General features: G+C 34.3%; 2 protein-coding genes and 4 long non-coding RNA genes across 11 annotated transcripts; all 6 read left to right on the plus strand.

Annotated features, from left to right (window-relative positions):
* Positions 1–21,407: 21,407 nt before the first annotated feature.
* Positions 21,408–22,689, plus strand: LOC131662366 (uncharacterized). Its single transcript, XR_009301522.1, has 2 exons — positions 21,408–22,270; positions 22,427–22,689. It is a non-coding gene; the product is annotated as an uncharacterized LOC131662366 (long non-coding RNA).
* Positions 22,690–28,276: 5,587 nt separating this feature from the next.
* LOC131662367 (uncharacterized) lies at positions 28,277–29,558 on the plus strand. The gene is made up of 2 exons (XR_009301523.1): positions 28,277–29,139; positions 29,296–29,558. It is a non-coding gene; the product is annotated as an uncharacterized LOC131662367 (long non-coding RNA).
* A 13,421-nt stretch (positions 29,559–42,979) lies between these two features.
* On the plus strand, positions 42,980–44,582 carry LOC131656558 (uncharacterized). 6 transcript variants are annotated; one of them, XR_009300144.1, is made up of 5 exons: positions 42,980–43,574; positions 43,640–43,770; positions 43,850–44,128; positions 44,212–44,394; positions 44,475–44,582. It is a non-coding gene; the product is annotated as an uncharacterized LOC131656558 (long non-coding RNA). The 6 variants fall into 6 exon arrangements; XR_009300145.1 differs by having other exon boundaries at positions 44,485–44,580; XR_009300143.1 differs by having other exon boundaries at positions 42,981–43,574; positions 44,212–44,417; positions 44,568–44,582.
* Positions 44,583–44,600: 18 nt separating this feature from the next.
* On the plus strand, positions 44,601–46,042 carry LOC131656559 (uncharacterized). The gene is made up of 2 exons (XM_058926252.1): positions 44,601–45,061; positions 45,709–46,042. Exons 1-2 carry the CDS (start codon positions 44,844–44,846, stop codon positions 45,920–45,922), a joined length of 432 nt encoding a protein of 143 aa, XP_058782235.1. The 5' UTR covers positions 44,601–44,843; the 3' UTR covers positions 45,923–46,042.
* A 993-nt stretch (positions 46,043–47,035) lies between these two features.
* On the plus strand, positions 47,036–47,543 carry LOC131656560 (TPR repeat-containing thioredoxin TTL1-like). The gene is made up of 2 exons (XM_058926253.1): positions 47,036–47,224; positions 47,332–47,543. Exons 1-2 carry the CDS (start codon positions 47,043–47,045, stop codon positions 47,405–47,407), a joined length of 258 nt encoding a protein of 85 aa, XP_058782236.1. The 5' UTR covers positions 47,036–47,042; the 3' UTR covers positions 47,408–47,543.
* A 1,202-nt stretch (positions 47,544–48,745) lies between these two features.
* LOC131656561 (uncharacterized) lies at positions 48,746–49,395 on the plus strand. The gene is made up of 2 exons (XR_009300146.1): positions 48,746–49,103; positions 49,194–49,395. It is a non-coding gene; the product is annotated as an uncharacterized LOC131656561 (long non-coding RNA).
* Positions 49,396–64,470: the final 15,075 nt, after the last annotated feature.

A 64,470-nucleotide genomic window follows, 5' to 3' on the forward strand; every position in this document is an offset into this window, starting at 1 on the left:
CTACCCGGTGTTACGTATCAGAGCGACCGACAAGACCAACTGGAGAACTACCTCTTCCAAAAGACTCCCAAAGCGGCTAATCTGCAGGATGCCACTCAAGCATCAAATCAGCAGAAGGGTGAGAATATAATTCATAATGAAAGCATGACAATTATAGTAATGCCAACAAGTATCATCAAGAATCATACAACAAAGTGATCCACTCATTCAACCACAATCAATATATAAGTAATGTGACACATGAATGATAACATAAAATTATACAGACAGACAATGATGAATGAGACTCGACTATGCATATGCATGTGGTACCAAATCCGGAGTAAAACTCCTCCTTGTCATTATGACAAATACACCTTTGCCGAGCATTATGCTGGGACTTCTTTCCCTCAGGAAAATACACCTTTGTCGAGCAATAAGCTACGACTAAATGTCATCGAGCATTTAGCCCCCACTAATGACCTCTTGCCACTCGGGCAAATACACCTTTTTACCGAGCATTAAGCCCCCACTGGTAATAATTGCCAATTCAGGCCACCTGTTAATAGCATTCCGCCATTAACGTAATGAAATGTTATGCTGTGCAAATATATGACTCTATTACACGACAACAACATCATCAACAATATAACACGGTCACATACCCACGTTACACCGTTTATATTCTATCCAAAAGGATACATCACCAATTAATAACATCGTTATCAATTACATCACACCATAATTACTGCACGGGCATTAATAAGCACACAACACACATTCACCGTCAAAACATACTAGCCACATCGGCATAAACGATCGCATAATTGCATCACATCAACAAGTTGTAATAACAACAACCAAACATCGTCATATATCAAGAATGAACATTCATTAATACATAACACATATGAACATGATCTCATGTTATCGACAACTAATCACATACCTCGTACCAATACGATAACATTCACACAACACATCACTTGATCCTAATAAAAATAATGGGATACTACATCCTATGAATCATTTAATTAGATAATAATATAGTTCATTGCGTTAGCTTTCCAACGCTTCGAACGGCGACAAAATCGGAGTTACGGTTCAAGAGTTACGAAGTTTCAAAGTTTTGGAAAAACAGAAAAAGCTGTTGGCCGCTCAGCGGGCCGCTAAGCGGAAATTCCAGAAACGGACCAACGAAAACTCCGCTCAGCGGGCCTGAGGCCGCTTAGCGGACCTGAGAAAAACCAGAAAAAACCCAGCACGAACAGAACTGTCTCAAGCCCCTTATACCCACCAAAACCTGAAATTCTGGACTCAGACACGCGATGTCTTACAGGATGTCACGACATCATTATCTGAATGTTTTCAAACAAATGAACAAAGAGTAAACAGTAAACAACACAGGAAAATTGTTAACCCAGTTCGGTGCAAACACACCTACATCTGGGGGCTACCAAGCCAGGGAGGAAGTCCACTATAAGTAATATTAATTCAAGGTAATACAACTCAATATTACGCCTTTCACTTAATATCTACCCAATGCAACTTCAATCTAAACAGCTAGACCAGAGCTCCTACTCACTCCCCCTCAATCACAGCAGTGATGAAAAACTAACAGACGAAAAGCAAAAGAAGACACTCTTCAAAACACACCTTGATCTTGCTTAAAAGCTTTGATCAAGAACAATAGTACTCTTGCTTAAAAGCTTTGAGTACTTTTTACAACTCAAAACAAAAACGCCTAGACCAAGACAATCATCATGATGATTGTTTGGCTTACAAGAAATCTAGTACACAGACGAACAACACAACAAACTTCTGGACGACAAACCCTAAAAAACATACATCCAGCAGCTTCTTCATTTGATATATATAACCTTTCAGCAGCTGGGCCTTGGATCCAATATTAGTTTTAAACCTAATTTAAAACCATTTCCATAAATCAAAGATCCTATGAATAAACATCGCATAACGTTGTTCTGAAGCGAATCAATATCCAAAGTTTCCAAAAGAGGCGCGCAAAGTCTTAACAGATCAACCAACCATGCTGAGAACATAATAAAACACAGCAGCTTCGGATGTCATGACATCGGTCTTGACATCAGTAAAAACCTGCACAAGAAAAACTTCAAAACAATGCATGTCATGACACCGGTCTTGACATGATAAAGACACTATTTGTTTTACCAAAAAATACAGCCAATCAAAAACATCTACAAACTCCCCCTTTGGCAAATTTTTGGCTAAAACAATAATAGATGATACCATCAGAGATCAGAGTACACACAGCAGCCAATAGACACAAGGATTAAAAAAAAATCTGTTAGACAACAACCTCTTGCTTGATTAATCATAGTACATCCAAGGAATCAAACAGAATAACAGCAACCACACCAACAACCAATTCACAGCAACCACACCAACACCAACAACCAAATCATCATCATCTATCACTTCTCCCCCTTTCTAGCCACAAAAGAAGCCAAACAACAGGTGAAGATTTACACTTCAGAATCATTCTCCGTACTCATCTCCACATCATTGGAGTTACTAGTCCGGGCATCAGCATCCTCACCCTCCTCAGTCATCACTACCAGTAGTATGATCATCACCACCATCAGCAGAGTATACTTGACAGTCAAGAGAGAAATAGTGCTGGTCTCATATCCAATTAATTGCTATAATCCTTCACAAAGACAAATGCCTAGTTTGCTTCTTAGATTTTCAAATTGATTTGCATCCAAGGCTTTTGTGAAAATATCAGCTAGTTGAAGGTTTGTAGCAACATGTTCCAAGACAATTGTTTTATTTTCAACAAGATCTCTAATGTAATGATGTCTAATATCAATGTGCTTGGTCCTGCTATGCTGAATAGGATTCTTTGAAATGTTAATGGCACTTAAATTGTCACAATATAATGTCATGACATCTTGTGTGACATTGTATTCTGATAACATCTGTTTCATCCAAACAAGCTGAGAGCAACTACTTCCTGCTGCAATGTATTCTGCCTCTGCAGTGGAGAGAGACACACAGTTTTGTTTCTTGCTGAACCATGAAATAAGATTATTACCCAAGAAGAAACATCCTCCTGAAGTACTTTTTCTGTCATCAGCACTTCCTGCCCAGTCTGCATCACAATATCCCGTGAGAATGGGTTCACACCCATGAGAGTAGAGCATTCCATATTCACAAGTACCATTCACATATTTCAGGATTCTCTTGACTTGATTGATATGGCTGGTTTTGGGTTCTGCTTGATACCTGGCACATACCCCAACAGCAAAGGCAATATCAGGTCTACTGGCTGTAAGATACAGCAGACTTCCTATCATGCTCCTGTATAGACTTTGATCAACACTGGTTCCCTTTTCATCTTTGGTCAGCTTCAAATGGGTAGGTGCTGGTGTCCTTTTGTGAGAAGCATTTTCCATTCCAAACTTTTTGACAATGTTTCTAGCATACTTGCTCTGAGAGAGAAAGATTGAGTCTTCCATCTGTTTGACTTGCAGCCCAAGAAAATAGGTTAATTCTCCAACTAGACTCATTTCAAATTCAGATTGCATCTGATCAACAAAATGTCTAGTCATCTTGTCTGACATCCCGCCAAATACAATATCATCCACATAGATTTGAGCTATCAGAATCTTCCCTCCTTCATCTTTAACAAAAAGAGTTTTATCTATCCCTCCTTTCCTGTATCCATTGCTCGTAAGAAACTCAGTTAGTCTCTCATACCAAGCTCTAGGGGCTTGTTTCAAACCATAAAGAGCTTTTCTTAATTTGTAAACATGATCAGGGTGGTTTGGATCTGCAAAACCTTTAGGTTGTTCTACATAGACTTCCTCATTCAAATATCCATTCAAGAAAGCACTCTTCACATCCATCTGGTATAGTTTGAATTTCAGAATACAAGCAATCCCTAACAATAACCTAATTGACTCAAGTCTGGCAACAGGGGCAAAGGTTTCATCAAAGTCAATTCCTTCAACTTGGGTGTATCCTTGAGCAACTAGCCTTGCTTTGTTTCTGATAACAGTTCCCAGTTCATCTGACTTGTTCTTGTAAACCCATTTAGTTCCAATGACATTAGTACCTTTAGGTCTTGGTACCAGCTCCCATACTTCATTTCTTTCAAACTGGCCTAGTTCTTCCTGCATGGCATTAATCCAGAACTCATCTGTTAATGCCTCCTTGACATTTTTAGGTTCAATCTTTGATACAAAACAAGAGTTTGAGACAACTTCTCTTGACCTTGTAATAACTCCACTGTTGAGATCTCCTATAATAAGTTCTTTAGGATGATCTTTCTGAAGTCTTATAGAAGGACTCTTGTTAGGGGGTTCAGTCTCAGCTTCTGTGATAGTGGGACTGCAATCATCTTCTCTTGTAGACCCTTCTGCTGTAAGATCCCAGAATGTTCCGACATCTTCTGTGACATCTGCTTGATTGTGAACATCATCAACCACAACATTTATGGATTCCATTATTGTTTTGGTTCTTGAGTTGAATACTCTATAGGCTCTACTGTTTGTAGAGTAGCCCAGAAAGATTCCTTCATCACTCTTGGGATCCATCTTCCTCCTGTGATCTCTATCAGCAAGAATGTAACACTTACTACCAAACACATGGAAGTATTTGACAGTGGGTTTTCTTCCCTTCCAGATCTCATATAGGGTGGTAGAGGTTCCTTTTCTTAAGGTAACTCTATTATGGACATAACAAGCAGTATTCATGGCTTCAGCCCAGAAGTAGATAGGAAGATTCTTAGCATGGATCATAGCTCTTGCTGATTCTTGAATAGTTCTATTCTTTCGTTCAACAACCCCATTTTGCTGTGGAGTAATAGGGGAAGAGAATTCATGATGTATTCCTTCAGAGGAGCAGAATTCAGCAAACTTTTGATTCTCAAATTCCTTTCCATGATCACTTCTGATTCTCACAACACCATTTTCTTTTTCTCTTTGAATTCTTTGACATAGGTCCTTGAAAACATCAAACACATCTGACTTTTCTCTGATGAAGTTTACCCAAGTGTACCTGGAGTAGTCATCCACAACCACATAAGCATATTTCTTTCCTCCAAGACTTTCTATTTGCATTGGTCCCATCAAGTCCATATGTAGAAGTTCAAGAACTCTGGAAGTAGTCAGATGTGTAACCTTTGGATGTGACATTCTGGTTTGTTTTCCTACCTGACATTCACCACATATTTTTCCTTCATCAATTTGTAGCTTAGGAATTCCTCTTACAGCTTCCAGAGAAATAATTCGTTTCATACCTCTTAGATGAAGGTGACCAAGTTTTTGGTGCCACAGCTTTGCTTCTTCTTCTTTAGAACAAACAGTAGAGTAGCTGGATTCATGAGACACCCACAAGTAGCAGTTATCTTTGGATCTGACACCCCTCATTACTACTTCCTTTTCTTCATTAGTAACCACACACTCAGCTTTAGTGAAGTTGACTTGGTATCCTTGGTCACATAGTTGACTGATGCTTATGAGGTTAGCTGTCAGGCCCTTGACCAACAAAACACCTTCTAAACTTGGCACTCCTGAACAGTCTAATTTCCCAACTCCTTTGATTTCTCCTTTAGCTCCATCACCAAAGGTTACATAACTAGTAGAATGACTTTTGATATCAACAAGCAGATTCTTGAGTCCAGTCATGTGTCTGGAACATCCACTATCAAAATACCAGTCTTCTTTGGCTGAAACTCTAAGAGATGTATGGGCTATTAAGGCCATATTTTTAGGTTTCCATTGTTGCTTCTGGATGGGCATGATCTGCTTAGGTTTGTAAGAAGGAGCTTGATCTGGATATCCATGTAGTCTGAAGCAAAAAGGCTTAATGTGCCCAAATCTTCCACAGTAATGACATCTCCATCTTTGAAACTTTCTCTTCATTTCACCTTTCTCGTGATGTTGAGTCACATGTTTTGACATCGGCTTCAACATCTCAGCTTCAGGTTTAGTTCTGCTACTATCTTGGACATATTTCTTTGCACCAACAAAACCTATACCAGACATATCTCTTGAACTTTTTCCAACCTGCAAGATCTCCTCCAACATATCCGTGCCACTGTTCAACATTTTTACTGATTTTGACATCTGATCAAGTTTGGATTGTAACAGGATAGTTTCACCATTCAGTTCAGATATAGTTTCATTAAGCTCTTTGTTATCAGCCTCCAACTGAGCTATGTATTTCTTCTGCTTTTCACCTTGTTGACACACTTCTGCATATTTGATACACAGCTTTCTGTAGGAACCTGCCAGTTCTTCAAAGGTTAGCTCGTCTTTCCTAGAATCTTCATCAGAATTGCAAATTCCAGTAAGGGCTGTGACATGTTTGGCTGATTCTTCTTCAAAATCACTCTCTGAATCTTCATCAGACCAGGAGACAGACAATCCTTTCTTTTGTTTCTTGAGATAGGTAGGGCATTCAGCTCTAATATGTCCATACCCTTCACATCCATGACATTGGATCCCTTTGTTGTGATTGTACTTTTCTTCTGGTTTAGCTCCTCTGCCAGAGTCATAAGATCCATTGATGTCAGATGAGATGTTCTTGACATTAGGTCTTGACTTCTGATGCATCCTTCTCATAATTTTGTTGAATTGTTTACCAAGCATAGCTATAGATTCAGATACATTCTCTTCTCTACTTTCCTTTACTTCTTCTTGAGAGTTGGACACAAAGGCTATGCTCTTGTTCTTCTTTTCAGAATTTTCACTGATTCCCATCTCAAAGGTTTGAAGAGATCCAATTAACTCTTCTACCTTCATTTTGCTGATGTCCTGTGCCTCTTCTATAGCTGTAACTTTCATATCAAATCTCTTAGGTAGGGATCTAAGGATTTTCCTTACCAACTTTTCATCAGACATTTTTTCTCCCAAAGCTCCTGAGGTATTAGCAATATCGAGTAAATTCATATGAAAATCCTTAATACTTTCATCATCCCTCATCCTTAGATTTTCAAATTTTGTAGTTAGCAGTTGAAGTCTTGACATCTTCACTTTGGAGGTGCCCTCATGAGTAGTCTTTAGGATATCCCAGACATCTTTGGCTAGTTCACACTGGTGCACCAGTCTGAATATATTTTTGTCAATTCCATTGAATAAAGCATTTAGAGCTTTAGAGTTGCCAAGCGCCAATGCCTCTTCATCTTTGTCCCACTCTTCCTCTGGTTTAAGAGTTTTGTTGCCATCTTTATCAGTAATAACAGGATGTTCCCATCCTTTGTTCACAGCTCTCCATGCTTTGCTATTCACAGATTTCAGAAAAGCCACCATGAGAGGTTTCCAATAATCATAATTAGAGCCATCCAGAATGGGTGGTCTCATTATAAATCCACCACCTTCTTTGTCCATCGAACCAGAAAATACTTTCCCTAGATCTCACCCAGTAAAAACAGGCAGGGTGCCTGCTCTGATACCAATTGAAATTCTGGACTCAGACACGCGATGTCTTACAGGATGTCACGACATCATTATCTGAATGTTTTCAAACAAATGAACAAAGAGTAAACAGTAAACAACACAGGAAAATTGTTAACCCAGTTCGGTGCAAACACACCTACATCTGGGGGCTACCAAGCCAGGGAGGAAGTCCACTATAAGTAATATTAATTCAAGGTAATACAACTCAATATTACACCTTTCACTTAATATCTACCCAATGCAACTTCAATCTAAACAGCTAGACCAGAGCTCCTACTCACTCCCCCTCAATCACAGCAGTGATAAAAAACTAACAGACGAAAAGCAAAAGAAGACACTCTTCAAAACACACCTTGATCTTGCTTAAAAGCTTTGATCAAGAACAATAGTACTCTTGCTTAAAAGCTTTGAGTACTTTTTACAACTCAAAACAAAAACGCCTAGACCAAGACAATCATCATGATGATTGTTTGGCTTACAAGAAATCTAGTACACAGACGAACAACACAACAAACTTCTGGACGGCAAACCCTAAAAAACATACATCCAGCAGCTTCTTCATTTGATATATATAACCTTTCAGCAGCTGGGCCTTGGATCCAATATTAGTTTTAAACCTAATTTAAAACCATTTCCATAAATCAAAGATCCTATGAATAAACATCGCATAACGTTGTTCTGAAGCGAATCAATATCCAAAGTTTCCAAAAGAGGCGCGCAAAGTCTTAACAGATCAACCAACCATGCTGAGAACATAATAAAACACAGCAGCTTCGGATGTCATGACATCGGTCTTGACATCAGTAAAAACCTGCACAAGAAAAACTTCAAAACAATGCATGTCATGACACCGGTCTTGACATGATAAAGACACTATTTGTTTTACCAAAAAATACAGCCAATCAAAAACATCTACAAAACCACTCCAAAACATCATTATAACATCAATACAACACATACATACCATAGAAACAACCTAACATCAAACTTTTCATGGTTGATTCATCACTATTTCTCAAACCCTAACTTTATCTCCAAACTCAAACAAGCCATGGAAATGGAAAACAAACATGATCAATCACCATAACACAACAAGGATATCATTTAATCATCATACAATCATTCTCAAACAAACTTAAATCAAACAAAGAGCACACAAGAAAATTGTGGAAATTGGAACAAGAAGAACAAGAACAAGACTATAAGAATCATACATCCAAGATAAATTAGATTCACCCCCTTACCTTGGATTTGTTCTTGGATCAAGGTTTGTTTTGATCTCCACAAAATCTCTTTTCCTCTTCTTCTTCTCTTTCTCTCTTCCTTTTCCTTTTCTTCTTTCTTCTGTTTTTCTTTTTCTTTCTTTCTATTCTCTTTTCTTATAAAGAAAATATCTATTTTACGGTCTAAACTCAATTGCTCAGAAAAACCCCAAAACGCCGAATATTACCTTAATAATATTTCTAGTACCAAAAATATGAAAACCTTCAATTAAATATTAGTCCGCCATCCCGAACTAATACCGACTGAAACAACTCCAAAAACGGTAAAATTCCAATAAACGTCACAAACATCCAAATTAAGCATATACTTATTTTTCCGAGCGTTACACATCACACCTCTTACTTTATCTATAAATATGAGGAGTAAGATAGATTGTATTTTTTTTAAAAAGACTCATTACATATTTTACACAGAATATTAATAAATTAATTTGTTTACAAGTTACATTGTTTACCTAAAATATTACATTGTTTACACAAAATAATAAAGTAAAAATTAATTTGTAAGTGAAGATAAAATATTGGATCTTCGAATCATTGAATTTTGGAGAAGATCAAATGCGGGTTGCCAGCATATTTTTCAATTGCTTTTGTTTGCATTTGTTTCTGATATAAAACAAAAAAAAGGGTTAGATATATAAATGATTTTCTGCTCAAATAAATATTTAAGAACACAAACCTTAAACTCAAATAATTTTATGCTCTTTAAATTCATCATATATAACTCTTCATGGAAAATGCTTTAACAAGAAAGAGAATAGATATATAGTGGTGGATGTAGATAGTTTCAAGCGTTTCTTGGTGTTTCATTATCTGCAATTCCTATTCGCATGCTTATTTGTAATTTCTGTTCAGATATCTTACATGTATTTCAGTTACATGTTGCACGTATTCCTGTTTGCATGTTTATTTGTTATTCTTGTTCACATATCTTACATGTATTCCTGTTACATGTTGCATGTGTTCCTGTTACATGCTTACTATGCTTATTCCTGATACCTGTTCATATGTTCACATGCTTATCTGTGATTCCTGTTCACATGTCTTACTTGATGTTTGCTAGGCTCTTTGTGACGTTGCTTGTTCGTTGCATGCTCCCTTAGGCACTCGATTCCGTCTTATTAGGAGACATGGATTGAGATAGAAATAGAATGTAATTAGTCGAACTACGGCGCTCTAATTTCTCCATTGCACGTTGAAAGTACGTAGGCATAGGGTATGAACGCCCTATCCAGTGCTTTTTTATTTTCTTTTTATCTTGTGTATCCTTTCATTGCATTTTCCCCCTAGCACATTGCATGTTACTAGGGGTGGAAATAGGCAAGGCCGTCCTACAAGGACCTATAGCCTATCCTACATAAGGCTAGGCTAGGCCAGACCTATTTATTAAAGAGATTATGCGTAGGCTTTTTTAAAAGCCTATTTTATTAAATAGGTCAGGCTTAGGTTATTAAAAAAATTCGATAAAGCCTTATAGGCCGGCCTATATTTTGATATATATTAGAGATATGCTAAATAGGCTGGCTCATGAGTGCATATATATTTAAAAAAAAGGCTAAATAGGCTAGAATATGTATGCATATATATTAGAAAGAGGAGGATTGCATTCCACTTTTTATGGAATGGTTTGCAATGAGCCGTTCGAAGAGAATTAAAGAAGGTAAATTGGGGGTGTTTTGGTTGGCCACTTGTTGGGTTATTTGGTTGACAAGGAATGGCTTTTGCTTTAAAAATGAAGCTTGGAATATTAATGATATAGTGTGGAAAATCAAATTTTGATGTGGAGATGGTCCTTCTTTGGTGATATTACATATCCCAAATGTAACTTTTACGATTTTTGTAAAGACCCGTGGTCTTTTTTATCGTGATTGTATTTGGTTTGTAATTTCGCTTTTTTTGCCGGTTTTGTGCCGGTCTTGTGTATTAAGGTTGAAGAACCCTTAGTTCTCCCGTTAATATATTTCTTGCTTACACAAAAAAAATATATATTAGAAAAAAGGCTAAATTGGTCAGCTTATATATGCATATATAGGCCGACCTATAAGGCTTCTTAAGTAATGTGGTTTAATTGAAATTTTTAATCAAATACAGACTTTTAAATAGGCTTTCAGGCTAGGCCAGACTTTTAAAAAGGTCAGACCAGGCAAAAAAACTGAGCTTATGATAGGCCATAGGCTAGACTTAGGCCTTTTAAGTTTATCGTAAGTCAGGCTCAGACCTTCTAAAGTCTAGCCTAGCCTAGCCTATTTCCACCCCTACATGTTACACACACCCTTAGATTAGAAATTAGCAATAATGGATTCTATGGAGTACCACAGACGTGAGGGGTGCTAATACCTTCCCCTTGCATAACCGAACCCTTACCCGTTCTTTGTTCGTGAGACCCTTGTTGTTTTTCTTTTAGGTTTTCTTCGATGTTTTCCTTTCCCCCGCGTAGAATAAATAAATGTTCGATGGCGAATTCATTATTTTTTGATGAGTTTTCCACTTGTTTCAGGGGCATATAAAGTGAGGGGAGTATTTATTATGAGAGATGAGAGGAACAAATTTAATCCATCTGATCAAAATAAATGGCCCAGATTAAATTGCTTTTACTTTGTAAATATATACTACACACCAAAAAATAGTGCTTTCCGTCTTCTTTCTCACGACAACCCTATCAATACCCAAACACAATAAAATTCAATATTAAAATTTTGGCAAAATACCCTTTTTAGTCCCTTAACTTTACCCCGGGGTTCATTTTGATCCCTTAAGTTTTAAAAAGACCAATGTAGTCCCTTATGTCTTCAAACAACATCATTTAAGTCCTTTCCGTCCAATTTTAAGAAACGGTGTCTAATTTTGCTCACGTGGCATATGACATCATGGCACCTGTTGATATGCGTGGCAGTTGTTAATCATCAAGCTCATTAAAATTCAAAGAAAAATTCCAAAACTTTAGATTGAGATAGGATTTGAACCTTTGTCACCTTGGTTGCTACACTAGATAGTTTGCCACTGAGCCACTTTACACTTGATGGTTTAAATTGAAAATAAGATATATATTTACATTTGTTTAAATATAACCTCATTCTCACCTCCCAAAATCAAATGCATCCTTAGGTTCCTTCCTTTTTCTTCATTTCTCAATCCATGCTTCCCAGCTCATGTGTTGGTTAATGTTTTATTTTTTCATACTTAATTACTAGTGAGGTCATGATAAATTATAATAGTTCTGTTTGTGCTTCTATGGATAATTTTTTATTGGTTCAAGTTTATTGAAGAGAAGGTGTTTGTTGTTTTGCTGCAGAGAATTGGGTATACCAGACCATGAAAACTAATAACCCTATGTTTCTCGATCATTCACTCTCATATATTAATTTATTGAAAACCTTTGATTTAGAAAAAATAAGTTTGAAACTATTCCTCTGAGATATAATATTGCACACAAGGTGTTTGTTAAAATGCCCAAACGAAGTTGTAATTAAGATTTTTGCAGGGGTTTGATTGTGTATACTACTATTTAAATTCTCTATTTTTTCCAGGCTTTGTTCTTTTGAAATTTGATTTGGTTCTCATCAATTGTCATCGTTATTCATAGCTTGATTTGGTATCTGTGTGGAATTTGGAAAGAGAGATATTAGTTACTTTTACTTTGAATAAGAAATTTATCAGCAATAGTAGTTTGATCATGGAATCTTGCAGATTTCTTTTTAGGAAGTTAGCCTATGTCAACATGAAGAATAACATATAGAACAATATAAAAAATAACGTAAATATATACATCAGAGTTGAAATAAAAAGTATTAATAGAAAATTGTCCTAGCGGTACACTCTTGTGTCTTGGAACTATGGAAACTTTGGTTTGATTCTTAGCTCAGGCACAATTTTGTAATTTTACTTTTGGCAAAATTAGACGTCGTTTGCTAAATTGGATGGAAAGGACTTAAATGACGTTGTTTGAAGATATAAGGGACTACATTGGTCTTTTTAAAACTTAAAGTGCCAAAATGAACCCCGAGGTAAAGTTAAGGACTAAAAAAGATATTTTGCGTAAAATTTTATAATATGCAGTTCAATATTCTCTTTCGTAATATCATTCGTTGCATTTTTTTATTTTCCCCTTTTCTTATTTGCATTTGGATCTGTTAAGTTTTTAATATCTAGGTCAATTACAAGTTAATCTTTTTCCCCTTTTCCTCTTTTTTAATTTAAAAGTTAACAAAACTCAATTACAAGTTTCTTTTTATAATTAATTTATTAAGTGTATAACAATTGGATCAGAAGAAGAAGCACATGAGAATTTTGTCAGATTTCCATAGATACACACTAAAGCAACATAAACGAAATCAATTATGAATTAAACAAAATTTTGCACACCACCATGACTCTTTAGACCGCCACACCTAAATTAAAATGAATATTGAAATTTTAATTGAAAAAATGAAAGTTGAATATTACTGAAATTTTTGTAGATTATTCATGGATTATGGTACTTGTGAGGTTTGTGTGTAGGTAATGAAACGTGAAGAAAGATAAGAGAAAGAGAAAGAAGATGGAAAGCACTATTTCTCGGTGCATAGTGTATATTTACATAGTAAAATAAAATTAAAGGACCGTTTATTTTGATCATATGAATTAAATTAGTTTCTCTCATCTCTCACAATAAATAATCCTCTCACTTGATATGCCATATATATATATATATATATATATATATATATATATATATATATATATATATATATATATATATATATATATATATATATATATATATAGAGAGAGAGAGAGAGAGAGAGAGAGAGATAGAGGAGGGATCAAATTACACCCGAAGAGTTACACCACGAGTTACACTCGTTCAATAACTACATCTCGAATTAATATTTTTTAAATTCAACCGTTGGATTGAAACATAATATCATATAGATCATACCTATAAAGTTTGAGCTTAATCTATAATGATTTACTATGTCATTGAATTACATCAAAATTAACGTTATATAAAAGCTCATTTTGACGTTAATCTTTGGATATCTTGATGATATAGTAAATCATTATATATTAAGCTCAAACTTTATAGGTATGATCTATATGATATTATGTTTCAATCCAACGGTTGAATTTAAAAAATATTAATTTGAGATGTAGTTATTAAATGAGTGTAACTCGTGGTGTAACTCTTCGGGTGTAATTTGATCCCTCCTCATATATATATATATATATATATATATATATATATATATATATATATATATATATATATATATATATATATATATATATATATATATATAGAAGGAGAAACAGCGGTTGAGTTAATAGAATGAACAAAAAGTAAGAAAATAACCATTACATTAGAGTATATATATTACTGTAGCAACCTGCCGTAAAAATAAACATTTAGAGTCGCCACCTATTCTACCAGGGCGAATAGGAAACCCTACGCAGTTGAGAGATCGGGGTAAGATTATTATAATCAGGTCGAGGGAAGGTGTTAGGCACCCTCAACTCTTTCCTAAGGTTTTATGTTCAAAGTAAAGGTTTATGGCTAAATGTTGAGGTTTATAGCTAAGGAAGTGAATAGGGCGAAAAGTGAGATTTGGACTGAATTGAGGTTTTGGGGAAGGGGACTCGCCTTGGTTATCCAAGTGCCTACGTATCTCCTTAGGGAGAATCAGAGTCAACGTAGTTCGGGCACAGGGTTGTACGCCTTAGAATTGATTATGAAATTGTTTTGAAGGCTTTTTGAATGGCCTATCGTAGTTTTTGAAATGCGAAGTTCGAAGGTATTTTGAATTACCTTATCGTAGATTCGAAAATTGCAGTATTGAAAAGATGAAAATCCGTAGTGTCGTGGTTTAGTGTGTTTTGAATGTTTGGGCGTACAACCCTGATTTAATATGTCACCGTTAGATGCGATGATCAATAGATTTGATCATTATAGTTACCGGATTATACGGGGTATTGCTAGTTACTCTGATCGATAGATTCGATCGTCGCGGGCAGCAAATTGAATGTATTTTAAATTTGTAATTAAGTTAAGGATTTTATCTTTTTTATCTCTCGTCATTGCGACTAATAGATTTAGTCGGGTCGAGGAGAGAATTAAACCAGAATTAGTTAAATTAGAATTAACACTAGTAAATTAATTAATCAGATTAAATTTATTTCTCGCCAATGCGACCAATAGATATAGTCGGATCGAGGAGAAAATTATATTAATCATGGATCGGTTGAATAGGAATTAATGTTTTTTTTGCCAAATGGGCAGTGGGATTGGACAAACCCTAATACGTCGTAAACCTTCCTAGGGTTTTTATGGCTTAATGGTTAAAACTAATTAAATAAATTAAACCGATATAAATCGAAATAATCGGGGAAAAATCCTAAATAATTCTAAACCCTAACCTCTAATTTATATGCTAATCCTAATTAAAACAAGTTAATTTAATTAAACATAATTATTTAATACTTAATTCAAATAATTAAATAAGAAAATAGAATTAAACAAGAAAATAGAAAATATCTAATAGAACCTGGGCTGTGATCCTGTGTTGTGAGCCTTGGAAGGAGTATGGTATGCCTGCAGTCCTTGGTACGTTAGATCAGGATTATTGGAGATCTTATGACTGACAAGTGAGGACACATGGTGAGCACGTAGGAAGGGAAGCGCTGAATCCTTTTGGAAATCATAGCATGTAAATTTCGTAAAAATAAATGTTTGGGCTGGGGTTCGAACCAAGCCCCTCTTGGTGCACATATCCACTAGTTAACCACTGAGCCAATTTCCTCATTTGATAAAAATATAACAAAGAAACAATAAATAAAAATAGAAGAGAGTAATAGAACCAGTCAACATGGGCCCCTATGCTTCGCGCGCGGCCAATTAGAAAGAGAGAGACGATCCGAATTTGTTGACTGTCCATTCACGATTCACCACGCGTCGTCCAGGGCCCCAAGTGCTGTTCATCGTCCCTCCCAACCTCATGCCTAGGATTTGCTGCGACGTGCCTTCGATTTTGCTACGACGTGATTACCAGTTTCCGTAGCTAATCCCTAAAAAAAACAAAAACCTTCAAACGCGTTAATCAAATAACCCAGCGTGCCCAGACCTTATAATTCCGACGCCACGAATCCAATGGTGTAGTCGTTAGGGATTAAAACAGCCTGGAACTTTGAGAACGATGAACCATCCTTGTTATGCCCTAGCCATGGAAAATTTTCACCCTTGTGTTAAACCTTCCATGTAATGATTCCATTCGACTCTAAACACTATCACGGACTCAAATATATTGTTAGCATGAATTAAAACACCACGATATGCAAGCAATAGAAATTAGAATATAAGTGAAGATGATGAACACGGGATACTCATCTCAGACGCTACCAGGCTTGGCTCTTGATTCAATCTTACCCCTTGGCATCTCAGGAGTGAATAAGAATGTCTGTCAGAGATGGTAAACGGCTGCCACCCCCAAAACGAAAGTTTTACTCTCTTATGTGATTTTTTGGATTTTAGAGGAGGCTTCAAGGTCTAGGATTCGCCCCCTTGGTGGCTGCATCCCTTCACTTTATATATGGGATATATTAGGTCTAATAATATGAGAAAGAATCAAATGATTTAATTTAGAAAATTTGATTTGAAAATTTGCTTCAAAGCTTTCTATTTTTGACCTTAATCTATTTCATGCACTTTTCAATTCTTTCTTGGCCCTTGGATCAAGCTAGGATCTGATTAAATCAAAGGAAAAATTAGAACACGAACCATATAATTATTCCATGACTTTATTTAATTTTTTTATTTAAAATTAAATAATTAAAATCTCATATAAATAAAATATATTGCAAGAAATAATATTTGTGCAATGAACTCTTAATGGGCCTTAAATCACGTGGATAAGTTAAACATTAAGGACCATTTGAGAAATAATCAAGATTACTCAATGTTGGCTTCATGTACTTTCTCCAAAATTGGTCAACTTCAACAATTCACAGCTCTCTCAATTTTTATTGTATGGGAGAGTTATAGGACTTTTTGGAAAGCTCAAAGAGTCCTCTAAACACTCCTTTTTGTTTCATCTCCATTGGAGCTTCCATGCTCAAGTTATGAGCTTTGACCCAAAAGGTGTTTTTGTTGACCTTTTGGAGGACCTATAATCTCCTTGACCATATTTCTCAAATGAAGCATTTCTGGCCTTGGCTTGTGAGAGACAAAGTTGTAGAGGATTAAATTTCCTTCAAAATAGGCTTTGGTTGGGAAATTTCTGATGCTCCATGTGGAAGTTATGGTCAGTCAAAGTTGAGTTGACTTTTCCTATAAAAAATCCTAATTTGAACCTTTTGAATTTGTTCATTTCTGAGTTTTTATTAATGGATCATGATCAACCTTTGATCAAATGATGGATATAGCCTCAAATACCTGATGTTGACCAAAAGTCGGGAGTTTTGACTGTACTTTGACCATAGTTGACTTTTAGGTCAAACTAGTCGATTGTGGATCACCTGAGCTTTTGAATGAGAAATCCTTGGGATTGAAGCTTGATAATTAACATGGAGATACCTTGAGACATATGAGACACCTTGAGATCCCTTTGAGGCCTTAGAGATTCAAACTCTTTTGATAAAGTGCAAACCCTAGCTTTTGAGATCCTGAATCAGGAGAATATTCATTGAGTCAACCATTGAGCCTTGAATCCTTGTATGATGAAATGAGATGGGCAAATTTTGGGGTATGACAGCTGCCCCTGTTCAATCTTCTTAAACCTGAAGAGTCAGATAGGCACGTCTGCCTATCGAAATCTAAAGGTAGAAGATGATTGGACACTGAAATGCCCTGAAATTTGCATTTGTCGGGAAAAGTCCTGTGGGAGATGGGCTTAAAGATGCCACCCAAGGTAAATACCACTCTTTTTCTTGGATGTGAAGAAAATGCTTTTCGGAAGGACCCACGTGATTTGATTGTAGCACGGCCTGAAAAGGCAACCTTAATTTTATGCAATGTTTATGATGCATGCGATGTATGATGTAGTGAGCTTCTCAAAATAAATGAGAGCAATGTATGTATGTGCATTATGTATGAATGAGGTGTGCAATTGAATTATGCATGACTGTTAGTTATGTTAGTTGAAGTATGTTAGTAATTTTTAAAAAGAAAAATAAAACCCTTGTGTGCTGCTGATGAAGTTTTGGAGAAGATCACTACCGAGGGACTAACGTGATAAACCCAATTGATGAACCCTTTGTAAAACCCTTTGTTAACCCCTTTGTAGTCTTGAAGAAAATCACTGCCGAGGGACTAACGTAATAAACCCCATTGAAGAACCCTTTGTAAAACCCTTTGATCACTGCCGAGGGACTAACGTGATGGGTAAACGTAACTATCAATAGCGACAACTCGCAGTTTGTTGTGTAGAAGATAGTTAACTTGCTATAGCACTAGCAAGCTTTCGTAGTTTGTGAACCCCACTTACTATAGTTCTAGTAAGTTTCCGTAGTTTGTGAACCCCACTTACTATGTTCTAGTAAGTTTCCGTAGTTTGTGAACCCCACTTACTATAGTTCTAGTAAGTTTCCGTAGTTTGTGAACCCCAAAAGGATCACTTGCTATAGCTCTAGCAAGTTCACCTGCACCAATAGGATTACTTGTCATAGTTCTGACAAGCTCACCTGCACCATTTGGATCATCTGCCCTTGTTCGGACAAATTTCACCTGCACCATTTGGATCATTTGCCCTGGCTCGGACAAATTTCACCTACACCAATTGGATCATTTGCCCTGGTTCGGACAAATTTCACCTGCACCATTTGGATGATTTGCCCTGGTTCGGACAAATTTCACCTACACCATTTGGATCATTTGCCCTGGTTCGGACAAATTTCACCTACACCATTTGGATCATTTGCCCTGGTTCGGACAAATTTCACCTGCACCATTTGGATCATTTGCCCTGGTTCGGACAAATTTCACCTGCACCATTTGGATCATTTGCCCTGGTTCGGACAAATTTCACCTGCACCATTTGGATCATTTGCCCTGGTTCGAACAAATTTCACCTACACCGTTGGGATCATTTGCCCTGGTTCGGACAAATTTCACCTACACCATTTGGATCATTTTCCCTGGTTCGGACAAATTTCACCTACACCATTTGGATCATTTGCCCTGGTTCGGACAAATTTCACCTGCACCATTTGGATCATTTTCCCTGATTCGGACAAATTTCACCAGTATGAAAAATATTCACTTGCTATAGCGCTAGCAAGTTTATCCGCATAAAGTCCTTGACGGTATCCTATGAAGATGATGCTCGCGACTCGAGGGTCAAAAAGAAAACGATATGTTTAGGAACTCACGACTCGAGGGTCAGAAAGAAAACGATATGTTTAGGAACTCACGACTCGAGGGTCAGAAAAAAACCAATCACAACCCGAGGGTTGGAAACTTACGACACGTGGGTCGGAAAACAAACCAATCACAACACGAGGGTTGGAAACTCGCGACTCGAGGGTCGGAAAACACACCTATCACAACACGAGGGTTGGAAACTCACGACTCGAGGGTCGGAAAACACACCTATCACAACACGAGGGTTGGAAACTCACGACTCGAGGGTCGGAAAATACACCTATCACAACACGAGGGTTGGAAACTCACGACTCGAGGGTCGGAAAATAGGCTTATCACAACACGAGGGTTCGAAACTCACGACCCGAGGGTCAGAAAATACACCTATCACAACACGAGGGTTGGAAACTCACGACTCGAGGGTCAGAAAATAGGCTTTTGTAATACGTGAATGCACTAGATGATATGCATATGCTAATGCGTATGTATGTATGCTGATGCAATCCCAGGTTTTTATCTCCTTAGTGTAGCGGTAAAAATGTGACTCGAGCGTTTTCGCGCGCTCGAAGTACAACAGAGTCGCCACCGAACTTTATTTATTCCAAAAGGAAAGGGAAAATATCGATAAAACCCACGAAGATAAAAAGAAATGGATAAGATGGTCATCGCAACCAAATTTGGGTTCGGGAGTCGGTTAAGCAAGGGGAAGGTATTAGCACCCCTCACCTCCATCGTACTCGATGGGACCCATTTAGTTAGTTTCGTGTTTGAGTGTTAGTGTTTTTGTTTGCGTTCTTTAGCTTATTGATCGAGAAAAAAATAAAAGAAAGATTTTTTAAAGTTTTTTATTATTATGAGGAAAAAGAAAAGATTTTTTATTATTATGCTCGCCAAGACGTTTGTATCTTGTGCCTACGTATTCCCTCGTGCAATGGGAAAGTCAGAGCAATCGTAGTTCGGGCTAGAACCACGAAAAGTTTGTTGGTTGATTTTAGCGAGAGGTACTCGATCGCTTTCAAATGGAAATACTACGCGCACATGGATATGATATCACTACAAGAATGGATGACTAAATCAAGATAAGACATGATTTTGGCCATCATCGCATTCGAGTGGAAGATGTTCGATCTTCACATGTGGAAGTATGTTCGTATTGAAAATTGGATAAGTGTCTCGTTTATGAAAAGAGTTTTAAAAGCCATAAGGCAAAAAGGTTTGATTGAAATTAAAGATGTTTTTTTTTAAAGGGACATTTAGCAAAGGATTGAGCATAGGTGTTCACCTAGCGCGTCTCTACCCAAGGTATTGAACAGGAGCGAGCCCCATTGTCACTTGTTGTCCTTGTTAGTTAATGTATTCTGGTTCAAAAGATCAAGGTATTCAAGAGGTGTGCACTTCTTGTCACTCAATCTTTCGGTTTGATTAATACGTTTTGATTCAAAGGATCAAGATATTCAAGAGGTGTGCACTTCTTGTCACTTGATCACTTTGTTTGATTAAAGTGTTTTGATTCAAAGGATCAAGGTATTCAAGAGGTGTGCACTTCTTGTCACTTGATCACTTTGACTTTATTAATGTGTTTTGATTCAAAGGATCAAGGTATTCAAGAGGTGTGCACTTCTTGTCACTTGATCACTTTGATTTGATTAAGGTATTTTGATTCAAAGGATCAAGGTATTCAAGAGGTGTTCACCCCTTGTCACTTAATCACTTTGATTTAATGAACGTGTTATTGATTCAAAAGATCAAGGTATTCAAGAGGTGTGCACTTCTTGTCACAAGATCTTTCGGTTTGATTAATACGTTTTAGTTCAAAAGATCAAGGTATTCAAGAGGTGTGCACCCCTTGTCACTCGATCTTTCGATTTGCTTAATGTGTTTTAGTTTCAAAAGATCAGGGTATTCAAGAGGTGTTCACCCCTTGTCACAAGATCTTTCGATTTAATTAAAGAAAGGTTTAAAAAAAAGTGTTAATCCAAAAGAATCGAGGTATTCAAGAGGTGTACACTTCTTGTCATTCGATTTTTCGATACCGTTTGAGAATTTTGAAAAGGAGCTCGACGTTGGATCGAGAAATTATTGAATCACCTTGGCGTTGGACCAAGATTTATTGACTTTGGATTGAAATTAATATAATATTTTTTGATATTTTTAACAATAAAAGAGAAATAAAAAGTCTAATTAAAACATATTTTTGTATTTTTAAATGAATTAATAAAGAAAACCTAAACTAGTAGTAAACACCATAAGAAAAAGGTAATAAAGAAATAAATGGGCTAAAAAAACATTAAAAGGGTGTACCAAACAAAACGTGTGGGCCAAAATGAGCAGGCCCAAAACAGAATTTAAACAACACAGGTGGGGGTGGAGCGCAGACTGCAGGATGTGTATGGTAAGGAAATTGGATTGGGCCATAACACCTTGAGTCCAACTGCTAAGACATAAGAAACAAACCCTAAAAAAACACTAGTGGGGCACCGTTCCTCACCACACATTGTCACTCTCTCTCTCACGATCTGCATCTAAACAGAACAGCAACAACAAAAAACATAATCTCTCTGTCTCTCTCGATCACTCTAATCTCTCACGGTGAACAAAAGACAAAGACAACTCTCACCTCTCTCGTGAATCTCTCGGCTCGTTCATCTCTCACGGTTTCGCATCAACAAGAATAAACACAAATAACCTTCGAGTAATAATGAGTTCAAGCAACTAAGATTCAAATCAACGATTCAAACATTACAAGCCATACATCTTCACGAAAAAAGATAAGAGTAAATTAAAAAGTACCGACTCCGAATGTTCTCGGAGGTGAATAATCCAAGGTAAACTTGATTCCCTTTGCTCTGCTTCGACCCTCCTTCTTCTAATTCTTGCTTCTTCTGTCGGTTATTTTGCTGTGGCTGTTGTTGAGTGAAGGTTTGTGAGTTGTTGAGTGAGAGATGAGAGTTGGTTCTGAGGGATTTGCGGTGAGGATATGTGATTGGGGTGTCGTGAGTTCTGTTCTGGGCAGAGCTGTGCGGGAACAATGATGGGTTGAGTTGCTTGTAGATTGAAGGGTGTATTGAAGGTTCTGAATAGGGGAGATTTGGTTGTGTCGATGACTTTGTGGAGTTTAAGCTTGATTTTGTATTGTAAGTTAATGAAGATGTGTGAAGGTTTGAAGGTGAAGCTGTTTGTTGCGAGTTGAAGGGCTACCCAAATAACATTGGAGATTAGGTGCATATAAAAAGGTGAAGGTTCTTGGAGGTTTTTCCGTTGGTTCCTCCTTTTTCCCCTGGCTCTGTTTCTGCTCGTTTTTTATAGATGGATGAGATAAGATTTGGGGGGGAAATTTAGATCCATTTCAAACAATTGAGGTTAACTATTATTAGGCTTTTTGATTGCAGGTATGTGTGGTCTATCTTTGAGCAATTCTTGGACTGGTTTGGCAGGGAAATTGGACCCTTATGTGTGGCTTGTAGCAAGAAGGCATTTGGACAGCAAGATGTAGCAGCAAAGGATGCAGGTTTTTGGACAGTAGTTTGGAGGGTAGTGTTTGGCATGGGATAGCAGAGATGTGAAGACAAACTTTGCTATTATTTTTTTCTGTCATGTTTTTGACTTGTTTGGTGTAATAACAAAAATAAATAGTAAATGGCTTTAACCAAAATGATCAATGGGCCTAAACACACAAAGCCTCCTTATTTGTAATTCTTACTATTTTTTTATATATACAACCATTTGAATAAAAAAAAGGCAATAATAATAATGATAATAACAAAAAAGTTAATAATAATAATAAATAAATAATGAAATAAAAATAATTTAAATTAAATCTAAATTAAAAATAAGATAATGTTAAAACTTAAATTAATCTAAACTATCTAAAATTATTTTTTTGTTGACTTTAATAAAAAGTCAATTTTTTCAAGATATGCCAAATGCGATGATTGGATGCACATGAAATGCGAATGCGATAATCAAATGAATGAAATATATGGGTCAAAAATTGGGGTGCGACAGATGCCCCTATTTAAGTTTCTTCTATCGAAGATGTGAAGAGACTTAAATACAAAGTACACAATTTTTGTCCTTCATATGCAAATGAAATGCAATGCATGGACTCTTTTGTTATTTTGAATGCAATATGATGTGAGACAGACTCAAATCTCTGTGGGAAACTAGCGCCACAGGAGATTAACTATTGATGGAGAGACTTGGAAAAGAGGGATAAAACTCTGGGTAAAAAGATAGCATGAACGTCTAAGGGTGGCATTAGACGACATCGATAATCAGATGAATTCGAGAGTGGCGTTGAATGAGGTGAAAACACTTTACTGGGGATTGTGACATCCAATTACTCGCTTTTGGATGACAACAAGGATTATGACATCCGATAACAGGCTTCGGATGGCAATGAAAGATTATGACATCCGATAACAGACTTCGGATGGCAATGAAGATTTATGACATCCGATAACAGGCTTTGGATGGCAATGAAGATTATAACATCCGATAACAGGCTTCGAATGACAATGAAAGATTATGACATCTGATAACAGGCCTCAGATGGCGATGAAAGATTATGACATCCGATAACAGGCTTCGAATGACAATGAAAGATTATGACATCTGATAACAGGCCTCAGATGGCGATGACATCCAATAACAGGCTTTGGATGAAAGAAAGATTATGACATCTGATAACAGGCTTCAGATGGCAACGAAAGGTTACGACATCCGATAACAGGCTTCGGATGACAATGAAGATTTATGACATCTGATAACAGGCTTCAGATGGCAATGAAAGATTATGACATCCAATAACAAGCTTTGGACGACAACGAAAGATTATGAATCCAATGACTAGCTTTGGGTGAAAGGACAAACAATGTTTTGGTAGATGCCAAGTAAGTTGGGCTTTGATCTCAAGGTAAAGATGTAAATGAGTATGAATTTTGTTTAGATGCATGATTTTTTTTGAATTTTCTATGCATGATATGTGAATGATGAATGTAATGCAATTGTATACGACAACTGAGGCAGACTCTTTTGTGAGGGGAGATTGGAACTCTGATTCCTCTACACAAGAACATTTCCAACATGGTTTTGTCACAACAATGATCCTTTTGAGAAGGACTGAATAAACTGCTTGGGGATCGCTGAAGAAAACTGCTCCTGATTGACTGCTTGCTAAATGATCCTTGCTTCAGTTCTTGAAATAAATGTTGGAAACACTTGCCCCAGCTTAACTTTTGAATAACAGGATCTTGAAGTAACGTGCCCCTGATAGGATCACTAATCAAGTCTCTTGACTGTTTGAACTTCCTTGAAAGATGAGTACTTACTTGCAAATAAAATGTTCATTCAAAAATGGTAATTTTAATGTGATGCTCAAAGCATATTTTGAAATCAAAATCATTTAGGAATGATATTATTGATGTAAAGCAAATGAATTCTAGACATTCAAAACGATGGATAAAGCAAAAGGAATTGCAAAGATCTTTAGGAGTCAGGTTAACGCAACCTTGTTGTAGTATGCTTTCAAAATAAACCTTGCTTCAATTAGGTCTTTTGAAGGTTGTAACGTGGCTTGGTTCACGGTTTTTAGAAACAAAGGATATAGGCTCAAAAACATTTGTACCCACCCCATTCTTCGTGATGAACTTCAATCCTACGCTCAGTTAACTCAAATTATACATTCAGGTTCCAAAAGGCTTTTGGACTTGCACCTATGATAATGATGATGGTTTAAAGACCAAGGGAATCTTTGAGATGGCAGTCACTTCTTCCTTTTGATAGTCACAACGTTTTATTGTTGTTCAAGGACTTTATTGACTTCTCTTTTTCGCTTTATATCCCTAAATTTTGCCTGAACTGTTTCTTTTTGAGGAGTACAGTCAGCGGGATGCCCCAATTTTGCCTAAGTCTCCTTCGTAGGTTTTGACTTAGCGGGCCTTTTTTTGTTTTTTTTGTATTTGGAAAGATAGTGACTGCCTCCATAATGATTGATGATAACCATCTTGGTCACTTTTGATTGAAACCTTTATTGGAAGGTGTACTTAATGGTTCTCTTGAATTTGAATGCACAGGTAAATTAACTGAGACCTACCCTGCCCCAAGTTAAAATTGCGGGTTTTTTCGTTTAAAAAAGAAACTCCAACTTCAAAGGCTCAAAGGGGTTGACTAGGGATTAACTTCCTTATATCTCCAGTGTTTGGGGATTGAAACAATGCCTGTACATCATCAGCAAAGTTTTATTTGAAAGCATACAATTCAATAACTTGGGTATTTTGGTTTCATCATCCTCCCTCCAATCTTTGCATAAACAAAAGCTTGATAAAGAAAGTGAAAAAGAGATATATTTTTGTTTTTTTTTAAAAGATAAAGAAGCATAAAGATAAACACAATGGGTGTAAATGGATTAATTCAAATATGTAATGCTCATTTCATTAAAATTAACATTCAAGAACAAACAAAGTTCAATGCAGTACACAATACAACACAAGGAATTGCAAACAGTAAGGAAACATGGCCTGGTGACTAATCAGTGACGAGGATGAGCTGCCTCGTCTGATTTATTGGCTCTTCAACATAATAACTTCTATTCTTAACAAACCTTGGCCTTGTTGAAGTTCTTCCATAGTCTTCAGATTCATGCCTCCAATTCAATGTGTTGAGGAATCAACTTGACGGTAGACAAACCACTTGAGGGTGAAGACAGATGAAATGAGTCTTTTATTGACAGCTTGAATGCATGAATGCAGATGCGTGAATTTTTTATTTTTTCATGTAGGAATGATGCAATGTCATATGATATGGAATGCAACACGATGCTATACAAAGACTGAATTAAAATGATAAATGTAAATGGATAACAAAACCTACTGAGGAAAGATAAGACAGTTATATGTTCTTTTACCCAAGAATCCCCTCACAAGGTTAGCTCTATAGTTTTTGGATATAACATAACCTCTACAGATGGAACGGGTTCTAAAGGTCCTTGGAGTTAACGACGAAATCAGATTTCTGCCATGCGATGGGCGAACCATCTTATGACAAATTTCATGACTAAGTCTCCTCCAAGTGGGGTTCTCGTATTAGCCATTCAAGGTGTTCACCTTGGGGACTAGCACTACACAACCACCTCCTAACTTATGTTTTCCTCTTGTTTTTCAAAGCTCGGGTTGAGAGCTTCACTCAAATATTATTCCCATACCCACAATTGAATATATACAAAAATAAAATAAAAGCGATAAAGCAAGAGTAAAGAAACATAAATAATACAAGAATAAAATATAAAGAACATAAGCATAAAAACACAAGAATAAACAAAAGCAAACACTCAAATACAAAACAAACTAAACTAGGGTTGACTCTCTTAGGATATCCCCAGCAGAGTCGCCACTTTCTGTAGCGGTAAAAATGTGACTCGAGCGTTTTCGCGCGCTCGAAGTACAACAGAGTCGCCACCGAACTTTATTTATTCCAAAAGGAAAGGGAAAATATCGATAAAACCCACGAAGATAAAAAGAAATGGATAAGATGGTCATCGCAACCAAATTTGGGTTCGGGAGTCGGTTAAGCAAGGGGAAGGTATTAGCACCCCTCACCCCCATCGTACTCGATGGGACCCATTTAGTTAGTTTCGTGTTTGAGTGTTAGTGTTTTTGTTTGCGTTCTTTAGCTTATTGATCGAGAAAAAAATAAAAGAAAGATTTTTAAAAGTTTTTTATTATTATGAGGAAAAAGAAAAGATTTTTTATTATTATGCTCGCCAAGACGTTTGTATCTTGTGCCTACGTATTCCCTCGTGCAATGGGAAAGTCAGAGCAATCGTAGTTCGGGCTAGAACCACGAAAAGTTTGTTGGTTGATTTTAGCGAGAGGTACTCGATCGCTTTCAAATGGAAATACTACGCGCACATGGATATGATATCACTACAAGAATGGATGACTAAATCAAGATAAGACATGATTTTGGCCATCATCGCATTCGAGTGGAAGATGTTCGATCTTCACATGTGGAAGTATGTTCGTATTGAAAATTGGATAAGTGTCTCGTTTATGAAAAGAGTTTTAAAAGCCATAAGGCAAAAAGGTTTGATTGAAATTAAAGATGTTTTTTTTTAAAGGGACATTTAGCAAAGGATTGAGCATAGGTGTTCACCTAGCGCGTCTCTACCCAAGGTATTGAACAGGAGCGAGCCCCATTGTCACTTGTTGTCCTTGTTAGTTAATGTATTCTGGTTCAAAAGATCAAGGTATTCAAGAGGTGTGCACTTCTTGTCACTCAATCTTTCGGTTTGATTAATACGTTTTGATTCAAAGGATCAAGATATTCAAGAGGTGTGCACTTCTTGTCACTTGATCACTTTGTTTGATTAAAGTGTTTTGATTCAAAGGATCAAGGTATTCAAGAGGTGTGCACTTCTTGTCACTTGATCACTTTGACTTTATTAATGTGTTTTGATTCAAAGGATCAAGGTATTCAAGAGGTGTGCACTTCTTGTCACTTGATCACTTTGATTTGATTAAGGTATTTTGATTCAAAGGATCAAGGTATTCAAGAGGTGTTCACCCCTTGTCACTTAATCACTTTGATTTAATGAACGTGTTATTGATTCAAAAGATCAAGGTATTCAAGAGGTGTGCACTTCTTGTCACAAGATCTTTCGGTTTGATTAATACGTTTTAGTTCAAAAGATCAAGGTATTCAAGAGGTGTGCACCCCTTGTCACTCGATCTTTCGATTTGCTTAATGTGTTTTAGTTTCAAAAGATCAGGGTATTCAAGAGGTGTTCACCCCTTGTCACAAGATCTTTCGATTTAATTAAAGAAAGGTTTAAAAAAAAGTGTTAATCCAAAAGAATCGAGGTATTCAAGAGGTGTACACTTCTTGTCATTCGATTTTTCGATACCGTTTGAGAATTTTGAAAAGGAGCTCGACGTTGGATCGAGAAATTATTGAATCACCTTGGCGTTGGACCAAGATTTATTGACTTTGGATTGAAATTAATATAATATTTTTTGATATTTTTAACAATAAAAGAGAAATAAAAAGTCTAATTAAAACATATTTTTGTATTTTTAAATGAATTAATAAAGAAAACCTAAACTAGTAGTAAACACCATAAGAAAAAGGTAATAAAGAAATAAATGGGCTAAAAAAACATTAAAAGGGTGTACCAAACAAAACGTGTGGGCCAAAATGAGCAGGCCCAAAACAGAATTTAAACAACACAGGTGGGGGTGGAGCGCAGACTGCAGGATGTGTATGGTAAGGAAATTGGATTGGGCCATAACACCTTGAGTCCAACTGCTAAGACATAAGAAACAAACCCTAAAAAAACACTAGTGGGGCACCGTTCCTCACCACACATTGTCACTCTCTCTCTCACGATCTGCATCTAAACAGAACAGCAACAACAAAAAACATAATCTCTCTGTCTCTCTCGATCACTCTAATCTCTCACGGTGAACAAAAGACAAAGACAACTCTCACCTCTCTCGTGAATCTCTCGGCTCGTTCATCTCTCACGGTTTCGCATCAACAAGAATAAACACAAATAACCTTCGAGTAATAATGAGTTCAAGCAACTAAGATTCAAATCAACGATTCAAACATTACAAGCCATACATCTTCACGAAAAAAGATAAGAGTAAATTAAAAAGTACCGACTCCGAATGTTCTCGGAGGTGAATAATCCAAGGTAAACTTGATTCCCTTTGCTCTGCTTCGACCCTCCTTCTTCTAATTCTTGCTTCTTCTGTCGGTTATTTTGCTGTGGCTGTTGTTGAGTGAAGGTTTGTGAGTTGTTGAGTGAGAGATGAGAGTTGGTTCTGAGGGATTTGCGGTGAGGATATGTGATTGGGGTGTCGTGAGTTCTGTTCTGGGCAGAGCTGTGCGGGAACAATGATGGGTTGAGTTGCTTGTAGATTGAAGGGTGTATTGAAGGTTCTGAATAGGGGAGATTTGGTTGTGTCGATGACTTTGTGGAGTTTAAGCTTGATTTTGTATTGTAAGTTAATGAAGATGTGTGAAGGTTTGAAGGTGAAGCTGTTTGTTGCGAGTTGAAGGGCTACCCAAATAACATTGGAGATTAGGTGCATATAAAAAGGTGAAGGTTCTTGGAGGTTTTTCCGTTGGTTCCTCCTTTTTCCCCTGGCTCTGTTTCTGCTCGTTTTTTATAGATGGATGAGATAAGATTTGGGGGGGAAATTTAGATCCATTTCAAACAATTGAGGTTAACTATTATTAGGCTTTTTGATTGCAGGTATGTGTGGTCTATCTTTGAGCAATTCTTGGACTGGTTTGGCAGGGAAATTGGACCCTTATGTGTGGCTTGTAGCAAGAAGGCATTTGGACAGCAAGATGTAGCAGCAAAGGATGCAGGTTTTTGGACAGTAGTTTGGAGGGTAGTGTTTGGCATGGGATAGCAGAGATGTGAAGACAAACTTTGCTATTATTTTTTTCTGTCATGTTTTTGACTTGTTTGGTGTAATAACAAAAATAAATAGTAAATGGCTTTAACCAAAATGATCAATGGGCCTAAACACACAAAGCCTCCTTATTTGTAATTCTTACTATTTTTTTATATATACAACCATTTGAATAAAAAAAAGGCAATAATAATAATGATAATAACAAAAAAGTTAATAATAATAATAAATAAATAATGAAATAAAAATAATTTAAATTAAATCTAAATTAAAAATAAGATAATGTTAAAACTTAAATTAATCTAAACTATCTAAAATTATTTTTTTGTTGACTTTAATAAAAAGTCAATTTTTTCAAGATATGCCAAATGCGATGATTGGATGCACATGAAATGCGAATGCGATAATCAAATGAATGAAATATATGGGTCAAAAATTGGGGTGCGACAGATGCCCCTATTTAAGTTTCTTCTATCGAAGATGTGAAGAGACTTAAATACAAAGTACACAATTTTTGTCCTTCATATGCAAATGAAATGCAATGCATGGACTCTTTTGTTATTTTGAATGCAATATGATGTGAGACAGACTCAAATCTCTGTGGGAAACTAGCGCCACAGGAGATTAACTATTGATGGAGAGACTTGGAAAAGAGGGATAAAACTCTGGGTAAAAAGATAGCATGAACGTCTAAGGGTGGCATTAGACGACATCGATAATCAGATGAATTCGAGAGTGGCGTTGAATGAGGTGAAAACACTTTACTGGGGATTGTGACATCCAATTACTCGCTTTTGGATGACAACAAGGATTATGACATCCGATAACAGGCTTCGGATGGCAATGAAAGATTATGACATCCGATAACAGACTTCGGATGGCAATGAAGATTTATGACATCCGATAACAGGCTTTGGATGGCAATGAAGATTATAACATCCGATAACAGGCTTCGAATGACAATGAAAGATTATGACATCTGATAACAGGCCTCAGATGGCGATGAAAGATTATGACATCCGATAACAGGCTTCGAATGACAATGAAAGATTATGACATCTGATAACAGGCCTCAGATGGCGATGACATCCAATAACAGGCTTTGGATGAAAGAAAGATTATGACATCTGATAACAGGCTTCAGATGGCAACGAAAGGTTACGACATCCGATAACAGGCTTCGGATGACAATGAAGATTTATGACATCTGATAACAGGCTTCAGATGGCAATGAAAGATTATGACATCCAATAACAAGCTTTGGACGACAACGAAAGATTATGAATCCAATGACTAGCTTTGGGTGAAAGGACAAACAATGTTTTGGTAGATGCCAAGTAAGTTGGGCTTTGATCTCAAGGTAAAGATGTAAATGAGTATGAATTTTGTTTAGATGCATGATTTTTTTTGAATTTTCTATGCATGATATGTGAATGATGAATGTAATGCAATTGTATACGACAATGTCTTAGAAAAGACTACCTGAAAAGGTTGAAAGATATCTTAAAAGACTACCTAAGGAGGTTTTTGGAATGTCTTAAAGAAGACTACCTGAAAAGGTTCTTGGAAATGGCGATGATTGTCTTAGAGAAAATTACCTAGAAAGGTTCTTAGAAAAGTAATGTGTTAAAAAGACTACCTGAAGAGGTTCCTAGAAAGGATCGTAGGATTTGTCTTAAAGAAGACTACCTAAAAAAGGTGTGGTGTGATGTATCGACCAAAGTATGCAATGCATGATTTATGTGTATTTGCATGATGCTCCAATGATAGGTTGTTGATAACCAAAGCGTATGTAGTTCGCTAACGTTGTAAGGTTGTTGGATGCTAGCGCGATTTCCCAATACTGTTTTTTTTTTGAATTTTGAAGATCATAGTTAGGAGAAAGATTTGTTCGAGGTTGTAAAGTGTGAGAACGCCTTTTCCTTATGCTGTGCGCCTTGCCCCAGTTTGATTTTGTGAAATACTCCACGCCTTTAACCTTTGGAGGTTCTCCACACCTTTAACCTTTTGGATTTTTTACCTTATGGATTTGATGCCCCATTGTTTAGCGGAAAAAGGTGCCTATGATCTCCAGGTCGTGAAGGAAATGCCCCGAGAAATAACCTTGTCATATGCTTCGATGTTTAGATTGAAGAGAATGCCCTTGATCTCCAGGATATGGAGGCTTATCATAGTGTTCTATCCTTTTGAATTTATCCCATGCTTGACATGCCCCTGATTGCTTCGAGATGTGACCCAAGTCGGTTGAACCTTTAGGTTGAATGTCCCTAGTTAATAGGATGTTTGATTGCATGCCCCTGTAATCCCTGAAATTTTTCCCCTGTTTAGGAGAACCCCCTGGATGTGATTCCCCCTATTCCAGAGTCTTTATTAGAAATGATCGCCTTTGATTAACCAATTTTGAGATCTCCTTGAGTGCTAAGTGTATGTTCGTAGATGACGTCGTACCCTTTTGAGAAGTAACTCCAATGCGATGCGTATGCAAGTTTTGAAATCGAAGTCCGTTATGAATTAGGACTGGATGATTAGAAATGAACGCTTGAAGAAGCGTAGTGATTAAAAATAGTTTTAACAAACTTAGGAGTCGGTATAACAAAATCCTGCTTAATATGCTTTCGTAGTTAACCTTGCCTCAATTAGGACTTTTGAATGTTGTAACTTGGCTCGGTTCACGGTTTTAAGAAACAATGGATATAAGGCTCAAAATTTATTTAACCCACCCCTTTCTCCTTGATGTTCTCCACATCCTAGGAATTCGCCTAATCAATGATTGCGCTTTGTTTGCAAGAGAATCGTTTCAGTTCTGATGTTGAGCAGAAGCCTTAGTAGAGATCCAAGCATTGATAAAGAAAAATGTTATGAAGATCCAAGCATTGATGTGAAGCTTTGAGGGTTTAGCAGTCACAAGATTATCCTTTGTATTTCGCCTTTGTTTTTATCCCTTATTTTTGCATGAACCAATTTCTTTAAATTTGATCCATCGGGATGCCCTAATTTTTGCCTAAGTCATTTTTGTTTTCTTTCATGAAATTTTCCATTTTGACTTAGCGGGCATTTTCCTCCTTTTTTTTTTGAATGCTCCTTTGGAAATATTGATCCTTGGATTTTGAATGTTGTGACTGCCATGTTGACTTTGATTTATATGCTTCGACTTTGATACGTCCTCGATCTCGAATGATGTATTGAGGAAGAAGATTGTTGTGAATGTTACCTCCATTGTTTCCCCAATCTTGGATGAACGCGAGGAAGAAGATATGCTTGAAACTTTGCTTGATCCTTATGCTTGAACCTTTGCTTTAACCTTTGTTCAACCCTTATGCTTGAATCCTTGCTTGGATTGACTGATTCTCTTGACAACCAAAATACACCATTGAATTAATCGAAATCTAACCTTCCCCTGGTTAGAATCAAGGTTTATTTGAAAAGTAGAAACAAGCTCCAACTCCTAGCTCGAGGGGGTGACGAGGGATTAACATCCTTATATCTCCACTGTTTGGGAATTGAGACAATGCCTGTACATCCTCGGCTCGGTCTTACCTTGAAAGCATATGTTTAGCTGGACTTAGTTATTTGTATTCGTCATTCTCCCTTAAGTTTGTTAATAATCCTAAATTTGAGATTGAATATGGAATAGAAGTGTGCGAGTGAAAGGTCGTAGTAGTGAGCGAATGAAGCGAATGAATTGACTCCAAAACCTGCATGGTCACCCCATTAGAATTTCTAACCCGAAGGTACAACTTTTATCCTGAGTAACACTTAGCAATCGTAGGGGTTGAAATTCTGAGCATGGCAAAACCTATTGATCCTAGGGACAATCTCCTTCGTAAATCCGTTGACCTTGTTTTACTCCTTAGTTCTTAAACTTGTAGAAGTAAAGGGTAATCTCGAATTCTCCTTGGGCACGTCAAACCGGTCGAGAATAAATTGTTAGTGGTGGGTTTTCGTCGTTTCGGAACTTCATGAGTTTCCTTAGACTGAACCTCTTTTGATTTTTCTAAGAATAGTATCACACCGTTCGCAATCTTCGGAGTTCGTAGATTGATAAAGAAAACCTATGACCCTTTTGCCCCTTGGTGGGGAGTCAACATATGTCGCCTTCCCTCCATCGTAGTTATGCATCTTTGTTTAGGATGTTACCCCAGTTGGACCGATCCTTGCCCCTAGGTTATCGTAGAGCGTACTTATAAGTTATGTTCATAGATGAATCCTTTTATGACTAGATACCCCTTGAGTGTATCTATGAGGGAACTCCTTTGTTGAGTTAATCTTTGCTCGATGAAAACCTTTATATAATCCTGTTGCGAATAGGCATGGACATGCGGAAGGCATGGTGAAAGACATCTTTTTTCATTAGTAAGACCCAGATCATTCTCAATATTTTATCCTCCATAGTTTATGATCCTTTGATTTTTCTCCATGAGTTTCAGGAAATCGGCTAGCACGGTAAGTGTGGATGCGGGTGAAGATAGAAACACAAATGTAGATGCGAATGTATGACTGCATGAAAATGCGAATGCATGGGTATGCGAGAGACTCCTTGTATTATAACTCCGTGTATGCAATGCAGACGGGTGACGTATAATCCTAGGGATAGCCTTAGAGGCGACATTATACCCTCGTGAAATTCTTGCAAGATAGATGTTATGACACGCCAACAGAAATCCCTTAGATTAGGGAGTATGCAGAAGGTAGCGGCTGGTGACCGTTCAAGACAGTCTCCAAATCTCATGGCCATCGAGAGGCCGTTTGACATGTACCAATGAAGTTGTCCCTCGTGGGAAGGTTCTCTATGCGGAACACAACCTATCTAAGGACGATATCGAATGAAGTGAAATCCCTAAAGGCTAGGGATGAAAGACGTATAGATGGAAATCTAAACCCTACACAAGTTAGGGGGTGCGCGGGGGCAAGCACGGGTTGATCGTTCAAGATAGTTACCAGCTCTCATGGCCATCGTGAAGCCAATCGACGTGCGTTAATGGGGACGTCCTTCAGAGGAAGGACGAAGACATTGTAAAAACATGTGGATGAAAAAAGAGAATCACTATAGGCTAGGGAGTACGTAGGAGTAAGCATGGGGTGACCGTTCAAGACAGTCACTGGATCTCATGGCCATCGAGAGGCCAATCGACGTATGCTAACGAAAATGTCCTTCGTACGAAGGATGCGATTTTAGAATTAGAATCCCTATAGGCTAGGGAATGCGTAGATGTAGGCACGAGGTGACCGTTCAAGACAGTCACTAGATCGCATGGCCATCGAGAGGCCAATTAACGTGCGTAAACGAAGATGTCCTTCGTGGGAAGGACACATAGTTGTAAGAGTACAAAGATATAAAAGGAAACTCCCTACAGGATAGGGAGTGCGTAGATGCAGGCGCGGGGTGACTGTTCATGACAGTCACTAAGTCTCATGGCCATCGTGAGGCCAATCAACGCGCATAAATGGAGGTGTCCTTCGTGGGAAGGACATGGTTTTGGAAATAGGGTCCCTGCAGGCCCGGGAACGCGTAGGAATACCTGCAAAATCAAAACGCAAGACATTTGCAGTATAAATTGCAACCACATAATAAGCATATAAGCACATAAGCCCTAGGTTCATAGGTTCGATGTAACGGCTTAGGGTGCCTACCCTTCCCATTGGTATGTTCTAGAAGGTCTCATGGGGTCGTTCGTAGCCGCCGAGACTTTTTGTCTCTTTGGATTTTAGAACAACTCATTTATCCATGAGGTTCGAGTTTTAGGGGTAGGTTCCCAGAGAGATCAGCCAAATACCAAGTCTTGCCCTCAACAAGGTCAAGCCTCGTATCAGACATTTCCGGCTATTCAACCCACTCTGAGTGGAATTATAATAAGACTCGTAGGCGATGTAATTCCCCTCTGGTCTTAAATATAATTCCCACGCTTAGGTTTAGCAGCAATTTATATATCCCCAAAAAATACAGTAAAACAAGTAATTAAATAAACATTTAGAAATTACTGTAAAAATTACTGTAGATAAAACCCGTAAATAAATAAATAAATAAATTTAATTTAATTTAATTTAAATATTTAAAAGAACCTGATCCCAAAATCCTGCTATTTGTAACTCCAGAAATGCAGTACAACAACAAATATTAAAGTAAACAAATAGGAAACCCTAAAAATAAACATTTAGAGTCGCCACCTATTCTACCAGGGCGAATAGGAAACCCTACGCAGTTGAGAGATCGGGGTAAGATTATTATAATCAGGTCGAGGGAAGGTGTTAGGCACCCTCAACCCTTTCCTAAGGTTTTATGTTCAAAGTAAAGGTTTATGGCTAAATGTTGAGGTTTATAGCTAAGGAAGTGAATAGGGCGAAAAGTGAGATTTGGACTGAATTGAGGTTTTGGGGAAGGGGACTCGCCTTGGTTATCCAAGTGCCTACATATCTCCTTAGGGAGAATCAGAGTCAACGTAGTTCGGGCACAGGGTTGTACGCCTTAGAATTGATTATGAAATTGTTTTGAAGGCTTTTTGAATGGCCTATCGTAGTTTTTGAAATGCGAAGTTCGAAGGTATTTTGAATTACCTTATCGTAGATTCGAAAATCGTAGTATTGAAAAGATGAAAATCCGTAGTGTCGTGGTTTAGTGTGTTTTGAATGTTTGGACGTACAAACCTGATTTAATATGTCACCGTTAGATGCGATGATCAATAGATTTGATCATTATAGTTACCGGATTATACGGGGTATTGCTGGTTACTCTGATCGATAGATTCGATCGTCGCGGGCAGCAAATTGAATGTATTTTAAATTTGTAATTAAGTTAAGGATTTTATCATTTATATCTCTCGTCATTGCGACTAATAGATTTAGTCGGATCGAGGAGAGAATTAAACCAGAATTAGTTAAATTAGAATTAACACTAGTAAATTAATTAATCAGATTAAATTTATTTCTCGCCAATGCGACCAATAGATATAGTCGGATCGAGGAGAAAATTATATTAATCATGGATCGGTTGAATAGGAATTAATGTTTTTTTTGCCAAATGGGCAGTGGGATTGGACAAACCCTAATACGTCGTAAACCTTCCTAGGGTTTTTATGACTTAATGGTTAAAACTAATTAAATAAATTAAACCGATATAAATCAAAATAATCGGGGAAAAATCCTAAATAATTCTAAACCCTAACCCCTAATTTATATGCTAATCCTAATTAAAACAAGTTAATTTAATTAAACATAATTATTTAATACTTAATTCAAATAATTAAACAAGACAATAGAATTAAACAAGAGTACGTTAGATCAGGATTACTGGAGATCTTATGGCTGACAAGTGAGGACACATGGTGAGCACGTAGGAAGGGAAGCGATGAATCCTTTGGAAATCATAGCATGTAAATTTCGTAAAAATAATGTTTGGGCTGGGGTTCGAACCAAGCCCTCTTGGTGCACATCTCCACTGGTTAACCACTGAGCCAATTTCCTCATTTGATAAAAATATAACAAAGAAACAATAAATAAAAATAGAAGAGAGTAATAGAACCAATCAACGTGGGCCCCTATGCTTCACGCGCGGCCAATCAGAAAGAGAGAGACGATCCGGATTTGTTGACTATCCATTCACGATTCACCACGCGTCGTCCATGGCCCCAGGTGTTGTTCATCGTCCCTCCCAACCTCATGCCTAGGATTTGCTGCGACGTGCCTTCGATTTTGCTATGACGTGATTACCAGTTTCCGTAGCTAATCCCTAAAAAAACAAAAACCTTCAAACGCGTTAATCAAATAACCCAACGTGCCAAGACCTTATAATTCCGACGCCACGAATCCAATGGTGTAATCGTTAGGGATTAAAACAGCCTGGAACTGTGAGAACGATGAACCATCCTTGTTATGCCCTAGCCATGGCAAATCTTCACCCTTGTGTTAAACCTTCCATGTAATTATTCTATTCGACTCTAAACACTATCACGAACTCAAATATACTATTAGCATGAATTAAAACACCACGATATGCAAGCAACAGAAATCAGAATATAAGTGAAGATGATGAACACGGGATACTCATCTTAGACGCTACCAGGCTTGGCTCTTGATTCAATCTTACCCCTTGGCATCTCAGGAGTGAATTAGAATGTCAGTCAGAGATGGTAAACGGCTGCCACCCCCCAAAACGAGTGTTTTGGTAAGACATATTTTCGAGCTTATAGCTTATGTCTTATGTCTTATAAGCTCATATGATAATTTAGACCCGTTTGGTAACGGTCTTTTCATCACGAGCTTATAGCTTATTTTACTAGCTTATAGCTTATTTTTCAGACGCTATTTCAAATAGCGTTTTAGCTTATGTCTTATAGGTTATTACTTTTTCTTCCTTTTTTATCCTTATTATTTCAATTAAAAATCCATTTTAACCCTTATAATTTATTTTAATTTAAAATAAAATAATTATATATTAAATATCTTTTATGTCATTTTACATTTATAAGTTAATTGAACCGCTAATTTTACCAAACACTTCAATGAGCTTATAAGCTATCAGTCTCAACCATCCGCTATAAGCTATAAGTCATCAGTTATCAGCCATCAGTCATAAGCTATAAGCTATCAGCTAGCTTATCAGTCAACCGCTATTTTTACCAAACAGACCCATAATCTCCTTGACCATATCTCTCAAATGAAGCATTTCTGGCCTTGGCTTGTGAGAGATAAAGTTGTAGAGGATTCAATTTCCTTCCAAATAGGCTTTGTTTGGGAAATTTCTGATGCTCCATGTGGAAGTTATGGTCAGTCAAAGTTGAGTCGACTTTTCCTATAAAAAACCCTAATTTGAACCTTTTGAATTTGTTCATTTCTGAGTTTTTATTAATGGATCATGATCAACCTTTGATCAAATGATGGATATAGCCTCAAATACCTGATGTTGACCAAAAGTCGGGAGTTTTGACTATACTTTGACCATAGTTGACTTTTAGGTCAAACTAGTCGACTGTGGATCACTTGAGCTTTTGAATGAGAAATCCTTGGGACTGAAGCTTGATAATTAACATGGAGATACCTTGAGACATATGAGACACCTTGAGATCCCTTTGAGGCCTTAGAGATTCAAACTCTTTTGATAAAGTGCAAACCCTAGCTTTTGAGATCCTGAATCAGGAGAATATTCATTGAGTCAACCATTGAGCCTTGAATCCTTGTATGATGAAATGAGATGGGCAAATTTTAGGGTATGACAATTACATGTTAGGAAAGACCAATAAAGACAAAATTACCCTGACAAAGATATATTTAAATATTAATATAATAATAATAATAATAATATCTAACATCTCCCCTCAAAATCAAGATGCATTAACAGAAAGCATCGAGAATTTGTCAATCAAAAAACAAAATCGTTTAATGGAATGTGTTGTAAACAAATCAGCAATCTGTAAAGCGGAGGAGACCAATAGTAGTGTAATTGTCCCATGCTTAAGATGATGACGAGTGAAGTGACAATCAATCTCAATGCGTTTGGTACGTTCATGGAAGACTGAGTTGGGGGGCAATTTGAGTGGCACTCTTGTTATTACAATACATGAGGGTTGGTTCAGAAAGAATGACACCTATATCAGAAAGTAACCAGCGCAACCAAACTATTTGAATAGTAGTGGATGCCATAGCACGATACTTAGATTTTGTAGATGAACGAGAGATAATATCTTGTTTCTTACTCTTCCAAGAAATAAGATAGTCTCCAAGAAATATGCAATACCCAGTGGTAGAAATAATATCTTGTTTCATTTTTTTAATAGATGGATTTTTTTTTTTATCTTTCAATTAAATTTTTCACTTATTTTTTAAAATAATTTTTTATAAAACATCTTTTTAACAAATTTTACATAAAAAATGTTGCATATATTCACAAATAAGTGAATAAAATAAGACCATCAAGAATTGAAATTACTATAATTAACTAAAAAAGGGAGGACTTAAGGCGGGACGAACTTAACGAATAAGTTAAGCGGGCTTAGGCGGGCGGCGGATTTTGGCGGAGCGGACATTGACGGACGGCGGGTTTTGCGGGGTGGCTTGGTGGGCGGTGGACTCAAAATCCCAACTCAACCCGCAATTTTATTGCGGGTACGCGGACCGACCCGACGAACCACGCTCGTTATGCCACCCTAAACATAGTATATATATATATATATATATATATATATATATATATATATATATATATATATATATATATATATATATATATATATATTTGTAAAATTCGGAGATATATATTTGTAAAAATTATGTCACCCTTAAACAAGTTGCTTGCATGTGGCCCAGGCAAAAATTCTTAATACCTTTACTGCAAAAAAACCTATGACGTTGTCAAAACAATTAAATTGTCCCAAACATATTTTTCATAGGGACATGCATTTAGAAGAAAATGTGAGACATGAGTGGTCCATGTTCCACGAGTCATTATAAAAATAAATGATACCCCACAATATTTTAAGGAATTGCATTTCTGAATTTCGGAGATGTATTTTTAATATTTTTCTTTTTAATATTTTTTCTTTAAGAAGATATACCCTATGAGAAATATCATTTCTTCAAAATAATCGTTAATTTCGAATTTTGAATCCAATTTTAAACTAACCCATTTATTAAATAAATTTGAAATTATTTGGCAAATATAACCGAACCGAAAGAAAACAAATCCAAAAATCCTAAAATAAAACCGCTTTGATAGTTAGAAATCAAACTCGAACCGAACTGAACCGAGTCAAATCGAAGAGGAGCTTGGATATTTCTAGGGATTAATTCCAAGTCAAGGTCAATGCATGGATTGATAGATTCTTGTTATCAAAAGCTATCATCTCTAAATGGACGGCTACCATTAAATGGATTGAACCTTTTTATATTCTCTTGGTCTAGTGGTGTTTGTAATGTTGATTTTCTTTTGGGACCTGAAATTCAACAATCAATTAACGTATTTAGTGGTGTCAAATAGGTGGTGTTCCTTCACTTTTTCTTTCTATTTTGTTTATCTCTCAGAATATATATATATATATATATATATATATATATATATATATATATATATATATATATATATATATATATATATATATATATATATATATATATATATATATATATATATATATATATATATATATATATATATATATATATATATATATATATATAGGGGTGGCCCTGAGCACGGGCTCGCGGGGCGGGAGCCCAGGGCCCCATAATTTGAAGGGCACCAAAATTTTGTTATCGCTACATATATTAAAAGGGAAATTTCTATTATAAAAATATTTGCTAAAATTTATTTTTTTGAAAAATACTGGCTAACAAATATATAGGAGCACTACAAAGTCAAAATTAATAAAGGAATATAGAGAATATGGATTTGTGAATGCTAAGGCTAGTGCTGAAAAGATTGAGAATGAAATGGAGATTAAATGTGTGTTTATTCAAAAGCGTTAAATTCATAGAAACAACACAATGATGAAAATTCATCTTAACCCACACAACTGAATCTTGAGTCTACTGAAGAGTCTTTTTGAAATCACTATTTCTTATATATTGTAGATTAAAAAATTAGCTCACTTGATAAAAGATTTGAGCAATATAACACATATGAAAATATTTTTGGATTCTTGTTTAGTATTGAATGGCTTAGATCATTATTTGATAGGGACTTGAAAGCATGTTATAAACATCTTGAAACTTGTTTAAACATGACGATTCTCTTGATCTTGATGGTGAAATTGTGTTTGAAGATTTGAAAGTTATTAGAGAAGTTTTAACACTTGAATCAAAATCAAGCTATATAATATTGAGTTCTTTAAAGACTTTTAATTATTTTCATACTGCATGCATAGCTTATAGAATAATATTGACTATTCAAATCAGTGTTGCATCTGGTGAGAGAAGTTTTTCTAAATTAAAATTATTAAAATCTTATTTGAGATCTACTATGTCACAAGATAGATTAAATAGTCTTGCATTGATTTCGATTGAAAATATTTTTTTGAAGAACCTTGATTATGAACAAAGTATTAATGCTTTTGCACAAAAAAAATGATAAGAGGGTGATATTTAAATAAGAAGAATAAGAAGAAGAAGTCTCTTTATAGTGGTTTATGTTTTGATGTAGTATAAACATTGATTTAAAGATCCATACTTGTATTCTTTTTGCACCATGTCAAATGAAAATGTGTTTTTTTATCCAATTATTTCTTTTATTCTTATGTATTTATTGTTTTAAAAAATTGTAGGGGCACCATTCTTTTAATTCACCCAAGGCACCCAAATTCAAAGGACCGGCCCTATATATATATATATATATATATATATATATATATATATATATATATATATATATATATATATATATATATATATATATATATATATATATATATATATATATATATATATATATATATATATATATATATATATATATATATATATATATATATATATATAGGAGTATATCAAGTGAGAGCATTTTATAATGAGAGATGAGAGGAACAAATATCAACCATTGGATTTATTAAGAGAGAGAAATTAATAGCCACATTAATGTATTAACATTCTCTCTTGATGAATTCAATGGTTGATATTTATTCCTCTCATCTCTCATTATAAAATGCTCTCACTTGATATAAACCCATATATATGGGAGCATATCAAGTGAGAGCATTTTTAAATGAGAGATGAGAGGAAGAAATATCAACTATGGGATTCATCAAGAGAGAGAATGTTACTACATTAATGAGACTATTAATTTCTCTCTCTTGATGAATGCAATGGTTGATATTTCTTCCTCTCATCTCTCATTTAAAAATGTTCTCACTTGATATGCTCTATATATATATATATATATATATATATATATATATATATATATATATATATATATATATATATATATATATATATATATATATATATATCACTAAGATGTCAAAGTTTAATTTGATACAAAATTTCAATCGTTAATAGTATTCGATCAAACGGTCATATAAATAGTTTATTTTTTTAAGAGAAAATATGCTATATATAATTGTTTATTATTTTATTTTTGTTTAATATCACTGTTTGGTCAATTTTTTTAACGGTATATATATATATATATATATATATATATATATATATATATATATATATATATATATATATATATATATATATCAAATGACATCAAAATGTCAAAGTTTAATTTGACACGAAATTTCAATCGTTAATAGTATTCGATCAAACGGTCGTATAAATAGTCTATTTTTTAGGAGAAATATATGCTATATATATTTTTTATTTTTTTTATTTTTATTTAGTATCACCGTTTGATCAATTATTTTAACGGTTAAAGATTTGATGTTAAATTAAATTTTGACACCTTGATGCCATTTTATTATATATATATATATATATATATATATATATATATATATATATATATATATAAAAGAAAAGTCTACCATTTGAGCAATTCTTAGGCCATCCACATCAGCAAATGCTCCCTCAATTTTCCACGTCACTTTTCTCAATTTTGTGCTCTGCCTTCATTATGCTACGACAATTACAATTCTAACGTACGTTGCAGTTACTAAGTATCCTCTTTCTCTTCCAAAACCTTCCTCTTATTATTCCAAAACGGTTTCCAAATCTTTTTCCTTTCACACTCAGAACGAATCTCCTTCCTCTCTCTCTCTCCGAGCCAAAACGGCAACGCCTCCACTCTTCTTCTCCGACGAACTGCTCTGATTCATCCCCTCTGATAGTCTTCCGCATCCGTTCATCGGTTTGATTATGTTGCTGAGGTTTTTTGTTCGCGTTTGAACCTGTGGTGTTTGGTTTTGAATGTTTGATGATGAATGTTGAGTTGAAACAGCTCTGAATTGCCAAAGCTGGGTGAGATCTTTCCGAGTTTATGTTATTTTCTCTTTAATCTCTCTTCTTCTCTCTCAAACTTTCTGCTTTATTTTCTCCATTCAAATGTGATTTAGGTGTATTAATGTTGCCTAATTTAGTTTTATTTTTGGAATGAATTAATAGGCCACCAAGTGTTTGTTATAATGATTGAAGATTGTTGGAGAATGTAAGAGAATCAATTCAAGATTGAAGATGTTATGAGGTGAGTTTTCTGTTATGGAAGTTTGATAATGATATTCTTAGGGTTTTCTGATTTTTCTTATATAGATTGAAATCGGTGATGGTGATTATGGAGAGAAGATTTGAGATATGGAGGAGGATTTGGGAATCGCAAACTCTGTCCTCTGATTCTGTTATTTTGTTCCGGTTATAATTATTTCCTCTCATTTTCTGTTATGGTGAGTTCCAAATGCTGTGACAATAGAAATCTATTTGGCAGAAATCTATTTGTCTTATAACCTGTCATGGTGTTAACAGGAAATTGAGATCCTCGCCGTCATCTTCTTCCAATTCTCCCCACCTTATCTTTGCCGCTTCGTTTGGATAAACAATGTGTTCGGTTGTTCTTAAACTACTGGGAATTAGAATTCAAGTAAGTTTTTCTTAGAAACCTGTTCCATTTCCTTGAATTGATATTGAATATAGCACACACATACTTTTATAGGTTGTTTCTTTGTGACTGCAAAAGCAAAAAAGAAACAGTGGAATGCAGGATTTTGGTGACAAATATATGGGTAACATACATTCAGCATTCAGGTATATATATATAATCAACCAATTAACACTTCGGTTTTTGGAAGAAGAATGATAAGTAACACTGGTTTTCAACTCTGATTCAGGATTTCGCGTATCTTTATGATCCAAACAATGAGACTGCTGAAGCATTTGTGCCAGCTCAGATATTGTATGATGCATTCCATGGAAGGTATCACAATTTTGCAGGAGCAATAGTTCTACTATTTGTGATTTGGGGTTCATTCTTATTTGGTGGACTATCAATCACCACAAGTGCTGCCAGAGTCGTAAGTACTACGATGTTACAAGAGTATGTACCGACGCATTTGTATATTCATTCATTATGGTTTCGTTGATTTGATTTTAGTGGTATGTAGTTGGACAATTTCTCCGTTTTACCGGATCGAGTTTATATGCTTACTTTAAGCTCATTGGCAAATAACATGTTCAAGTCCTATAGATGAAAATGAGGGCGACCAATGCAATTGTCGAAGATGACCAGAATATTAGATGAAACGGACATTCGGTTCTGTGGAAAATGTGATGGACTAATCTAAAGAATGAAGAAATTGATGAGTGGCTTGATGATTCATTCTCAACTACAGGACCCAATAAGATTCACCCATTAATACTCAAGGTATCAACTACCATTTTCTTTCTCTTCACCCTTTCTTTTCGGCGATTCTCTCCGATCCAATCCATAGATTCACCATTAATAACAACGAGATCGAGATCCATGTTGTTCGCATCTTCACTCCTATTTTTACCTTTATTCTTAATATTTATATCTTCCATTGTTTTTACCTCTTTTGCATCCATTCATATCTATAATCATGAACCTTTTCAAGATGTCGGTAATGCTTTTCTCCTCTCCGGTGGCAGCGAAGGCATCGCCGCCTCACTCACTGCCGTTACACATCCTGATTCCATCCATGATGGACGTTCTTACATTCGGTATTCTGCCTTTCTCTCTGCTTCATTGCAATTAATTAATAATGTAATGTAAGAGTCTTTGTTTCATGAAAAAAATCAGTACTGTGCATTGCTTGATTTGTATTGTGAATAATTTAGTTGAGTTCGTGAATTTTGCACGAATTTACGAGTATTGAGTGATATAAAAGTAATTGGGGGAAAACGAGTGTTAACTTTGATGCTATAAAGTTAGAATGTTATATTCATTTACGAATGATGCTGCGAAGTGCCAATATAAGATGAGCTGGTAGTTAGATTAACTGTTTTGGTGATTCCGTCACTTGCTTGATTTTGTTGAAATGGTGTTGCAATCTTTAGGTACCACCGGATGGGAGTAGTATGATAGAAAACATGTGTCTTTTGTATGCTTTGAAATTTTAGAAATTGCATATGGATTTATATGCTTTGAATGGTAAACTAAATATTAGTATTGTTAGTATTATGTTAGGTGTGAAATCGAACTTTGTCCCTCCTTAACTCACTAATCCAACCAGCAACCCAACCTTATATGTTTTATCTCATTACATATGGATTTATATAATTCATATCTCTTATTTTCTTATCTTTTATTTGAATTATTTGTTAAACATAACAAAAAACACTGACTTTTTTTTTCTTATGGGTGATAGATTTGAGAATATAACCTTTAGGAGAAGAAAATATGAAGCCAAGGCGCGTGGAACGGTGCCAGTACACATTATTATTTTTGAGGCTGCTGATCGTGATGATATAGGTGGTTCTGTTTATGGCGGACAAAGAGCAATCTGTTGCACCCGTGATTTAGCAAAGATGGGAGGTTGTAAGCAAGGAGAGGTTATCCGGAGAGCTTTCCGCCTGATGTAACCACACCTGGTGTGAACATACTTGCTGCCTATTCACTATTTTGATGAGCTTTCCACCATCCGAATTGGAGTCCAGCAGCTATGGAATTAGCTATCATGACCACAGGTACACTCATATTACAGTTCCTTGATTTTTACTAAGCACAACCCTGCCGCTGAAACTGCTATTTCTGACTAGAAGAATAAGGACAAAGATAAATTTAGAACTGTAATTGCTGATATTTCATTGATCAATAATGGTTAAATCATTAACCTAAATATCATAAACTTAATACAGTCAAATTTTTAGAGTAGATTGAAAATCCAAAGTCTTATCGATAGAGCCTATGAACATCGGTGTTGAATAATCTTTTTACCTAGGCAGGTGAAAGTGAAAGGTTTCAGATTCATCAATGCCTTAAATATATCATGATTAGGAGTTTCATTTGCTAATGATGTGAATGCTGCATCAGTAGTCTCAAGCCATAAAGGTTTCAACTTATGAACTATTATGATGGATGGTTTACTGTTTCAACTTATGAACTGGACCTAATTTGATTATGTTTTTTTTATAAATGTGACTTATAAGGACTTAAGTTTAATTGAGAAGTTCTCATGAATAGGTAATTAATTTAATCTGAACCTAATTTGATGATGTTTTTTTGGAGTTTCTCTGAGCAGATTGGTTTTCACCTATAATAGTGCATTGATTAGAGAGACAAGCAGTGCCTCATTTCTTTTCAGGGAAATCACAAGATCTTACTTGTGAATAGTTAATAGAGAAAAAATCAGTATTACTGGAAAGAAACTCGAGGGTGGATCAACTTGGGAAGTCTCGGACATCACCGCGTCACAGGTTAGTAAATCTTACCTCTTGGACTGTATTATTAATTTTACTTGCCTCATGTTCATTGATAGTAATAGTATTGGTCTCTATTTTGATCTGTTTTAGTGACACTCTCCTTCCACTTTTACTATTATTTGTTCTTGCTCACATTTCAGCAACGATACTTGGAAGACTAATATGATTACTTCTACTATAGATATTTCAACAACGATATTTGAGTTGAATATGTTATAAATGGAAATGTGTGTGAAATGAAATATCTGAACTTTGTTGGAAATTGAATGTACAACTCTTTATGTGTAGAGTAGAAGCCCTTTTGAAACTTCATCAAATTGATGATGCAGAATCAATTTTGTCACATGCTCCAAAATCGGATCCACAAATTAATCATTCACCTTTTGAAGCAATATTTTTTTGGATGTTTGTTGAAGCTTATTCCTTCTATGTCAGAACTCAGATTGAGATCGCATTGGGAAGGTGAGTTTAGACACGATACTATAAGTATTACTTACCTTCATTGGAAAATTCTAAGGTGTCAATGGTTTCTGTTGGATTGTGAATAATCAATTATTGATGTATTGCAGGTTTGAGAATGCAGTTACATCTGTAGAGAAGGCAAATCATATTGATCCCCAAAATATAGAAATTGCTGGAAAATGATTTTATATTTTTGTCTTTTGCATTTAAACGTGTGAAAACCATGATTTAAATTCATTTTGTTTCCTAATATGAATCTTTTAATACATTTCAAGGTTACAAAAAACCAGATTGGAAGAAAGAGAAAGAAGACTGTATCTTCCTCAGGTCCTGTATCTTTCTCGGCAATAAGGTCTCTCTCTCTCTCTCTCTCATTCATTGTTTCTTTTATGTAGATTTTTTATTTGCTGCTATTTTTTTATGAGGATGATTGCATTTGAATTCAGATAAGATCTATGTGTTTTGTAGAGGTGTGTAAGGAAAACTGACATGAATATCAATAACTTTCTTATTTGTGTACAGGAACAGATTACATGTGCATGCATTTATAGTAACAATGTTTCTTTTTTCTCTAATTTTAGGACATGTCTTCTGTTTTGGAAAAAATATGGTGTTGAGATCATCAAAGATTTCTTTATATAGCATACTGTTCCAAATAATGATTGTAACAAAACTCACAGTCTCTATCTCTCACTCTCTCTCCATCAGGTGGACATTATAGGTAGTTGGCTTCTATTCTTCTAAGGATCTATGGACCTGGAAAAAAGAAGGCAGTGTATTAACAGCAGAGAAAACAAATAAGACCCATGATCTACACAAGTCCAATGTGCTTGAGAGACCAAAAGTTATTTACAATGAAAAAACAAGAAAGTATGTGATGTGGATGCATATCGACAGTGCCAATTACGCAAAAGCTTCTATCGGCATAGCAGTCAGTGATACACCTATCGGTCCATTCGAATATCTCGGTAGCCAAAGACCGCATGGATATCATAGCAGGGACATGACAGTTTTCAAAGACGAAGACGGTGTCGCATATCTGATATACTCATCTGAAGGAGACAATGTAATGCACATTGAACCCTTGACTGCAGGTTATCTCAATGTGACATTTGGTATGAGAAGAGTTTTTGTGCATTTGACAGGTGACAACAATACTGCTGAGAAACTTTATGTGTATTATACACCTTATATTTTGTTCATGCATCTTATATATATGTTGGTATAGCAGATAAATCGGCTTGGAGAACATATGAAAAATTTCTTAGGGAAATGTTGATGGTATGAAATGCAATAACAAGGGTGTGGCTGAAGCAATTTTAGGAACTTTAGGGTTGTGACTCTTCCGTGTTCGTCCATGAATCTGTGAGTAATATTCTATTTTTAAGCATTAATGTTTTCTTCTTTTTTTAGTGTTGTTTGAATTTAGTTTTATTTTCTATGGATATGGCAAGGGAAAAAAGTCATGTACAGTTAGATAATAACTGTTGGGTTTAAAGCTTGTGTATTTCCTACCCATAATCTACCATAAACGCTCAAATTTTCCGACATATGCTAGGGATTGGAGCACTAAATAGAAATGTACCATCTCTAGATATGCTTTTACACAACAAACAATAATTTGAATGCTTAATATCTAATGTGGTTGATTGGCTAGCTGAGATTTTATTTTTCCTTTTTGAAACTGATATTACAGGATACTAAGCTATATATGAAGTTACCTAGATAGTGAGATTTAACGCTGAATTAGTTGTGGTAACTTACGCTTTTTGGTGGTCCTTTTGTATCAATGTTTACTGAAGTTTTTTGACTTCCTGCTACAGAAGATTCTCAGAAAGTGAATGGCACTGCCCAGTTTGGAGGAGGTGATAATGCAGAGGTGAGTAATTCTTCAAACTTGGTAGTTACAATTTACTTTTGTTTATTGGCTTCAATTATTTCATTTTATTATACTTTTTTATAATGGCAGTGAGGCTGGTGTATGGTGGGAACTTCCTTAGGATTTGATGCAGGTTTTTGAGTATGGAACATTAGGGCTGACTACTTATTTGTGTGCTATCTAGAGTTAGGGTTCCATTGTTTCTCTTTCTCTGTTTTTTGTCAATTGGCCATACTTTCCCGTAGAGGAAAACGAAACTCCATTTGTGCTATATTATGATTATGTTTTTATTTGCGTGGTGTCTTGAAATGGCCTGTTTCACTCCTCAACGCCTCATTCTGTCTTTGGGAGATTGATTTTATGAGGATTGTTCTTGCTGTATTTCCAGTTCAAATGAAATGCTTCACCTTTATATGGAGATTGATTACTTGATTATTATTCAATTGTGATTTGAATCCATCTAAATCTTTTGCTGCTAAAATATGGAAACAAACAAATGAACAGCAAGTGTGGAAAACTCAAACCAAGTAGCACGAGTGCGTACTTCATGTAATAATAATAATTTTGAAAGTAGCTTAAACTTTTTATTTTTACTCAATAACACTAGCTGCAAAGTTAATGTTTTTATCAACATATGTGCGTAAAGTGTGTAAAGTAGTCGATAAAATCAAGTGTGAGAGGTTTTGAAAGAAGTCTGAATACTACATAAACATAAAACATGCAAATCAAAAGTTTAATTGATTTAACTTAATATTAAAAGCAAATCAAACAATTCATCACTCTTGATTGGCATTAAATTATTCAATAAAACCATTCTAAAATATTTATATTTTAATTTATTGACTACGGTTATAGAATCACACATAGTCATTTATTTGTCATTATCTAATGAAATGTTTTTTTGACTTTTTTTCAACAATAAAATTTGCATGTGTACTTAAAATTTGGATGATATGATAATAGCTTTTCTTTTAACTAAATTAAAAATTATGGTTAATTTATATAATATAATAAATTATAATTTAAATAATAAATTAAATTAACAATTTTTTAAACTAACTAAATAATATTTTTACATATCATTATTCCATTTTTAAATGATCCATTTTTAAATGAGTGTACGATTATAATTGCTTAACTATATCAATCACTTTTTTTTTTACTAAATCAATCACATTTGTTCAACTAAATCAATTACTACAATTTTTTTTTGGATTTATGATTGTTTAATTATATTAATACTATATGTTATCGGTTGTCAACAAACTATATTTGAGCATGGCAAATGTGTTTTTTAATCATAGAGAATCAAACATCATTTCAATAATTTAATTTTTTATTGGCAGAATGAAGATTATGAACACAGACAAATAAGTGTCTATTTACAAAAAAAAAAATTAAATTATCAAGTGTGACACATAGTTATTTTGTGGACGAACACAAAGTTATTTAATATTAACGGGAACATAAGATTCATGATAAAAATATTAAATATTGAGGATAACATGAAATTACTAATCAAAATATTAAATATTAACGGGAACATGAAGTTACTGATAAAATATAAAATATTAACGAGAACATGAAGTTATTAATCAAAATATTGAATATTAAAAGAAACATGAAGTTAAATAACCACGGTTCGATCTCCCGCAACTGCAACCGCAATTGGGAGGGGGGCTGGAACCACTTGATGCTAGAACTGACCCCCGAAAAAAGAAAATAAAACAACATATAAACTTTATTTTCTTAATTACTTTTTATTTTCAATATTCAATTTTTTAATATTAGTATTTTTATAACTTTTTCAATTTTAACCCAAATTTTTTTCTTTTACTAATACCTTTTACCGATAATTTTTTTTGAATATTAATGGGAACAAATTTGAGATGTTAACGGAACATGAAGTTATTGATCAAAATAATTAATATTAACGGGAACACGGACTTAGTGATTAAAATAATGAATATTAACGGGAACATGAAGTTAGTGATCAAAATATTAAATATTAACGGGAATAAATTTGGAATATTAACGGGAATATGGAATTACAGATCAAAATAATGAATATTAGCGGGAACATGAAGTTACTGATCAAAATATTGACTATTAACGGGAACATGAATTTACTGAATAAAATATTCAATATTAATGAGAACATGAGTTACGCGGAAACATGAAGTTACTGATCGAAATATTGAATATTAAGGGGAAAATAATGTTTATTAATCAATATATCCCAAACTTTGGCCCAACTTATTGAAAAGAAATATTTACTTCTACAATAATATATATATTGAACAAAATAATATTTTCTCTATCATCTTTTATTTCTCTCAATCACAATGCGCGAAAACGACGGGTACCCGTGCGAACGCACGGGTAAGACACTAGTATATATAAAAGGACTATCTGGCACAAAGATGTCAAATCTAATAACATTAAATCTATGATAATTCTTTATTTATGTTTGTAATAACAAAATTTATTATTGTATTAAAATGTATTATCATATAGATCCTATCTATAAAATTTCACATCGACTAAAAATTATTTGATATGTTAAAAAGATTGATAAAAATTAATGGTTTTCATTATGTTTTGTAATATGTTGGTTTTTATGCATCTTGTTGACATATCAAATAATTTCTGATGGATGTTAAATTTTAAAGACATGATCTATGATAATAGCTTTCAATCCAACTGTTAAGTTTACTATACAAATATGAAATAAATAGTTATCAAAAGTATCATGTTACTAAATTTGACACATTGGTGTTATTTGATTTTGATGATATATTAATTACTCATTATTTTTAATCATTAAATTGAAAAGAATTAATGGTTAAAATGTGGAGTAAGTCTTGATAACTTATTATTGGAGTAAGAATATCTCTCATATATATATATATATATATATATATATATATATATATATATATATATATATATATATATATATATATATATATATATATATATATATATATATATATATATATTAAATGAGAATGAGTAAGTTATATGAGATGTGAGAATTTAATAACAACAATTAAATTTATATTTAATGGTTGAGATTAAAAAATATTTTTAAAAATTGATTAATAATTTTTCTTGACGTATAATTTAGTGAAAACAACAATTTAATTTCAATCTATTTTATGTTTTATGTAATTGGTACATGCAACTAAATACCTCATAATAAAATTCAAAATTATTTTTCATTAAAAAAATTATCAATTTCCAACTTAGCCCATTAATGTTAACAAAATAATTTTTCAAGGAAAAGAGATTGTGCACTTTTTAAATTTGGAGACATTCATGGTTCATGTATTATACTGAACTAAAACAACATTAATAGTTGATACAGTTTTTAATGATTATTTAAATAAAAAATTATTTAATATGGACTTTGTACTTTAGTAAAAATAATAATTGACTGCTAAATTAGATAATAGTTTTAGTTTATGATTTATGGTTGATGGCAGATGACTAATGACTTATAGCTTATAGTTTATAGCTGATAGTTGATGATTGATAACTGATAAATTAATTGAAATATTTGATAAAATTAAAAGTTCAACTAACTTATAAATGTTAAATGACTTAAAATTTAATACATAATTATTTTATTTTAAATTAAATAATTTATAAAGATAAAAGTGAAAGAAAAAATAATAAGCTATAAGTTAAAATGCTATTTGAAATAACGCTTGAAAAATACGCTATAAGCTAATAATATAAGCTATAAACTCGTGATAAAAAAACCACTATCAAAGAGGTCTAAATTATCATATGAGTTTATAAACTATAAGTTTAAAAATGTGTCTTACCAAATAGAACTATAATAGTTTCAATTTAATTTCAAATTATTTTAAAACTGTTTATATTTATAAACATGTTTATGAGTAATTTGTATCTATAAATCGGTTTTTATATTTTTAACTTAATTAGAACCATTTTTTTCAAAATTATTGAAATATTTTATATTATAAAGTATTTAAAATAATATTTTTTTCAATTAATTAGTTTACATTCAATTAATTGTTAGCTTAAATTTAATTAACCGAACTCTTTATAACATATTATTTATTCAATTTAATTCAGTATGAGGATATAGGTGGCAAGGTAATTTTTCGCACACCCTTGGTTGAAGTGCAACACGGACGGAATCTCGCTTGGTGTCCCGGGTTATGCAGCTTGCGGAGGAATTTTCAGGGATCATAATGCTAATCTTATTGGCTGTTTTGCTGAAAATCTCGGTATGAACTACGCTTTGAATGCAGAGCTCCTTGGCGTAATGAGGGCAATTGAAGAAGCATCAAACAGAAATTGGAATTTCTTATGGGTAGAAACTGATTCTCTGCTAGCTACTCAAGCCTTCAACAACTTAGACATTGTTCCTTCTTCCTTAAGGAATAGATGGCTCAATTGTTTATATAGAACGCATAGCATGTCTTTTATTATTTCTCATATCTACAGAGAAGGAAACCATTGTGCAGACAAACTAACTTCATTAGGCCTATCCATTCAACGCTTTGTTTGGTGGAATGAAGCTCTTGTGTCTGTTTATGACGACTTAGTTCGTAATAGGCTTGGTTTCCCTTATTTTCGTTTCGCTTAATCCTTGAGGGTTCAGGTCTCATGTCCCCCCTCCTTTTGTACCTTTTTTACTTTTAATATATCTTTGCCTTTTAAAAAAAATAAATAAATAAAGGGGACATGGATGACAAGGTAATTTTTCATGCCATGTGGCCGTTGAAAATTTCGGATTTTATGAGATTCTATTTGACATTTTAGCTTTACAAATATTTTTACGTGAGTTTTTAAAAACTTACTCCAATAACTAGGGATAGGGCTGACAATGAATAAAATTTGAGCAATGTCTAATAATATCAATTTTCATATATGCAATTTAAAAAAACTCTATCTAAATTCATATTTGCGTGAACATACACTTTTATGCTCATACACAAACTTATGTGTGTTTAATTATCTATACTCGAAGTCGCTTTTATTGTTCTAATAAAAATAAATTGATTGACTAAAATAATATTCTATCACATAAAATTTTTAATATTATTAACAAAAATATGTAAAAAATTTATAATTGAGTTATTAATAAACAATACTTATATTAAATAAATATACATTTATGTATGGAAAATGGTGGGTACTAAAGTATTCATACCCATAAACTACTCGTTTTTTTTAAAGAATATTTAATTACGTTTGTGTTTCTATTTATTTTCAGGATTTTAATCCTACACGTTTTACATAGATTTTTAGATATTTAGATAAGGGCAATGCTAACGAGTGCCCCGGAGCACTCGTTAAGGATCATTAATTAGCTTTTGAATTCATTAATAATCTTTAAAAAAGAGTTTATTAATTGTATTATTTAAGACAAAATATTTAAATTTTCTACACCATAAAAAAAGTTGATACGTTATAATTATTACATTCAATTTTTATTTATTGCTACTCATTGTTTCTGCATATTTTATTTTCAATGCCTAGTAATTTTTAGAGTGAAGACTCATTTTAGTTCCTCACAAATATTACACGAATCAAATTAGTCCTTCACAATAAAATATACCCAATTTAATCCCTTATAAAATTTAACCGGATCATATTAGTCCTTCTGTTAATATTTTTTTTCAACCCGGTTCTTTTCTAGTTTTAAACCGTGACTGGACTGCCACGTTGGATTATATTTATTTTTCTTTTTTAAATACTAAATTGATTTTTATTTTTAATTTCATTTTTAAACAATTATAAATTAATAATATAAAAAAGCCAAAATTGTTTCTTATAAGGAGTTGAACTCGGGTCCATGTGGTCAATCTTAAAAAAATTCTAAATTTAAAATAAGAAATACAAAATTTGTATCAATATAGTCTCGAACCTAAGTCTCTTCAGATTAAATGACAGTCAATTTAATACAATAGAAATTGATTTGTCTATTTGTAAATGATAGTCACTTTACTAACAATAGAAATTGATTTGTCTAGTTGTTATTGATAGTCACTTTACTAACCGTAGAAATTGATTTGTCTAATTGTAAATGATAATCACTTTATTAACAATAGAAATTGATTTATCTAGTTGTAAATGATAGTCACTTTACTAACAATAGAAATTGATTTGTCTAGTTGTAAATGATAGTCACTTTATTAAACATAAAAATTGATTTGTCTTGTTGTAAATAATAGTCACTTTACTAACAATAGAAATTGATTTTTCTAGTGGTAAATGATAGTCACTTTATTAACGATAGAAATTGATTTGTCTAGTTGTAAAGTGAAAATCATTTAACTTGAAGGACTTGGATTTGAGACCTCATAGATAAAAATTTATGTATAGAATTTGTTAATATTAGTAGAAATCATGGAAATTACTTGTTTAAAAATTACTTTATAAGAAACAATTTTGGCTTCTTCGGTATTATTCATTGATAACTGTTTAAAAATGAAATTAAAAATAAAAATTAATTTAATATTTAAAAAATAAAAAATTAAAAAAATTCAATGTGTCAGTCCAAACACGGTTTAAAAGTATCAAAACAACCAATTTAGAAGTAGGAAAAAACGGATTTGAGAAAAATATTAGCAGAAGGACTAATATGATCCGCTTAAATTTTGTTAGGGATTAAGTTGGGTCAATTTTTTTGTGAAAGACTAATTTGACTCGTATAATATTTGTGAGGACCAAAATGAGTCTTCACTCTAATTTTTATTTTCAAAAATCACTGCTATTTGTTTTCATATTTAGTTTAAAAAATATACAGTGGATAAAATGTATTCTTTATATATTTTTTTTTAAAATTTATCAAAATATTTGAATATTTAAATTGAATATGAATTTTTATATGTTTTTTAGTTATTATTTTTTGTTTTTGCAATATTTTATTATTAATTTTGTATGAGTTTTAATTTTGCTTATTTTGTTTTTAGTAAATGAAATTCTCATTGAAATGATAATAGTATTGAAATGAAGTTTCAATATTTAAATTTTGAACCCCAAATTCATTTATTTTCACGTGTATAAATCATGTTGCATATAGAAGAAAAATTATGTTGCATATAAAAGAGAAATTGAATGAATAAATTAATTTGAGTCAACGTAATAATTAAATATATTTAATTACCATTTTTTTATAATGATAAAAATATAACTAGCCCTCATTTAATACTCCTTATCCAATATCTCGAGAGCACTGGTTGGCAGGACCCTTTAGATAATACTATCTATGATCGAGAAAATTTATTTTACAAAGCGGAGAATAATTATTCCAGGCTTTACATGCGGAATTAGAGGAGAAGCTTCTTAGCCAAACTGAGTAACCGTCAACTGACAACTGGTTCATCATTATCATTCTATGTCGTATTTGAAGAACACCCTTGATCGGGGGCTTGACTGACTATAAGGGCTTGACTTTTATAGTCATAAATTAGAGCTATTAGACACCACCACAAATGTACCTCTCACTCCTATATTTTCAAATAGTTTGCAAACAGGCACTTTCCTATCTCTCGCTCTGTTTTATCGTTTTTTGTTTTTGTTTTTGGCTGTATTAATATTTTTTGTATTTTACTATATTATTTATGCAACTTGGTGTAGAATATTCAATATTTTTTAATATTATTTTTTATTATTTCAATGTTCAAATTTTCATTCAAAATTTTTATTATTTTTGTGGATTTGAATTCCTGCTCATGTATCTGAATTTTCATAACAACCAACTTTTTTTTACTCAACGAAATTATGCAATAATTTTTTAATGAGTAGAATATATAGTAATTGTAACACAAATATAATAGTCATATAAAATAAACAATTATAAAATAACTAAATATCGTGTTCTACACAAATACATATTAAAAAAATATGTAATTATTTAAAAACATCCTCTAAAATATTAAAAAATATGTATTATTTAAAAAACTTCCTCTTAAATATTAAAAAATATTTATTATTTAAAAAACTTCCTCTAAAATATTAAAAAATATGTGTTATTTAAAAAAATTCCTCTAAAATTCTTAATTATCATTTGTGGTCTAAAAATTTGAGTCTCAGGTTTCGGGTGCGCGTTCCACACTACTCAAACCCGCACCCGAAATATTGGGTGACACTCGAAGCCGAATTTAGTCAACTCGAATTTTCACCCGTTGACTCGTGTTCGGATGCAGATGGATCCGCGGGTGTGGGTCTGTCTGCCATCTCTAATTCGAGATAAGTTTTCATCAAAGTTTATTAAAATAGGGAAACACATTGGAAAAAAACTTATAATAAAACAAAAAGATGATCTTCGAAATAAAATTTTAGACTCGGGAGTTAATTATGTATAGGAAATTATATTAACACCCTACGACATCTATTAAAAATGGTTTTTTCTAATTAATTTTGCATAATTTTAATTGACTTTTAAATACAGTAAAATTTTACATCAAAAAGCGTATATAGAAAAAGTGCTCAAATGTTTCTAATAGACAAATTTAATCTGATGTTTATCCTAATGATTGTTAGATTATTGGATGCACTGAAGATCCTTTCAGATAGGGGTGGCAAAATGGGCCGGGGTCCGCCGGGCCGCCCGCGCACCCGCCAAATATTGGCGGGTTGGGTTGGGATTTTAGGCTCGCCGCTCGCCAAAGCCCGCCCCGCCAAAACCCGCCGCCCGCCATACCCGCCCCGCCAAAGCCCGCCGCTCGCCAAAACCCGCTCCTCCTCCAAAACTCACTCTTTTTTTAGTTAATTCTAGCAATTGCAATTCTTGATAGTTTATTTTATACATTTATTTATAAATATATGTAATATTTTTTAGAGTAAATTTGTTAAAAAATTACTTTTATAAAAAATTGTTTTAAAAAATAAGTGAAAAGTTTAATTAAGAGGTAAAAAAATGCATATTAATCTATTAAAAAAATATAAATAAAAATAGGCGGGTAAGCCCGCCGCCCGCCAACCCGCCATCTTGGCGGGGCGGACATGATTTTGATGCCCATTTTACTTGGCGGGCATGCCCGCACCGCTCGTTTTTTGGCGGGCATAAGGCGGGGCGGGCGGCGGGCGTAGCGGGCGGCCCGTTTTGCCACCCCTACTTTCAGATCACGAGAATAAGATGAAAAATTAATTGTTCCTCCTGAAGTATCGTATATTAGTGTGATTTGAGCACTAGTGTATCTTACTAATTGTACACACCATGATATATTATTTTTTATAATCTATTAAAAATATATAGATCTTCAACTATATGAAGACATTAGAAGAGAGAGTCAGACATATATTTCATTACCTTAGAGATTCATGTTACTTGTTAGATCTTCATAATAGAATATCACTAATATGTTACTTGTTTACTCATGGTGTTACATTAGATGTATGGGCGTTGGTTCGAATATGTGACATCTCACTTATTCATCTTTAAAGAGTGGATTTCAACCACTAGGCTACTTGACATAAAAATTAAGATCGCAAATATGTTACTTGTTTATTCATGATGGTGCAACCATTGCATAAAGATATGTGAAACAACCCATAGCAGCAACTTCGTCGAATAATGCATAACTTTAAGCACTACATGAAGTCACTCCCAAGTAAAACTTTTAACCAATTAGTACAAAAGATTGATTTTCATCGTCAAAGAAATTATTGTTCAGCTGAGGGGGGGGGGGAATAAATTTATCTTAAAAGAATATTATACTCTATTTCTTTCACTGGATTTTTTTCCACTGAATTTTTTCTAGTAAGGTTTTAACAAGGCATATCGTCAAAGAACATCCAAGAGAGTTAAGAAAAAGATGGTTTTTTTTATGAGAGTGAAAATATAAAGAAGATAAGTAGAAATTAGTTGATAAAAAGTTATTGAGAGAATATGGAGAGAGGTGAGCAAAATATATATTGTGTGTTGGTAAATCACTTTCTTTAGTAATAAAAATTTATTCAGAAGTTACAGTGCTCTTATATAAATTAAATATCTTAAATGAATATAAACATATTTTTAGGGTTAATTATATCAGAGGTCCCTATAAATATATCATAATTTAATTTTAGTCCCTCAAAAAAATTTCTTCAAACAATGATCCTCCTAATATTTTCCGTCTATAATTTTAGTTCCTCCTATTAACTTCCATTAACGGAAGTCGACGTGACATGCCACGTGGAAGACTGGCTGTCACTAAGAGCCAGAAATTGTCACTAAAACTATCTTAAAAGATGAAGATTCATGACAAAACCAAGAAATTGTCACTAACACTTAAACCATCTTAAAAATGAAAATTCATGACAAAATCTAGAATCGTTCACTAAAATCCAAAAACCGTCGCTAAAACTATTTAGGAAGATTAAGATTCATGACAAAAGCTAGAGTCACTATAGCCGATCACTAAAACTATTTAGGATGATTAAAATCTAAGAAGATGAAGATTAATGTCAAAAGCCCACAATCCGTCACTATAGCCGATAAACTGTCACTAAAAGTATCTTAGAAGATGAAGATTCATGTCAAAAGCCCAGAATCCATCACTGAAACTATCTTCCTTTAATTAAAGATCCCCACCATAAAAAGGTCTTCCTTAAATTAAAGATTTTCACTATTGTTATGAATCATCAAACCATTATCATTCATATTATAATAGTAATTTAAAACCATTGTTATAAATTAATCATTTTAAGAGTTGTCATTTTAAGATTCATGGTTACTAAGATTCATGGTTACATTGAATGCTAATTATAATTGCTAATTATGACTATCAAGTACAATCCAAGATGCATTATATAGTATTTAAGCTCTTGAAAAATAATCTGTCAAATTTGAAAACCTGTCATGACTTGAATGTCAATGGTAAAAGTGTGACAGTTAGAAGAAATAAATAAGATTAGGAAAAATCTAACTTTAGTGACAGTTATTTGTTGTTCATAAGTAAAACCTTTTTTCAGTCATCAAAACTCTTCCACGTGGCATTTGCGTTAAGAGAAGTTAACGGAAATGAATAAAAACTAGAATATGACTCGCGCGTTGCACGGATGTGTTTAATTAATTTTTCATATTTTATGTAACTGAAATAATTAAAATGATTTTTTAGATATGTCTTTATTGGTGTAAAATTAAATTGTCTCTCAAAAAGTTAAATTAAATGATTTATAACTATTGAATTATAAATTTTATTATTTTAATGTTAAAAAATTAATATTTCAAATAATATACTTTTGCATTTGATCCGATTTGAACTTATGACCTCAAATAGAAACCCAATACGTGATTTTGTCTTTTATGAAGTGGTGAATTTTAGGAAATATACTTAGTTAACTAAGTATATTAAGTTGGAGTGATTCTTGTGTTGTTAGAATTTTTGGTTTAAAATGAGTTTTAAATCCATATTTTTAAAAATATTTATTATAATAAGAAGAAAATGTTGTAATGAGTTGAATCCCGAGTATGTTACTCACATATAAGAAAATGATATATGTATTATATTGTATTTGAAGTTTTGTAAAGTGATTTTAATATCAATTGTTAAAACTAACAATTGGCTTGTCATAAGAGTATTATTTGTTGTAAATAGTTTGATGAAAGAGGAATATAATATTTTGTTTTTTAAAAAAGAAATAAGCTAAAATTATGTTAGATGGCATGTCAGGCTGTCATACCCCAAAATTTACCCGACATAATTTGCATCTGTCAATTTATTAAGGGCATTAAAAATTAGGAGCCATAGGGTTTAATATACCTATTATTAAACTCGATCTCTTATAAAATTCCGTATAAATTGGTTTAAAATAAGTGGAGGTGTGAATAGCAAATATTGGATATCCAATTTATTTTGGGCCCGTTTGCTTCTCATCATTTACTCATTTCTATTATTATTTATTAAATACCATCGTTATATATTATTATTATGGCGTTAATCATTTTGCTATTATTTGGTTATTGTCAATTATTAATATCATTAACATTGTTAATTGGTGTTAATTATTATTATTAAAACTATTTAAGTACTACTAACTAGTATTAATAGTAGAATTATAAATTAATTATTGTTAATATCTTTTTAATAAAATTATTGTCAATAGGTTATTAGGATTAATCAAGCATTTTTACTAGTAGTAATATAATTATTAATTGGCATTAATTACTATTATTAGAATATTATTAACTAATTAGTTTATTTTATTGATTAAGTAATTAAGTAAATAAATTAATTGGAGTTATTGGGTTTTTTCGTTTTTGTCATTCTTTTGGGCCACAGAACCAGTTATTGGACTTGGTATTGGGTCGTGGGCTTTGGACCAGGTTGAATCAGGAGTGAACCGGGTCAACCCGACCCAGGTCCTGTTCAGCTTCGTTCTCACCATCCTCAATCTACAGCGGCGCCGCCCCTTCTCCACAGAAACCCTAGATCTGAAAGTGAATACCCAGGCCCAAGATCAATCAGAAACGCAACTTGAATCGTAACACAATCAAATCTAACCATAACAAACATAAAATCAAAGATGAATAATTTTATTAAATGAAGTTACAAGCAAATCTGAAAACGTATCAATTACGATCTCAAACTAACATTACAAACAAATTCGTAATCAAATCCTAAAACTAATTGACTTAAATCTAATCTTTCCTAAGCTAAGTCTAAACCTAACTATATAATCTAAAAGAAAATTAGAAGAAGGGGACTTTTTTTTTTTGGAGGAGAACCCTAATCTAAAGACGGAGACAAGGGACCGGAGAAGGTTGTTGAAACTCGAAAGCCTTCAATCTTTGCTATTGCGCCGCTACCTTCGAATCTGCGAACAAAGAAGAAAGGATTAGTAAGGAGGGAGCTCACACGATCCAGAATCCAAGATCATAAGGTAAACGCGATGAACCACTTAGCTTAGGGCTTTGATCTTTACTTGCATGTGTGTTTGCGTTTGTTTGATTCGGATTCTGGAAAAGTTTTGGGGTCATATTGTTGGGATCTGGGTAAATTAGGGTTGGGGACGATGAAGTTCATGGTTCACAAACGTTTCTGGGTTTTTTGGGTTCGGATGGGATGAATGTTTGAAGGTTCCGGTTGAGTACCAACCGGAAACCTGGGTTGGAGGGCGGTTCTCAGGGCGGTTCACGGTGGCGCTTTGGTTACGATGGGTTTTTGTTCTGGGTTCATGTGTTTGGGTGAGAGAACGGGTGAGAGAAGGAGTTTAGAGAGAGAAAGAGAAATGAAAAATGGAAATGAAACAAGGGATGGGGGGTGTGTAGTCACTGATCCGGTCCCGGATGAAAGACTTGTGGCCTCTCATGGCCATTTGTCGCTGCTATTGAACATGATTCAGTACGGCCGACTTTACCACGTGCCCTCAGTCCTCATACATGCGAACCATACGATTAGATCAGACCCAAATCCAGTGCTCCCAAGTCTGCATGCGCACCACAAGTCTTGTGCCCTTGTCACACCTGATCCCAACGGACCTAAAACATGATTGGGCCTAAGCCCTTGCTGTTAACACACCCTTTAATGACTACCTAGAGTAGCAATACACCCCTTGTAAAAGAAATAAATAAAAATTAATTAATTAATTTTATAATTTTAATAAATTGTTTAATTGTTTTGCTTAGGCAATTTTCTCCTCGATCCGACTATACTTATTAGTCGCTTTGGCGAGAAATAAAATTAATTGAATAATTTATTTGTTAATATTAGATGATCCTTTGTTTAATTTTCTTCTTGACCCGATTAAATCCATTAGTCGCATTAGACAAGAGATAAAAAATATGAAATAATGGAATCCGTCATCGTGTAATAACTGAATTTATTGGTTATGAGAGTTGATGGTAAAAATTAAAGATTTAAAATACATTTTATTTACTGCCCGCGACAATCGAATCTATCGGTCAGAGTAACCAGCAATACATCATTAATCCGTTAACTATAATGATCAAACCTATTGATCATCGCAACTAACGGTGACATACTAAATCAAGGTTGTACGCCCAAACATTCAAAACACACTAAACCACGACACTACGGATATTCATCCCTTCAATACTGCGATTTTCAAATCTACGACAAGGCCATTCAAAAAGCCTTCAAACAACCTCATACTAATTCAAAGGCGTACAACCCTGTGCCCGAACTACGTTGACTCTGATTCTCCATAAGGAGATACGTAGGCACTTGGATAACCAAGGCGAGTCCCCTTCCCCAAAATCTCACTTTTCACCCTATTCACTTCTTTAGCTATTAACCCTTGATATTTAGCCATAAACCTTATCTTCGATAAAACCTTAGGAAATGGTTGAGGGTGCCTAACACCTTCCCTCAACCGGATTATAATAACTTACCCAGATCTTTATACTGCGTAGGATTTCCTATTCGCCCTTCAGAATAGGTGGCGACTCTAAAACCTTTATTTTTAGGGCAGGTTGCTACACAGGCCTATAGCTAAATTCATAACTTGGATGGCATGTCATGGAATGTTGGCTACGAAAGATAGACTTAGAAGATTTAACATGATTAAAGACAATACATGTAGCTTATGTCATAATGATGAGGAATGTATAACCCATCTGTTTTTTGATTGCAGGATCACAGTGGATATATGAAAGCACATTCTGGGTTGGTTAAATGTTAACCATCATCCAAAGCCTTAGCAAGAGGAGCTCTAATGGGCTATGCAGTATGTTTTGAGAAAGGGATGGAAAGCTAGCCTAATGAAGATAGCATTTACTGAAACTATATATGACATTTGGCATAGAAGAAATAATGTTGTTTTTGCTCATAATTCCCAGCTTCATAGTGTACAGATTATTATAGATAGTATAGTCTATAAGGGTTGCCTTTATAAGAATACTAGAAATCATATGGTTCAATTGATGTTATAGGTATTTTGTTTTTCTTGAGGGTTGGATCTCTGATCACCTTCTGTATAACTGTTTTTTGAAAGTGTATTATGGTGAACTGACTTTTTAAAGAAATGTGCGGATAGCAAGAGTCGCCACCGACTTTTATTTTATCCAATTGGAAAGGCTAAAAGAATAGGAAAATACCTTTGAAAGATTTTGAGTTCGGGGGGAAAGTTATACAAAGGGAAGGTTTAAAAAGCACCCTTTGCATCCATGGTTATCCATGGGCTCTTAATTGCTTAGCTCACTTTGTTTTTTAAAATGTTTGAGTTGTTTGAAAAGTAGGGTGTAAATAGAAATTCGAATAAGAACTTTAGCTTGTAAATAAGCGTAGTCTTTTTTGAAATATTCTTTGAAAAGAAGTGGGAAAAGATTTTGAATTTTGAATTTGAATTTGAAAAAGAGCAAGCAATTAATACCAACTACCCTAAGTTTGAAAAAACGTTCTTTTAGCTTTTCGGGTGAAAGGGTCTATCCATACCA

This window comes from Vicia villosa, linkage group LG3 (genome assembly GCF_029867415.1).
Source record: "Vicia villosa cultivar HV-30 ecotype Madison, WI linkage group LG3, Vvil1.0, whole genome shotgun sequence".
NCBI classification, from domain to species: Eukaryota; Viridiplantae; Streptophyta; class Magnoliopsida; order Fabales; family Fabaceae; genus Vicia; species Vicia villosa.

Excerpts from the sequence above, each read along its gene's own strand:
- LOC131656559 (XM_058926252.1), top strand. The coding sequence starts at position 44,844 with ATGTTGTTCGCATCTTCACTCCTATTTTTACCTTTATTCTTAATATTT. Across the intron at positions 45,062-45,708 it reads GATGGACGTTCTTACATTCG|ATTTGAGAATATAACCTTTA; the intron begins GTATTCTGCCTT and ends TATGGGTGATAG.
- LOC131656560 (XM_058926253.1), top strand. The coding sequence starts at position 47,043 with ATGTGTAGAGTAGAAGCCCTTTTGAAACTTCATCAAATTGATGATGCA. Across the intron at positions 47,225-47,331 it reads ATTGAGATCGCATTGGGAAG|GTTTGAGAATGCAGTTACAT; the intron begins GTGAGTTTAGAC and ends GATGTATTGCAG.